The sequence below is a fragment of the Akebia trifoliata genome, chromosome 1, assembly GCF_017979445.1.
Source record: "Akebia trifoliata isolate Shusen 1 chromosome 1, ASM1797944v1, whole genome shotgun sequence".
Lineage (NCBI taxonomy): Eukaryota > Viridiplantae > Streptophyta > Magnoliopsida > Ranunculales > Lardizabalaceae > Akebia > Akebia trifoliata.
The window spans coordinates 5024903-5096991 of record NC_141375.1 but is presented as its reverse complement, the minus strand read 5'-3'; the positions used below and the strand labels follow the sequence as shown (position 1 = coordinate 5096991).

Sequence of the window (72089 nt, the reverse complement as noted above, 5' to 3'; positions counted from 1 at the left end):
GATTAGGATCCTTATACACATAAAGCTACTCATAAAGCTACAACGTGTTTTGTCTTATATGGGCAAAAATGTTTGGAATGGGCTGATTTTTTGTGAGGATGATCTCTAATATTTGGAAATGTTCAACACCCTAAGCTTTACCCTACACTTTAACAAACGTGTTTTGTCCTACATGGGTTAGAAGTTTTGGAATGGGCTGGTTTTTGATGAGGATGATCTCTATGATTTGAAGACCATCCTCACCAAAAATCAGCCTATTCTGAAATTTTTAGCCCCATGTTTACAAGTTGAAAAATCGTGGACCGTCCATTTTTTGTAAACCATTTTTGATGGGGTTAGAAGTTTTGGAATGAGCTGATTTTTGGTGAGGATGATCTCCTCACCATAGAGATCATCCTCACAAAACATCAGTATATTCCAAAACTTCTAACCCATGTAGGACAAAACATGTTTGTTAAAGTGTAGGGTAAAGCTTAGGGTTGCGAACGGGAGCCATATATATATATGGAAATGTTCAACATCCTACACTTTACCCTACGCTTTACCAAACATGTTTTGTCCTACATGGGTTAGAAGTTTTGGAATGGGCTGATTTTTGGTGTGGATGATCTCTATGATTAAAAGATCCTCATCACCAAAAATCAGCTCATTCCGAAATTTCTAACCCCATGTTAACAAGTTGAAAAATCGTGGACCGTCCATTTTTTGTAAACCATTTTTATGGGGTTAGAAGTTTTGGAATTGGCTGATTTTGGGTGAGGATGATCTCCTCACCATAGAAATCATCCTCACCAAAAATCAACCTATTCCAAAACTTCTAACCCATGTAGGACAAAACACATTTGGTAAAGCGTAGAGTGGTGAACGGGACCATATATATATATATATGTGTCAGGTTCAAGGGCCATGTGAGAAAACATGTAAGAAAACTTTCGTTTTTCAAAATAAGGGTTAGAGGTTTTGGATTGAGCTGATTTTTTGCAAGGATGGTCACTATGATGAGAAGATCATCCTCACAAAAAATCAGCTCAATCAGAAACCTCTAAATCCATCAAAAGTGATTTACAAATTAGTGATAAAAATTGAAAAAAAATCAACGGTCCACATTCTAAATCACTTTTAATGGGGTTAGAAGTTTCAGATTGGGCTGATTTTTTTTTTTTGGATGATCTTCCCATCATAGAGATCATCCTCACAAAAAATCAGCTCAATCTAAAATTTCTAACCCATATTTTAAAATTTTATTTACCGCCGAAAGTTTTCTTACATGTTTTCTCACATGGCCCTTGAACCTGACCCTATATATATATATATATAGGTCGGGTTCCGTAGACTCACATTGCGACACACCATTTTGTCTTATATGGGCAAAAATGTTTGGAATGGGCTGATTTTTTGTGAGGATGATCTCTATGGTGAGGAGATCATCCTTGCCAAAAATCAGCTCATTATGAAACCTCTAGCCCCATGTTTTCAAGTTGAAAAATTTTAGACCGTCCAATTCTTGTAAATCAATTTTGATGGGGTTAGAAGTTTTGGAATTGGATGATTTTTTTCCAGGATGATCCCCTCATCACAGAGATCATCCTCGCAAAACATCAGCCCGTTCCAAACATTTTTGCCCATATAAGACAAAACGGTGTGTCGCAATGTGAGTCGTAATAACACTGTCCATATATATATATATATATGATATTTTAAGCATCTACAATAACTATATAGAACTTCAAGGAAAAAACCATTACGAAGGATCCACTCCCATTTTGAAAATGACAGCTGCTAACTCCAGTCTCTAACCAAAATATTAAGTTCATCGATCATGTTTTTGGATGCCAAAAGATGAGCTCAAAGATCTTTTGTAAGATTTGAAATTATTGTACTAAGTTACTACTGCTTGACATACTCTTACCAATCCATCGAAGCCTAATTGTTGTGCTTCAACATTTGACATCTATAGTTGTTCCTAATTGCCTTTAATGACGGTCAAGCGACAAGTATGTGAGTTTATCATTTCACTTAAAATCTTTCACTATTACAAATATCTCCTTGAGACTACCGAATACCAAATCAAAATGCAAAAATTTGTCTTCTCTTCTCTCTCCACAACAACAATGACAACTTATTTTAGAACCAGTTTGAACGATCTGTCTCTCGTTTCTCCTTTCCAGCTATGTTGTAGCTAGATTTCAAATCACACACGAAAATCGATTAATAAAATTTATCCCTTCTAACACCAAAGCAATCAAACCCCAAGAAATGTGTTGCAAAATAAATACAAGTAATAATAAAGAAAGTAGATAAAAGAACACAACCACAACACAAGATATACGTGGTTCACCTACAATGAGGATACATCCACAGACAAGTCGACAAATAGAATCTACTATTAAAAGATGAAATTACAAAAATAGAGGTTTATACTTACCTCCAATTCTCTGGTGAAATCTACAAAATCTCTATACCTAATTCAAATAAGAATCCAAACAAGAAATTGATCTCACCCCGTTGTCACTAACTCATTACAACTATGTGAAGATCACTCTCAAGAATCTGTAGCTTGTAGGTTTTACAAGAAATAAAAAAATACATACATCTTTATGCTTCCTCGCGCCCTCTAACAAAGGAGAAAAATCATTTTTAAGGAAATTTATTTAATAGACCATAACTATCATCTAGGGATCATTTTTGTTTCTGATAAGTTAATGACATGACTATACCCAAAATACTCTCACATAAGTAGAAAAACCCATTAACCTTAAGAAACAAAAGAATGTGGTGATTTTATGTCACCAAACCCTACAACCTCTACTTGTGTTAACATCAATGGATCAATCTCATCCATTCATTTCTTGATTGATCAACCTTGTTCTTCACAAAGGAAGACTTGATGCAGACATTCTGATATATAATGTCTATATAGATTACTTCGGTAAAGTTGGATATATATAGCCTGAAAATTCTTCCATGATGTGAAAATGATAGATTTTAAACATACAAAATCTTATTCACATAACTATTATTTCATAATTCAAAACATTAATCCAAGCTTTGCGTTGGAGGTATACCTTTCACAATCCATGTGCCAATGAATCGAGGTGCACAAATATCCAATCGAGTTATTCAATTTACAGAATCACCTTCTCTCTCCTCTCTACTTGGATATACTAGAGTTCTAGTGATTGATGGAGATCATTACGTTCAGAACCCTATGTGTATATTTGTGCAACTCTCACTATTATTACTATTATGTGGGTGCCAATCCACTTAAATAGAAGGAGATAGAGGGCCTAGACATCCCTTCTTAATAAGATTCATATCCATCAAAGTTTCCTGCTAAAACTTAAATAGTGTATTTCTATTTCTAATGTTATTGGGAATTAACCTTTATTATTGACGTCTTAAACATATGGAATTCTTGTGCAAGTAAAGTTACTAAAACTGTGTAAGTCAAAATAGGCCACACCAAATTGGGTTATAACATTTTCCCACTTGGCCCATTAGACTGTTTGTATTAAAGTGAATATTTTTTTACAAAACAATTTTGAAAAAGACTCAATTTAAGATTCTATAAACAAAACATTTTAGACGTAATCATGAATTTTAAAATCTTGTCAATAATCATAATATTCAATTAGATTTTATAATACCATACTTCGATTAAATACTAATGTAAGTCATGGTAGTTATATGTTATCTATGTCATACTTTCTTCCTTATACCACATCATTAATACCTTTATAATATAACCTTTAATTGTGCTTTTGTCATTTTGTTTTGTCAAAACATTTCCTGTATTGTCTAATCCAAACTAAAATATGACCATAGCATAAATGAAAACAAGAAATAAACAGAAACAAACTAGTACATGTCCAAACTAGCAGAAATAATTCGGTGAAATATCTCACCACATATAATTTGTTATAAAATACAATTAAACACATCAAACACATATATTTTGCATGAATTTGAAATAAATGAAGAAAACCTATATTTTTTAAAATAAAATCGAAAGATTTATGAAAATCCTAAATGCATTTTTGAAATCTACGATTATTAATAAGAATCATAAGCCCCTACCACTCTTTGATCGTTAGAATTGAATAATGTGCACAAAAATCGATGCGACTAATACGAAAATCAATATTGGATACAATTGATTTTTTAAATGAGTCCTATGATTTCTAAAAACACGACGGCGTCATTTTTCCCTTCTTCGGGGAAGGACGATTTTGACTTTAAGTTGATGAAATCGTAAGTTGAAGAGGTCGAAACCCCCCGTGTATGGTTTGACTATTTTTCGATGAAAAGTGGGGAACGAGAAAATAGAGAAAAAATACTAGGCTGGGTTAGTAGAGTTCGTCGTCATAGACAATTTTCTCTTTTTCATCGACGGTCGACAGAGTCCCATTCACAACGAAATCGTGGATCAAGTTGGTTTAAAACCAACATTTTTAAAAAACATATGTGGATGCTGGTTTGACGAGTTGGCGAAGACAATAAAATAAAAAATTTTTAAATTATTTATATAAAAATATCAGGACGAAAACGTTATTTTTATTTTTGAAAATAATTCGACTTTTCGATCTCCAAAACTAACCAGTGAATAGTCAATTTTTTTTATAATTTTTCATTATGGGCCTAATGGTGCAATTAGATTCTTTCAATTCTTGTTCTAACAGAAATTTACTTCTTTAACCCCGTTTGACCCAAAAAATTGAGGATTTTGTAATTTTTTCGTTCAAAATCGAATTTGAGCGTGCTTACAAGCTAAAGTATATTTTTTAACCGTTTTGAATCCAATGGTGAAATCAAATTTCATAAAAAGTGAATAAATAAATTAAAAAAATTTACCCTAAGTCCCACATTCAGAATTTTATCAAAATTCCACTATCTGATTTCTCTTGAGATATGAATAAAAAACACGGGGTATTACATTCTCCCCCCACTTAATAAAAATTTTGTTATCGAAATTAAAATCAAATATTAATCTTGAAATAGCTGGATACTTGGCATGTATCTCTTTCTCCTTTTCCCAATGCCATCAAAATTTCTTTCCTTTTATAACACAACTCAATAAACATATTCACTTCTCACATTACAATACACAAAAAATTAACTTCACCATCATATCACTACCTATATATTAATAACCACCTTCAAACATTTTTACATAATACGAACTTCACGCTAACATAACTTTATCCTCATATCAATTCTACATAATTTAGGTGTTGTAAAAACCTTACATATTGTACTTAAAAACCTTAATCAATATGTACAACTACTCTCGTTCTTAATACATACATACAAATAAATGTAACTTGCAACAATCTATCACAATCAATATATTTCATTTCTATGATTAATATCATTAAACTTTAGTGAACTAGCATCACATCAACATTATCTCTGCAACAAAGCTCTTACTCCAACAACACAACCATACAGACAAATCTTACCTTTCATTTTTACACACATCATACGTAGCTTACATCAACTTCATTAACAGTTTAACACCTCTTACACAATATTCACATACCAATAACTTCATTACATAGTACAAAAACACAATTGCAAACACTACTGCCCCCTCATCTACTACTAACATTATAATTATATTCTTCACCACTCTATTTTTTAACACATCTTATTTTTGCCTTTCATACCTAAACTCTGTTTACATTTTCAACACATTCTACTCCACTCACTTCCATCATCACTTTTCATCATTTTTACTCACTCACTTTATCACCACTACTTACTTTTCGAATTAACAAACACTTGTCACAATACTTACACACATACCTTTATCCCTCACCCATATAACCATCTTCATCAACTCAAAACTTCATTTTGCAAATTTTTGCAAATGTAAAAATATTCATCCACACAACACACATTTCCACTCATAATGTTCATTCCTACCCTACCCTATCATGTCATTTCACCAACACACTTTACCTTACACTACTCAATAAATTTTTACTCCCATCCTCTCTTACACATCACTTTCATTTTAAAACATTCTTAAGCACCACTAATAACACACTGCTCAATAGCAATCTACTTGTATATAATATTTACTATGTTATGATTTTTACTCAATTCTTGCAAGTACAACCTTTGCTTTTAATCCATTATATGCAATTTTCCAAATGCTCACAACACTGCACAATGATACTCTCAATTAGCTAACTTACTACTTGCACCTTACACTCACACCTTCCTTTAAACATACTCTTTTCCATTCTATCCTATTATTTTCATTTTCCTACAATTCCTTCTCACACTATAATACTAAAACCATTTCACATATAACATCATTTTGACACAACACTAACTTAATACAACTAATCAATTTTTAGTAATAACTACATTTTTAACTCTATCATATGAAAAACAACATTACTATTTACATACTATTAACACTCTCAACCACACAACATTCATCTATTACACCTTATTATATCATACACTATCTCCAGCATCAGAAATTTCTACTTCAAATACAATCTACCAAACAACAATGCCCCACTCCAAAGCTTCTATTAAACAAAATATCACTAATTTTTCTCATAATATTATATACAATAAATAATTGAATAAACATATAATCTATCATGGAACATGTTAAATAGTAAAATTATAATAGTACCTCATGCAATATCCTGAAAAGTTGTAAATTTGGTCTGAGTCCTATTATAACTCTTAGCCTACACTATAACCTTGACCCTTTTGTGGTGCCTTACGAAAATGTCTCCTAATATGCCCTAGCTCATTACGTCCATAGCATCTGAGGTGCTCCTTGCAATTGTGGTGACTCTTACACGATTTTTTACTTTCAATCGCTAGTTTTATATTTTTGGAGTGGTATGAGTACCTTATCAACTATATTAAAACCTTGTGACCCTATCGTTCCTTGAATTGGCATGTCTAACATCTTATTGAGCTACACATCTTTCATCGGTTGAAGTTGATTAAGACTTTGTTCTCTTTTATGTCCCAACTCACCACATTCATAACATGCAACAACTCTTTCTTCTGATTAACTTTGTAATATACTCTGTTGTTTTTTGTAAAACTCTTCTATCTCTTGAGTTGGTATTTATATAGTCTTGTTTGTTATATATGGTTGTTTTTCCCATGAACTTCCTAGTTTTGTAATCATTTGTCTCTTATTGGATCATAATTGCTTTCATTTCTTTTGACTTTGAGGTGGTGGTTATACTATTTCTATTTCCTCTCATAGTTCTCCATGTAGTGGGATATTTATTCTTTGATCTTTTTGGGATTTAGCCTTAAAATGATGGTCGACCATTCCTTTTATCCTCTCTAATCTTTTTGCTAGTTCACCCATTATAATCATTTGGGCTTCAAACATTTCTGATTATCTCTTTTCCATAGAGCATGACTTTGGGATAATCCAGAGACTACTTTTATCAAAAGTTCTATCTTTGTAAGTTTACTCAATCCAAGTAGATCTTCCCCACAAATTTGATTTTTTGTCACTGGATCAGTTGTACTTTCATTTCCTTACATTTCACCTAATCTACAAATTCAATAATCTTTTATTTATCAGAAACAAGACACTTATTAAGATAAGGCCAAAAACCATTCTTACATAATCATTAATTACTATCTTAACCCGAAATTTAGTAATGGACGTCATTTTCATTACTAACAGAATGAACCTAGAATCTTATCTTAGGCTTAATAGGTTCTACGGACTTTTAAACACAAAAGAGCTCGTGATCCCAATATGAAACTACTAATGAGCTCGGGTATTAGATTTTTAATATCAGCTACTTCTATCTATGTAACAGAGCTATCTATGTCTCATACAGACCTAATACTAAGTACTGATACCACTCTATGGTGCCCCCGAACACTAACACAAAGTCCTATGTCAAATCTCGATATATTAGGTGGCGCATCAAAATTTTGGCATGATTTCTTCTATTTATGTTAGCATTCCAAGGCACTCAAATACATGTTTCACTTGACAAATAATATATATAATATCCTGTATATATATACAAAAATAAAATAACAGTGAAACTTTATATACATTTAATAACTTAAGGCAGATCAAAGTGCAAGAAAAGTAAATAATATACAAGTTTCTATAGAAAATCCTTTCTCTAACAAAATCCTAACGCTCAACCAAAATCTATAATACAACCTGAACGAACTGATATTGCTAGTGGGTATAGTCTTAGTGCCCACCAGGTAAAGGACTATGGTCATCTATTTGAATCACCAGCTAATCCTTACTAACGTACTCTACACTTACCTCATCTAGTTTATAACTTAAAACTAAAAAATAAGAAGGAAAGGGTGAGTAACACGGATTAGCTAGTAGGTAAACAAATAATTCTAACTAATAACCTCTTCTAATAAGAACGAGTAAGCATTCTCAATCATTTCAATACATGCAAAGTTTTACAATATAAACTACGATTAATTAGTACATATAGCTAGGGATGAGCAACTAAACAGTTAAAATTCATATTACATCAATCAGTAGTACTCATACTATAACATTTTTTTATACAACTCTAAGTGATAAACTTGAAACAGTAAACATATTTTTCATTTTATAATTCAAAATAATCCAACAGATAAATTATACACAATGATGGAATGGTGAAATTACAGAGTTGGAATTCTACAACTGGATAGCTCACAGTTGGGACTTGGTGTTCAAATACTTTACTAGTGTTAGTTCCTGATTTTGTAGCCAATCGTTGCAGCTTACCATATTTGGATAATCATTTATTCGACTTAGGCTGGCTGTTTGACATAACCGTAACTAATGGGTCTCTTTTTGACGTGTCAATACATTTGACTATTATAAACTGCTAGTAATCATTGACTAGCTATCTTCGTCTATGCCTATCAGGCGTACATGTGATTCATATTATACATCCTCATTCGTATACGACTACCTTTATATTATAGGTTCACTAAAAAATATAGAAAGGAATAAACTCAACTTCTAATTGTGACGTCACTCTTATACGTGTCCTATATCATGTATGAGTTTGGTTGTTCCTACCGTACGTACCAAGATAGTATATACTCTGAATGATATGACGGATTATCCCTTCAGGTATTCACTAACTCTTTAATAGTTTACAAAATAGCTATATGTATATATCATTTTTCTTTGAAAATAGATAAGAAATTAACATTACAGAGTTGAGAATAGATATTCAGTTTCCTACCATACAATTGTGGCCACCTGACCTAAATTAAATAATAATATAAAATTTAAACAGCCTCTCGTGCTAATAAAAAATAAAGAAACATACAAATCACCTTGTGAAAACAAAAAATAAATTAACCTTAGATATCCATTCATCAACCCACACATATAACCACGATATAAAATGCATATATCATTCCTCAGGTGTGATTCAGACATTTTACCATTTTCTCCATTTTTTTCTTTTTTCTAATATCCGCACTTTTTGAATTTTTTGAACTTTTTGATATTTATAAAATTAATCTCAATTCATTTAATATCAAATCATTTTTCAACTTTAAAATTTATTTTTATTATTTAAATTGAAAAATTACAAAAATTGAATCAAAATCGGGTCCAAGCACTAGTATAAGAGCAAACTGGCAAAAATAATCCGGTGAAATGTCCCCATCTATCTACATATAATTTGTTATAAAACATAATTAAACACACTAAACACATATATTTCTCACGAATTTGAAATAAACAAAAAAAATCCTACGTTTTAAAATAAAATCGAAAGATTTATAAAAATCCTAAATGCATTTTTGAAATTTATGATTATGAGTAAAAATCATAAGCACCTACCATTCTTTAGTCGTTAGGATTGAAGAACATACGCAAAAATTGAAGTAACTAGTGTATAAATTGAGACAATCAACATGAAAATCGAGGTTGGATGCTGTAGATTTTAGAAAAGAGTCTAGTAGTTTTGAAGATCTTGACAACGACGTCATTTTCCCCTTTTTGCCAGAGGACAGTTTAAACTTTAAGAATCATACATTTAAGAGATTCTAAAATTCATAATTATGTGTAAAATATTTTGTTTATAGAATCCTAGATTGAGTCTTTTTCAAAATTGTTTGATAAAAAAATATTCACTTTAACACAAACGGTCTAATGGGCCAATTGGGAGAATGTTATAACCCAATTTCGTGTGGCTCATTGACCTACACGATTTTAGTAACTTTACTTGCACAAGGATTCTCTATGTTTAAGACGTCAAAATAAATGTTGATTCCCAATATCATTAGAAATAACAATACATTCCACTATGCGAAAATTGAAAATTTTGACAAGAAAATTCGACGAGCCAAAGCCTACAAATTTTAGAAAGTTAATTTTGACGGGCTATGGCCAATGAAATTTTTGATACTCCCCAATTTAACGACTTAGAGCTAGAGCCATCAAACTTCTCCCATCCTCCATTAATATAACCATTCGGTCTGTCCAAAAAAAAAAAATTGACAGTGAAAAATTTAACAACTTGGTCAATCAAATTTTTTTAAATTCAACGACCTTGGGTCATCAAATATAGGTTTTTTCACATTGTACTCTTTAAGTTTCAGTAAGAAACCTTGATAGATAGGAATCTCACTAAGAAAGGATGTCTTGGCCCTCTATCTCCATCTATTTAAGTGGATCGGTGCCCTATAATAACAATAATAGTAAAAGATGCATAAATTTACACATAGGGTTCTAAACGTAGTGATCCCCATTAATCACTAGAATTTTAGTCTGTCCAAATAAAGAAGAGAGAGAAGGTGAGTCTTGAAATTGAAGAACTCGATTGGGGATTTGTCCACCTCGATTCATTGGCATATGGATTGTGAAAGACACACCTCCAACACAAATCTTTGTCAACGTTTTGAATTATGGTACAAGGTAAGTACCTTAAACTTTGATTCTTAGCAACATGAATAGGTTCTTGAGATATATGAATGATTCTTGATCCATTGAGAATTATAGAATAATAGTTATGCGAATAAGATTTTGTATGATTAAAATCAAACATTTTCATCCCATGGAAGAATTTTTTAGGCTATATATATCCACTTTTGCTGAAGCAATCTATATGGACATTATATATAATAATGTTTGCATCAAGTCTTCTTTTGTGAAGAACAAGGTCAATCGATCAAGAAATGAATGGATGAGATTGATATGTTAATGTTGACACAAGCAGAGCTTGTCAGGTTTGGTAATATAAAATCACCACATTCTTTTGTTTCTTGAAGTTGATGGGTTTTTCCACTTGTGTGAGAGTATTTTGGGTATAGTCATTTCTTTAGCTTATGAGAAACAAAAAGGATCTCTAGATGGTAGTTATAGTCCATAAAAGGGATTTCTTTAAAAATGACTTTTCTCTTTTGTTAGAGGGTGCGAGGAACCATAGAGATGCATGTATTTTTTTGTTTCTTATAAAAGCTACAAGCTCCAAATTCTTGAGGGTGATCTTCATGTGATTATAACAGGTTAGTGACAACGGGGTGAGATCGATTTCTTGTTTGGGTTCTTATTAGAATTGGGTGTAAAGATTTTGTTGATTTCACCAAAGAATTGGAAGTAAGTATGAGCATCCATTATTATAATTTCATCATTGAGTAGTGGATGTTTACTTGTCATCTTGCCCGTGATGTAGTCCCATTGTGGGTGAACCACGCATATCTAGTTTTGTGGTTTTGTTTTTTTTCTGTACTTTCTTTATTGTTACTTGCATTTATTTTGGAACACATTTCTTGGGATTTGATTATTGGAATTGATTACTTTGGTATTAGAAGGGATTAATTTTAATAATCGATTTTCGTGTGTGGTTTAGGATCAAGCTACAACATAGCTTGAGAGGAGAAACTCGAACTTGGAGAAACGAGAGACGAATCGCTGAAACTGATTCTAAAATAAGTTGTCATTGTTGTTGCATAAAGAGAAGAGAGAAGAGAAGACATATTTATGTGTTTTGATTTGGTATTCAATAGTAAGGAGTTTGTAATATTTTAAGTGAAATAATAAACTCACATACTTGTCGCTTGACTGTCATCAAAGGCAATTAAGAACAACTATAAATGTCAAATGTTGAAGCACAACAATTAGGCTTCATGGATTGGTAAGAAGAGTTAGTCAAGCCGTACGAACTTAGTAAGATAATTTCAAATCTTACAAAAGATCTTTGAGCTCATCTCCTGGCATCCAAAAACATGATCAATGATCTTAATATTTCGATTGGAGACCGGAGTTAGTAGCTATCCATTTTCAAAATGGGAGCGGATCCTCTGTAATGGTTTTTCCTTGAAGTTCTCTGTAGTTATTGTAGACGCTTAACATATCACCACGTCTAGATGACTGTAAATTTTTACCATCTAAATTTTGGAACTCATTGACCGTCTATTTTAAAAGAGTCCTGATAAATGACTTGCCAGGTGGCGTACTCAATCGACTCACTGACATGGATAAGTTTGGATACCGTAAATCTTTTTACCTAGGGATACACAATTCCCTTGGGATACATTTTTTTAATGGGAAAGTGTAATCGTGTATACCGAGGGATATAGATCTACGTTTTCCAAACTTGTCATGTCAGTGAGTCAATTGAGTATGCCACCTGGCGAGTCATTTTATCACGACTCATTTTAAAATCGTTGATAATGATTAAAAAAATAGTAGTTTTAGCATTTTTTTTAAATGAAAAAATATATAATCTATGACCTGAAAATTAGAGGACTAGTGTTTTTAATTTTCAATATGACCCTATCTCCTCTGTATAAAAATCACTACAAGCTACTTCAGGAAAAAAATATTTTTGCAGAGGATCCAAACCCTTTCAAAACCTTGGATCAAGCCAAAATTTTCACATTTTTTATTTTTTTTATGATGTGAGCAGTGAAAGAGCATGGAGGTGATTCATGGCTACAAAACTCTGCAAATGTGAGTCACAAGGGGTATAATACTCGTCCTGGCCTAGGTTGAAGCCCTCATCTTTATTGGTTGGTTAAACAATTTGCATCACAAGGATAAGTGTAAAATTAAAACCATTTTAACCAAAAACAAAATCAAAACTAGCAAACATTATTGAATATTTCCTTCTCAAAATACTTAAGACAAGCTCATATTGACATATTAAAGAAAACTAGAACATTAATTTTAACATAACTAACTAGTCTTCCTCTGAAAACAAGAGAATACATATATACCTATAATTAAGAGCAAAAACAAAAGACAAGAATTCAAGAAAAAATTGTGTTTCTTCTTAGACATCCAGTACCGCTGGGGGTTTATTCGTGTCGATCACGTCATCAGGAATGTACTTTCCCCAGAACTTGTGTTGTTTCCAAACACCCCACATCTCTTCAATTGGTACACCTTTGGTCTCAGGTAAAAAGACCCAAACAAAGATGGTCATCACAACCATCCAAGCAGCAAAGAAGAAGAAGAGGCCGAACTTCATGTGGCAGAGCATCTGAAGGAACACTTGGGCAATCAAGAAGGTGAACAACATATTTACTGCAACAGTGATACTTTGAGCAGCTGATCGAATTTCTAAAGGAAATATCTCACTAGGAACCAACCACCCCAACGGACCCCATGACCACGCAAACCCAGAAACATAGACACATATGCATACAACCACCATAGCAGCATAACCTGGGCCTATAGTCGCCACACCGTCAGTTCCAAACTTAACCGCGATCAAAATTCCAACCAATAACTGCATACAAGATCACATAAATAAATAAAAATTAATAAGATACGTTAATTATTATAGATAATTAATAAAAATAACTAGATAAAATAACAATAATTAATTATACCTGAAAGATGAACATTTGAATCCCACCCTCCAGAAGTAGCCACCTCCTTCCCTTCCTATCGACAAGATATATCGACACAAAAGTGGCAACGACATTTACTAATCCAGTGATTACAGAGGAGAAAAGAGAGGCATTGTTTCCAAAACCGAGGGTCTTGAAAAGTACAGGGGCATAGAACATGACCACATTTATACCAGTGATCTGTTGGAAAAAAGGAATCAATATGGCCATCACCAAATGTGGCCTATACTTCCTTTGTCGGATATTTTTCCATGGATGTTCCACCTTCTTCGAAACTTCACTCGCAACTACTAAATCATTGAACTCATCATTAACATCTTCGGTGCCACGGATTTTTTGAAGCATTTGTTTTGCCTTTTCAGGATTATTACGTTCAATGATGGAATTTGGTGTATCGGGTAAAACAAAAGCTCCAAGAGTAATAAATGCACCAGGAACTGCAGCAAGAGCCAAACTCAAACGCCAACCCCAACCAGCCTTGATCTTATCTGAACCATAGTTCACAAGATTGGCAACTAGAATACCAACTGTGATCATCAACTGGAAGAAGATGTTGAGGGCACCACGATACTTGTTCGGTGACATCTCCGAGAGGTAGAGTGGCACAGACTATTAACAAACATTTGCATTAGATATATAGATATTCATCATATAATTAGTATTTTGAAATGTACAAGTTTTTGGCGAAGATTATTGTTATCAAATATATACTAAAAAGATCAAAAAGCATTAAATTGATTTGAAGAAGAATATTATTACCTGATTAGCAAGTCCAACACCAACACCGAGCAAGATACGACCAAGAATGAGCATACTAATATTGATAGCAGCACCATTGATCACTGCTCCTACAAAAAATATTAAACCACCAAAGAGCATTGAAATCTTTCGTCCGTACTTCCTCGTGATTGTCGAAGCACAAAGCGAAGAAACAAGAGCCGCCAAATACAAAGACGACGTGAACAACGTCAGAATCTCGCTGTTGAATTTGCAGTACTGATTCGTTGACATGTCATCCATCTCCTTCTCATACACAGAAGGGAAAAACTTTTTCAAGAAAGGATGCATCGATGTAACTCCACCTATTATAAATCACCAAATTTCATGTAAGAGATTAATAAATTTTTAAAATTTTTAAATTAAAAAATATTTTAAATATTTCTTACCAGAAATGCCAATGTCATAGCCAAAGATCAAACCTCCCCAAGCAGCAATGAAACAAGAGATGAATACAAACCATGTCATTGTCCCGGGATAATTCTTACCCAGTCCACCACCATTACCATTACCATTATGGGGTGGATCAACAAAACCAGCACCAGCCATTGATGATCAAGATCTCTACTCCTTCTTAACTTTCAGAGAAGAATTATTTTGATTTTGATTTTTTATTTGTTATTTCTAGAGTGAAACGTGAATGATGAAAAAGTAATGAAGGGGAGCTACATATTTATACAAACTCCTATCCCAATCCATTCTTAATTATAATTACTCTCTAATTCCTATTCGTATTCCTATTCCTATTCCTACTCTGATTTCGAATTTCTATGTCCGGAACTCTATTCTGATTCGTATTAGTATGATTCTCAGTGAAAACATGATTAATTAATTAATCTCTAACATCTCAACTTTATGAATTATGATTACTTTTTGGGCTTGTCCCATATGGACTCGGTTTGACTAGGTATCGGGCTGGATTTGACCCGATTCATTCTTAGTGCTGGGCATGGTAGCTATTCTGATGTGCGGCCCAGTCGGATAACTTTTATTGGTTTCAAGTTTCAACCCACCCCCAAATCAAAAAAATAAAAAAGTAAATTAGAGCTTTCTTTTCTTTTTTTTTTTTTTTTTTGGGAAAATGCTAGAGTAACATTAAATTGACATCTTGTGGATGTATGTATGAAATCATAGATTCTTTTCATCGAGATACAAGTGAAAAACATATATGGCTATTTGTGCATCTCTAAATCAGCAATGTAATGTAAGAATCGGTGTCAATTTTAATGTTACTCTAGCACAACTCTTTAACTCTAAAAATATAAAGAGTCGTCCTGGAGTAACATTAAAATTGACACTGATTCTCACATTGCTGATGTGGAGGTGCTCACATAGCCATTCTTATCTTGATGAAAAGTATCTATGATTCCATACATACATCCACATCACCAATGTCAGAATCGATTTCAATTTTAATGTTACTTCAGCATTTTCCATTTTTTAATCTTTAAAAAAATAATTGTTGACCTGTCTTTAATTTAGGAAGCTTAACTTAAATAAGCCAATAATTATCCATAGCACAAATCTCTGTGGTTAAAACTTTGAAACAGGCTAGCCTTACTAAGGGTTCATAGGTCCATGTGGATTATAAACCCTTCTAAATTTTATGAAAAAACTAAGATGAAAAAAAAAAAAAAAGTATATCTTTTTTGAGCTTGATCCAAGGTGTTGCATCCACCCCATGGTGAAATAAGGAAATCCCAAATTTAAATTAAATTTCAATTGTGAAATAAGTAAAAAAAATTTATCAAATTCGTAGAAATTTGTCCTTTACAACTACGTGGCATCCACCGCATGGTTTTGAATACCACAAGATGGTGAGGAAAGAAATTACTATCCTCATTGAAGTTAATTAGGAAAGTTTTTTTTTCTAAAACTTTAAACTTTAGAGGGAAATTTAACGACCTCACCGGTACATTTTTATCACAAAAACTCCCTTGGAGTTGTCAGAACTCCAAGAGAACCTAACCAACAACAACAGGTGTTGTGCGCAATGGCTAGGGCCTCCCTTGAAAAAAAAAAAAAAAAAGAGGTCTTGAGTTCAAACCCCCTTGTTGCCCAAGTTCAGGGATTTATTCTAGAAGCTACCTGGTGCATGTGTGAAGAGGAGATTGCACGTGCCCCAAGGATTAGTTGGTTCTAAGAGGCCGAGACACATCAATTTAAAAAATCTCCTAAGAGAACCTTGGAAACACTATTTTTAGGACTAAATGATTATAAGATAAAATTGCAACTACTTGTCAACCCTCTATGGACTTTTCACATGTAGAGGGATTCAACTTAAGGGGCTTCTCAAAGCTTTCTTCTCCTTATATATTGGGGATTAACACTTCCCTTAAGCCCTTACTGTATTTTGCCTTTTTTTTTTTATTTAAAGTATCAACATAATATATGTTTCTTTTACATTGAAAAAATGCCAAACGCTCAATTTAGTGACTTGTGGCATCAGTTTCTATTTACTTAAAATAGTATTAGTCTCTTGATGAATGTTAAAAGAAAAACATTAATTCACTTTTTTTTACTCCCTCACCATGGAGATTATCCATACAAAAAATCAATTCATTTCGAAACTTTTAGCTCATATATGACAAAACACTTGGTCTAGCTCTTTGGCAACTGAACATTACCTATATAGATACACGGGTTTCAAAACCTTTGATCTCATCTGTAGACACCCCATTTTTGCATTTGTCTGATTAATCAACTCGTCAACCCGATTGCAATGGTTCCCAATGATGGATGTTTATTCCAATGCATTATTTTATTACCAGATATGTTTCAGAAATCCGGATGAGGTATCTCAAACTAACCAAACTATAGAAACCACGTTACGCTAAGAAAATATAATCCCAAAAACATAGAAATCGTCATTTCTCAGACAAAAAGAAATTTCACGATAAAAATCACTAAAATATGACCAAATTATCAAAATACCCATAACCTTAAAACATCATTAGAGCCTAGGTTACGCTTAGGAAAACCGTTTCAAACACATAAAATAACAAATCGAAACCAAATAAATAATTTTGCCAATTTTCACATAATTCGACAAAATTACGAAAATACCCCTCATAAAGTTCACGACTATTTTGCACAAAAAAAATTCATAAATTATAAAAACCAACATTCCCATTGAATTCCTTATGAAAAATCGATTCCAAAACATCTTGGAACATTAAAAACCGACTTAAAACGTAAAAAGTCCTCTCCGAGGGTAAACCGGTAATTTTATAATTTTAATAATTAAAATTTTTGAAATTAATAATTAAAACATTAATTAATGTAAAGTGAAATCTTAATTAAAATCTTAAAGTCAATCAAGTAAGACTAAAGTCAAGATATTAAAATCAATCAAGTAAGACTAAAATCAATCTTAAAGTCAATCAAGTAAAACTAAAGTCAAGATATTAAAGTCAATCAAGTAAGACTAAAGTCAAAGTCTTAAATTCAATCAAATAAGACTAAAGTCAAGAAATTAAAGTCAATCAAGTAAAACTAAAGTCAATCTTAAAGTCAATCAAGTAAGACTAAAGTCAAGATCTTAAAGTCAATCAAGTAAAACTAAAGTCAAAATCTTAAAATCAATCAAGTTAGCCTAAAAGTCAAAATCCTAATAGAGTTCTAATTAAATAATAACTTTATTTAAAACAATCCTAATTAAAAAATAACTCTATTTAAAATAATCATAATTAAATAATAACTCTATTTAAAATAATTCTAATTAAAATATAACTCTACCTAAAACAATTATAATTAAATAATAACTCTCTCTAAAAGAATTATAATTAAACATTAACTCTATCAAAATAAGCATTTAAAAAAATCTATAAATAGGGGGTCTCTACAACTTATTTTCATATCCAAGAATAAATCCTAAGAAAAGTAAGTCAAAAAGCTTCTCTAACCTCTCATAAATCCCTTTTTTGAAGTCCCAACTCCTTACCTAACATCCATACTCCAACTTTAGCTCAAAAAACACCCAAAAATCCTTCTAAAACACCTTAAAATCATAAAAAAATTAAAAAATTCACAGATCCAAGAAGAAGATACCTCAACTTGGAGATCAGAAATCAGATCCGGCAACAGAACGAAGCGATGAATACTGTACAAAGAGTTGTTCTATCATATATGAGGGAACAAAACCATTGCATTCGAAAAATGTGACTATTTTTATTTTTTATTGTTATTTAGGTCTTGTTAGCAATGTAGTTTTATTTGGAAATTAGTAGAGACTGGCGTTTGCCGGGCGGGATTGGTGCCTAATACCTTCCAACCCCGTAACGCGATCCCTGGACCCGTATATTTTAGTAGATTAGTTGTTTATTTATCTGTTTCGAGTCAATGTTCGATTCCTAGACCGTAATAACTAGGTGGCAACTCCCAAACCTCAAAGGTCAAAAGCGGATCCGCGCACCCCGCGAATCGAGGGCGCTTTCACATCTATATGGGTTTAAGAGTCGCCACCATTCAATTAAAGTGTGAATGGATACTTGGAAAAAGTTGTCTCAAAAAGATAAAAGGAAATGGTCTACCTAGATTTCTAAGGTTAGGAGGTTCGGTTGAGGGACAAGGAAGGTGTTAGGTACCTTATCTCACCTATCCTAAAATGGTTACCAATATATGACCATAAGTAAGGTTTTGGGATATTAAATTGATTTAAAAAAAAAAAAAAATTAAGACATCAGGCAACTATAGTCTATCCTTAAGAAACTAAGACATTGGACCAATGAGCAAGTTAAAATATAAAAATGTGCTTGCAGGAATTTTTTGTTAGCCTAGCATTTTAGTGAGAATCAATGATGATTTCACATTCTTGAATCCAAATGACTCTTTTAGATGATTATGTACTAATTTTAGAGTTTTTTTTTTTTTTTTGTTGGTTTAGCTTTTAAGAAGTGTCCAACACTTTGAGATTGCTTTTATTAGCTTAGAGCATTAAGTGTAGATCTAGGTAGATCCACACATTTGACCCTTAGCTATTTTAAAGAAAGACAAAGTGATATGTGTGCATGTTGTGTATGCATATAATGGACTTAGAAAAAAAAATTACGTCAAAAAGGGATTACTCTCTAGCTGTTAAGCCATTAGAAAAAAAAAAAACAAAATCGATCATTGAATTTAGATTGCAATGAAAGTAAAGTAACTATTCTAGGAATTTAAAGATTGCTAAAAAGTATAAACAACTACTATAATGCTCTTGAGAGCTTATTGAGGACTTATAGGAGGAGATTGCCTCTAGGAGGTCCTACTCTCCACCTCCAAGCCTCACAAGAACAAGTCCAAGATCTACATCATTATAAGAAAATAAAGTATGAATATAAACTTGCTTAAATGGAAAAGAAGGGGATAAGTAGGAGAAGAAGGTTTGAAAAGGGAGAAAGGACGGTTCAACCTCACCTTGGTTTTCTTCTTCTTAGTTGGAGTTCTTTGGAGGTTTGAGAATAGATTTTTGCATAATTTTGGAAGGCTAGAATGCTTTAGTGAGCAATTTGGACAGAATTTTAGTTTTTTGAGCTCCTCCCATTTTGCCTTGAAAAAATGTCTTATTTATAGGAGTTTGGGAGACCCTTGGGGATAAATTTGTCCCAAATCTTGAAGTTCTCAATATTTTCAATAAAACCTCCATGCAAAGAGTCATTTTCATCTTCTAACCTTAGCCTTGATGGTCTTTATCCTCTAGTTCGATCTTACAAATCTTGATCATCAATGGGTATGATGGTATATATTTAAATGTTCTATAGAATTCTTGATGAAGGCTAGAATGGTCCTAAGACCTTGACCTAGAGTCAATTGTGAAGGAAACAACTCAAATGGTACGTAATTAGGTTGAAGGTTTTTAGCTTTTTTAGTCAAAATTAGGATAGGTTGCTCATTAGGCACAAATTCTATAGAGTTCTTTTGGGTGAACTAATTTAGTCAAAAACTTTAGACATTGATCATATAACATTGAATGCCATGAAAGCTCTTTGAATGATGAAGAATGTAGAAGAACTAGAAGGAGGATTTGCCTCTAATGTGTTTTAACAAACCAAGGTTAATGACGTAATTGACTTCAAATTGGGACCAACCAAGACTAGAGTCCTAATTAGAGGATTTGATAAATTACTAAAAAGAAAGATAAAAGCATTATTTAGGTAAATAAAACAAGGATAAAAAAGTAAATTGACAATATTTTCTTGAGAAAAAAATAATTAAAATAAGGCTTAAAAGGGTAATTAACCCTTAACAAATTCGAAAACACATGGGATTCAAAATTGCCTAACAAAATTGGCCTTAGGTGACCAATGGTCAACGCAAATTTTCCTTCTGGCCATTGGTCACCTTTATACTATGTGAAGATTTCTTCTAGCCATTGGTAACCTTTGGCCAGGCTAAAAAATTAAGCATGGTTGTTGGTTACCTTCATACTGCCTATTTTATTATTCTGGCCATTGGTAGCCGATAGCTAGGTTAAAAATTAAGCCTGGCCGTTAGTTACCTCCATACTAGGCCAAAATCATAAAAATATAATTATTTGTTGTTCAACGTAGGGTTTTTGCGACCACTTAAACATTGACTTGAGTCAAATCCCTTCTCAAAAGGTCCTTGGTGTTCTTGGGCTCGATCTAGGCAAATATAGGGTATCTATAGCTATCCTTCTTTGTTAGAGTTGCATATAGCGAATCACAAAGACATTGATTCAAACTCTCTTTTTGTCTAGTCAAGCTCGAGCTTGCTTGTTTGTTCGTCTTTCACTTTAGTGAACTCAGATTGAATCTATTAAAACAAAGAGTCGATCTTCCCAAGCTCTAGACCTGACAAGGATTAGAACTAAAATTCTAGGCTTCTTGGCTCGATGTATGACTCCCAAAACTTTCAAAAAGAACAAGTTTCCTGGCACTATGTAGGGCTCTTGAAACTATTTGATAAAAAAGATAACTTTAAAAATAAGGATTTCAATCTGTGTTCACTTTAGTAAAAGTTGATTTTGTAGGTAGATTTGATAAGACTTTTCGAGACTGGGTTTAATTTAAGAATTTCCTGATGATTGCACATACAGATGAAGTGAAGAGAATTTTACTTGAATCTTGTTTGTTAAAAGGTGACCTGGGTTTTGAATGCATGTCGTTCAAGGGACCTCAAGCTCTTACCACTACACCGCATATTTGGTGGACTTGGGTTTAAATGCTTGCCCTTTTGAAGGACCTCAAGCTCATCACTATGTCACATCTTTGACAAGCAAGACACTGCTCGATTCATCTACGAGAATTTATTGCTCTTAATTATATATTCTTTGTGTGCTTCAATTTGATTTTTCGAGCAATTTTTCCTTCTTGAGTTTTATGTCCTTGCATTAAACCAAGAAAACTTCTTCTTTTTTTTTTTATAGATTTTTTTCTTTTGGCTATGGGTGAGGTACAGCTAAGCTTTTTTTTTTTTTGCCCAGTCATGGGTTATCTTCATACCAGAACATTTTTCAACAAATTTAAAATCGAATTCTTCACTTTGCTTATTTGCTTGGAACCAAACTTTACTTGCTCCTTAGCTTGTACGGGCCTCATCCATGAATTTTTAGATTTTTACTTCTTAGCTAGACTCATAAAGTGAACTCAACTTGCGGTAAGTCGCCTTGGTCTAATTTCATTTACTACATCTGATTTATGACGATTTGAAGATTTGCAACCAATTGTGATCGAACTGATCTGATTATTTGCCTTTTTACCTCAATTTTTTTTATAAGACAGGTGGTAATCTCTGAATTTCTTCGATTTGTCATTTAATTCATTGAATCTATGAGATTAGAGCTGAATTCGTTGGTTTTCACCTGCCTTGCCTTTTGAATGCACATTTCCATAAATGCCTATTTTCTGCAAAATTGACAGGTTAGGTCCAAAAATGTGAAAAGAGGGCACTCCTTGGGGAATTTATGAACAAATTAACAAAGAAATAGCAAAGCATCATTTTCCTTTCTTTTTGTTCTAGTCGTTGGCTACCAATGGCCAGGCAAAATATTTGTTTTGGTTGTTGGTTACCAATGGCCAAACAAAATATTGCCCCAGTATGTAGGTAAGGTAAGGACCAAAAAAATTTTCGTGTTTTAAAGCTCGAAAATTGATCTTTTGCACGAAAAAAATTTGGATTTTTCTCAACAAAAAAAAAAAACTTGTTATTCTTCTTCCGAGATTTGTAACTCATTTACCTTGAATCAAAGATGGAGCACACCAATTATTCACGAATGACTGGTACCAAGATCGTGAAAATCCAATGTCTCGGGTCTTGCTTTCTTCAATCTGAATCGGTTTTCTATTAAAGAGAATCATACAACTCAATGGATTCAATCTATGTCCATAGATGAAAGATTGAGATGGATTGGTGAGAACAAGTTAGGGTTTGTTTTTTTTTTTCTTTATATGAGGTGGAGGTGAAATGAGATTTGATTGAAGCTATGATCGAGTATTGGATTTCAGATTCTAATGTATTTCAATTCGAAGAGTATAAACTTACACCAACTATCAAAAAAATTGAGATGATCCTTGGGCTATACTCCTCTTATAAGGTATTTTTCCCTCCTTTACATCCTAGCTATCGAAATAAGGTAGTCCATTTTCTTGGAACTTGTCGCTTTAAGCTAAAGAAGTTAAATGGGGATTCTACCTTAATTTGGTTATTAAAATCCTATAACTTTGAACATACTTTCTCAGGTGCTAAGCTGGATATCCGATTTAATGCCCTGTCTCTTATGGTTGTGAACCAAATATTGTTTCCTAAAGGAGATAACCTAGTGGATCCCTCATTGATAAGCATAATCACTTGAGTTCTTGAAGGTGGTCAGTTAGCTCTGATGATTCTTGCTGAGCTCTATAGAGCTTTGACAACTTATGCTATTGAGAGACGTCATTTTTTCTCGAGGTGTGCACCCCTTTTGCAAGTAAAAAACAAAACACACTTATTATATTTTTCAAAACTTATTTTGTAAATTTCTGAATAGAATTTTTTAGTTTTAAAACTTTGTTTTAGTTATTATTTGATTACTTCCCTAATTTGATGCAATTTTGACTCTTTGATCATCTCTCCTCTATCGAAGCAATTGAGCATCATTTCTCTTATAGTGCCAACTTGGTTTCCATGATGTCAACAAGAGATTATCCGCTCTTTGTGATTGGGAAAGAGAACTGGTACACTTATCTTCAGTTTGTCGATGAAAGTATGATTAGATGGGTAGGCCCTTTCCAACATTCTACTCAGCCTTCTCTATCTTTTAGAAACTGTCGATTCTTAGTCTTGAATGGTTTGTTAAAGTCTATGCACTATTTCTTGTTCCAAGTCCTTCGTTAGTTTGGTCACATTTAGGGAGTTCATTGCTCTGAGGACTTTAGTGACTTGATTGGGGATTTTGACTCTTCAAACACCCATTTACGAGATCGACTTTATAGGCTTGGGTAGAACGAGAGATTTTCTATGCTCCTATATTTGCATCTCACGATTTCATTCGGTACTAGTTCTGGCTTAGAGATTTGATGGTTAGTCATCCTCTTCCTACTCCTAGTTTCTGTATTAGTTTACATGTTTCTCGCATCCACGACTATCATGATCGGATTGAGGAGCTTTGAGTAGATCACCATCGTATCGAGCATATCTGGGTACAGTCTGAGCAAATGCTACAATCTAACATTAATCGTTTGAATGTCGCTTTGAGTGATAATGAGACTTCGAGACGTAGCGATGTTGAGAGGTACCGGACTGAGTGATAATGAGACTTCGAGACGTAGCTACAATCTGACATTAATAGTTTTTTGGTATTATTGGCCTCAGATATATCTACCTTTAATTTAGAAAATTGTTGTTTTGTTACAAATTCTAGATTTTTCCTTTTAGGCCAAAAATATAGATTTTTGATGGTTTTAAGATTTTTTTTTTGGATTTTTAAATCTCTTAAAAGAAAGTTGAAAGAAAACAAGTAAATTATTTTTGGTTTGCAAAGTTATTCGAATTAGGCAAGATTATGACATAAGTAGGTTAGACCTGAACATCTTATATTCATCGAGGTAAAGGTGAAACCGATGATGTGGACCTATTTTCAACTTTTCCTAGATCCTTTAGACTCATCCCCAAAGTTCGTAAGGTTTGTTTTCAATAACTTGAGGAAGTGACGTGAAAGATTTATACGAAAATGTGTGATTGGGTTGGTTGACGGTATTCGAAAGAAATTCTTGGCGGCCTTTTCTACTTTTATGTTTTTTTATGTTTATTTACCAATGTTACCCTCAAGGCCTATTAAGGTCCGGTTTTCTACCTTTTTTGCACATCGATTCATTTTTGGGATTTTCATCGTATTGGTAGTTTTGATCTTGCAACATCTGATCTTTTTACTCACAACATCCTTTTAGATTTTCACTATGCCCTTTCAAACTATGCTACATTTATTAACATTACAAAGTAACACAGATACAAAGACTTTGAGCCCATACAAATTCTCAATAGTTCTAGTAGTCTGGTGATTCGAGTTGAGTTAGCATATCAAAGACTTTACTTTGTAACTACTCTTTTAATGGTTCAATCTTGCTTTTGTTCTAGTGGTTGCGTCTACTTTCGAATATCTGATCTGATATCCCCTTTCGCGTTTTCTAATGACTCTTGTGACTTGGGTTCGTGATGCAAACATAAGATCAATGTGTCCTTATTGCTCTTAACTACTTTTTTTTGTTGCTACCAAATTCCATTATCACTAACCAGCTGACTTTAGGATCTTACCCTTCAACTCTTTACCTCATCAGAGAAGACTTGTATTGGGTTGTAATGTAGGCTATGACTATGGTTGAAAAAAGAAAAGAATAAAGGGCTCAAAAGAAAATAAATGTACTAGTTAAGAACTAGGGTGCCCTCATTATTTTCTAAACTATTCTTTCTATTAGAACTGTCAATGATGTTATCCTCTCGACTTTCTTTTGACCTTCAAGATACGAGTTGAGCCCAAGATTGAAAAAAAAAATTTAACTTTTTTTTTTTTTTTTTTTTTGCATTTTTAGTTATTCACGATTTATCCTCATGCGAGCCAAGAGTTAACTGGATTTTTTTCTCTTTTCTTCTCACTTTTTTTTTTTTATTGAAAACACCTAGCTATTTCTCCAAATTTCCCTAGTATATTCTCTGGTTTGCCTCAATTCTTGGTGGTCAAAGAAATGATCAGGGTCTAAGGGGTTTAACTAAGGGAATATTTTCGTAAAAGGATGGAAAATGAAAAATGGCCTCTCTTTCTTTCAAGTATTGGATCTTAGGCGTAATATTTCTTAACTATGTCAGTGTTTAGTAGCTCAAGAAATACTTCGCCATCCATCTCTACGAGGATTAGTGCATCACCTTCTTGACTACAAAGAGACATTCGTAGTTTGGTTTGAATTTGCTTCTTGTATCTTCTTGAATCAGGAGGATCTTCTTCAAAACCAAATCACCCAGCTGAAAATATCTTGGTTTAACCTTCTTGTTGCAAGCTGGTGACATTCACTTCTGATACAACTATCCATGACATATTGCAACAAGTATTTTCTCTTCAATTAAGTTCAGTTGGTCATACCGTGCTCTAACCCATTCAGCCTATTCCAACTCTTCTTCCATGAGGATTTTGAGAAAAGGAATTTCTACCTCAATTGGAAGAACTGCCTTCATTCCATAGACGAGTGAGGATGGTGTTGCCTTAGTATAGGTTCAGTAAGCATGGAGATCAAATGATAACATTTCATGACAATCTTTGTAAGTTACAGCCATCTTTTCAATGATTCACTTAATATTCTTGTTAGCTCCTTCCACTACTCCGTTCATCTTTAATTTATAAGCCACTGATTTATGGTGCTTTATTTGAAAATCTTAATGAAGGTTCTTCATGTCTTTGTTCTTCATGTTGAAAACGTTATCTGATACAATGGCGTTAAGTAAGTCATATTTGCAAATAATATTCTACTTTAAGAATCTGATAACTTGCCCTTTCGTGACATTTGTGTAAGACATGGCTTCCACCCACTTAGTGAAATAGTTGATAGTTACCAAGATAAATCTATCATTTTTTATGATAATAAATTAATTAGGTTACCCTATAAGGCTAATATAATTTATTCAGTTAGTTTTGTTACCTTTGGGTATCTAATCCTAATTCTGTTAAATATATAAAAATTATATTATATTACCCAAATTTCAATTAGTTAGATAAAATTCTCTTTGGGCAATCCCATTTACTTAATTAAGTCTGTAATTGTAAATATTATTATTTTTTTAATGTCATCTCAATAATCAAAATTTAATGCAATTAAATATTCTATAAATTTTACTAATTCATGCTACTTTGGCCGCTACAAAAATTAATAAAATTTATGTACATCTAAATTTTTCAATAATATTTACTAAACCTTTAAGTTATTCTCAAAAGTTCTAACAATAATAATATTGCACAAAAAATTTATTATGGAAACTTATTAAACAAGAATATTCCATCAATGGTAATAGAGAATTAATACTAATTGACAATCTTACAATTAACTAATTCAAACAAAGTTATTGACAATTCCAAACAAAATTAAAAAAAAAAAAACTAAAAAACTAAAATATATAGATTTGATGAAATCCTAGCAAAACCAAAATCTCAAATCTATAAGTTATAACATCAAAATGGAAATATGAAATTTATGAACATGATATCAAAATCGAAATTTGTTATCTATTATTCATGATATCAAAATTGAAAATTGTTATTAACATGATATCAAAAAAAAAAAATCCAAAATCTATAGTAATGATCTCAAAATTGAAATCTAAAATTTATAGTAATGATCTCAAAACTAAAATCTGATATCTATAGTGATGAATTTAAAATCGAAAATTTGAAATCCATAGTAATGATCTCAAAACCAAAAATCTGGATTTTATAGTAATCATTTCAAAAATCGAAATGTCAAATCTATAGTAATGAACTCAAAAATCAAAAATCGAAATATATAGTATGATCTCAAAAATCGAAAATTTGAAATTTATATTAATGATCTCAAAACCAAAATCTAAAATCTATAGTAATGATCTCAAAACCAAAACTCTAAAATCTATAATAATGATCTCAAAATCGAAATTTGAAATCCATAATAATGAACTCAAAATTGAAAATCTTAAATCAATAGCAATGAACTCAAAACTAAAGATTACAAAAATTTAAAAGAAATCCCAACAAAACGTGACAACAATCATGCATGAATAGACTTTAATCCAAGATATATAAATTCAAGAAATGATGGCCCCAATACTGCATGTTAGATTTTAAACATACAAAATCTTATTCACATAACTATTATTCTATAATTCCCAATGAATTAAGAATCATTCATATATCTAAAGAACCTATTCATGTTGCTAAGAATCAAAGTTCAGAGTACTTACCTTGTACCATAATTCAAAATATTGATCTAAGATTTGTGTTGGAGGTCTGCCCTTCACAAACCATGTGCCAATGAATCGAGGTGCTCAAATCCCCAATCGAGTTCTTTAATTTTCAGACTCACCTTCTCTCTCCTATCTATTTGGATTGACTAGAGTTCTAATGATTGATAGAGATCACTATGTTCAGAACTTTATGTGTATGTTTGTGCGTCTCTCACTATTATTGCAATTATGGGATGCCGATCCACTTAAATTGATGGAGATAGAGGGCCTAGACATCCTTTCTTAGTAAGATTTTTATCTATCAAGATTTCCTACTAAAACTTAAATAATGTATTTCATTTTCTAATGATATTGGGAATCAACATTTTTATTGACGTCTTTAACATATAGAATCCTTGTGCAAGTAAAGTTACTAAAGCCGTGTAACTCAATGGGCCACCTAAAATTGGGTTCTAACAGAAAACACATGGCTTTATTCTTTAAGATGTGGCCTATATTATACTAGCATGATTGGGGTTCTTTGCAAAGTAAATAGATTTGATGAGGATGTGGAGCTATTTGAGCATAATAGGGAAGTTCCATTTTCATATGCCTATATAAAACCATGATCTTGGGTTATGGATCTGTGGGAAAGTTTGATGTAGCTTACAAGTTACTTGAGAGTTGAGAGACATAAATAGAAAGGTAGCACTCCTAGCGTTCACCTGAGGATTGGTCGCCTTAGATAGTCATGATATGTGCGCAAGAGAGGGAGAGGGTTAGTTTTGACTTTTGAGAAGAGGAAGAGAGACAAGAAGAGGGATCTATCTGTCAAAAAAAAATTTGTTAAAATAAGAGGCAGGGCGGTAGTTGTAATTAATGTGAATATTTAAAACACGTGAGTTAAGTAAAGTCTATGGCTGAGATTGACCATTAGATCTATGGAGATCCAACGGTGATGAAAGTTTGTCCATCTATTTGATTGTTGAACAAGAATCATATATTATGAATAATGCTAAAGTGACCTTAGACTGGAAGCTCATATCACACTTCTTGACGTGAAAGTATAAAGGAATCATAGATGTTTTTTCACTTGTATCAATATGAGGTTCCAGTTTGAGGTCACTAGCACGACTCATATATTATATAAGAATGATACTGAAGTGACCTCAAGTTGGAGCCTCATATCGCAAATCTTGACATGAAAGTGGATAGCATCTATAGTTCCCATACACTTTCACGTCAAGATGTGCAGTATGAGGTTGCAACTTGAGGTCACTCCAACATGACTCATTATATAATAATACACTAATCTTAGGGTGACATTGGATTTACTGTGATCCTCACATTTCTGACATGGAGGTGCACACATAACCATAGATGATTTTTACTCGTATCTCAAGGATATGCATCTATGATTATGTGTGCACCCCACACCAGAAATGTGAGTAGGGCAATAAATCCCAATGTCACCCCCAACACGACTCTATATAATATATATATATATCCCAATGTCACCCTAGCGCTACTCTATACACTACTCTATACAAAAACGATAAATTACCATTTTCAAAATTAAAATATTTTACCAAAATGGTAAGGTTTAGAATGAATAATATTTTGATACCAAAAATGCCCTTTCAACATCATTTTATAAATCAGTATACATATCCCCTATTTAAGTAAACAAATAGAAATATAATTATTTTAGTACAATGACGTTTCCTTTCAAATTTAGTTTATTTCAACACTTGACAGTCTAGTAGGCAATTTCCAACGTCGATGGAGATCTAAAAATCCAAAAATTCCACAATTAAAACAAATATACACATTTAGAGTTTAGATCTGCAAGTTTGGTTATAGATCTACAATACCTTAACTCTTGCAAAGATGATGATTTACGGGTTTTTAAATCTCTATTAACATCAGAAATTGCTTACCAGGCCTTTGAGTGTTGAAATAAACTAAATTTTGAAAAGAAACATTATTGTACTAAAATAGTCATATTTATATCTAGTTACTTAAAAAGGGGATATGTATATTGTTTTATAAAATGACGCTTAAAAGCATTTTTGGTATCAAAACAATGTTCATTTTAAAATTTACCATTTTGGTAAAATATTTTAATTCTACAAATGGTAATTCATCATTTTTCAAAATTAAAATGAATAAAATCCTGTTTTGGTAAATTTTGGTGCACATTTTGGTAAATTACCCTATTAAAAAAATTATATTTGATCTCACCTTCAATATAATAAGACTTGGCTCTCAAAAAAGAATCGAACAGAGGAACAAGATTCATTCAAATGACCCCAAATCTTGCAGTTTCTAGTGCATTTTTGTTTAACTATAGTTGGTCATGTGCATACCAACTTCATTTTCAACAATGGATTGGATGACCTGGAATTCAATCTGATAGCTTACGATCTAATGGTCCAATTCGTTAATTATATCCCAATCCGAGTAAATGTGAAGAAGTATATAAATATATTATATATTTGTTTGAATATATGATATTTATATTTATTATTGATTTGGAATAAGCTTCGATGATGATTCATTTGATTTATCCGATCTATATATCTGATTGATTGTTATCAGATCAGGTTTTCGTTTCAAAAGTTGAGATATAGTGCAGAACTCGATGTGATAAAAGATGTGATCTAATAAAATTATTTGATTGGATCCAAGCCTGACCTGAATCATATAGGATATACTCCACATCAGCTCTGATATGGGTCCTTTACAGTAGAAAATTCCCAAATAAGGGTTCTATTTATTAAGTTTTTTTAGTTTTGTTAAGAGAAAGTGCAAATCACTTGAATTCCAATTCACAACAAAAGAGAACAAATTTATTTGGGTACCTCATGGGCCCATTTTTGTTTTGTAAACATGAAAGCCAAATGATTTAAATTCCAATTCTCAACAAAGAGGTAAAAACAAAAGAGTACTTCTTTATATAGGTTCCTCATAGGCCCAATGAAATTGTTTGATTTTGTAATTTATGGGTCCTACTTGTCAGATCATTTTAGATGTTACCTCTCAACAACCAAAACACTAAAATTATGAGTAATGTTAAAGGCACCCCACATATTAATAAAGGTAATCCACACTATAACCAAATTGTTTTATCTTATATAGGTTAAAATTTTTGGACTGAGCTGATTTTTGGTGAGGATGATATCCTAGTTCATTCTAAAAGTTTTACCATATAAAAAAAAAAAAAATTAGTTATAGTGAGATGCCCTTGATAATAATTTGGGGTGCCTTTAACATTACTCTTAAATTATATAATTATCAATGAATCACAAAAAGGTTTTTTGAGAGAGTTTTCTTTGTGTCGCACACAAACTTTTACTAAGATTTATTTTTAAGAGTGAAATGAGATCAAATACATTTGCACAACCCATTGGGATTAGCTGAGATGGTAAGGAGGGATTGGATATATTCCCTAAGTCCTAACTTCGAGTCTTTATATGCCCCTTCATAGAAATATGATTATTTAAATAGGATCATATGACTAGGTGTTGGATGGGACATGACGTTAGGGATTAGTTTTGATGGATAAGATGGACCTATGAGTTGGGCAAAACTTAATAAACCATGGTCAGCCCACTAGACTCGAATATACCTTATTAAAAAAAATACATTTGTACCAAATAGTTCCAATTCTCCATTAATGGTTGAGTTTTAAAGGAAACCCGCATACAACCAGATTGTTTGAAGATGAAATTTTAACCACCTATTAGATATTGAAACTATTAAATACATAGCATAATATTTCTTTTAAAATGTTTGATTTTGTAATTTATCGGTGAATGGTTGAAGTGATTCCAATGATTGATCAAATTTAGGAATTTTTTGGATGACTTTGAAATCTACGAAGGGATTAAGAATTTATGTAGAATCAAATACCCATAGATATCCGTCTAATAAAATGAGATCAATACGAATTGCCATCGGATATATATAAGGATTCTGAATCAAGCCAATTGTATCCATATATCTAAATTTTATAATTCCAATGGTTATAGGGATTTACACTCAAATTAATTTAAATTCACATTTTTTTTTTCAAAAACTAAAATAAAAATTGCCATCCATTTGTTAATGACTAATTTTATCACCAAATGACAAATAAATGGTTATAGGTACACTCAAATTAATTTAAATTCACATTTTTTTCAAAAACTAAAATAAAAATTGTCATCCACTTGTTAATGACTAATTTTATCACCAAATGACGAATAAACACGCCCCCCTCCCTATTTCTTTTTTTTGCAGTTGTTATTGTCACACAAACTTTTGCTAATGTTGCACCAATTCCTACGTAAATCATCAAACAATTGGGTGGCATTAGCAAAAGTTGGTGTGGGAATAGAATCTCTATCTTTCTCTCTTGGCTACGCAACCAAGGTTTAGTGGTCCAGGTAGTGGGATCAATACTCTACAAACCTTACCAACCTAGCTAAATAAACACCTTGAATGACACGTAAGCCTTGTTATCATCTTTGGGTGAAGTGTGATCCAACACTACATCCCAACAGAAACTACAATAGACCTCAATAGGTTGGTGGGTAGGTAGTGATGGGAGCATAGAAATTCTTTTACATTATAAGTATGGTAGTGGGTGGACCCCATCCTTATAAGCCTATTTATAAGACTTTTAGTTGCAGTTTTGGCTCGCTTCACCTGCCAACGTTTCATTCTGTTTGATAGGAATCACGAATGGGAATCAACAATTTTTATAGTTTTAGTTCTTCTTCTCTCTCTATTAAGCTTATGTGATTATTTACTGAGGTTTTCACTTTGCAACCAAAAAAAAAAAAAAAGGATAAAAATAATGTGTTGTGGGACCTATTATGATCGTTTCTGAATGTTTTTGAGTGAGATGGGAATGAAACATTGATTCTAAAATATTAAATTTATGAATAATATTTTAAAAATATATTATGAAAAAAATCTAACAATATTAAAATGAGATTGGATATTTAATTATCTTATCTAATATGATTGGATGATCTTAAACATCAAATATATAAGATGCAACAAATGGGTTTAAAAAAGTTTTCTAGGATGGATGATTAGACTACGTGAAAATTAAAAAATTCAACAGACCAAGGCCTACGAATTTTAGAAGTTGAATTTCAACAATTCAAGACCATCGAAATTCTTGATGTTCTCAGATTCGATGGTTTAAAGTCGTCGAATTCTTCCCATCTTTCATTACTTTAACGATTTTTATCTGTCGAAAAAAGAAATTGATAATATAAAAAATTCAACCCCTTGATCTGTTGAATTTTATGAAATTCGACAGCATGGGTCATTGAATTTGAGCTTTTTTTTTCACATTGTGTTACACAGATTTACGAAGGGTTATTTGGAGTAAAAGATTTAGTAAAATGGGATCCCATCCATAATAAAGTTGGGCCCACCCATCAATGGATGCCATGTGTGCTTCTTTGGAGGATGTGGTAGACCTTACTTAGAAACCACTTAACAAATACCTTAAATATCCCACAAGTGAAAAGAAATTATTACCTAATTATCCATCAAAAGCAAGGAAGGAAAAGGATGTGTTGTTAATGCTATCTGACCAAAAATCACAATGTATAAAGTCTTAAATACCATCAAAAGGAAGAAAAAAAAGTCAAATAATCCCATTAAAACAAGTCTTCTACTTAGTAACCTCAAATCTAAATATTATTTATATTTCTCCCCTTCAACTTAAAGCAATTCTACTCAAACCTTATTTTTATTTTTTTAACTTTCTTAAAATTTCTCTTCTCACCGATCATTTATTAGTTAATAATAAATTAGCCCTCTTCATAAGTAGTGAATACAAGTTGATTTTGAATATAAAATGTTCAATAAACCAAAATAATAACTTCATTTCTAATTAGATCTTTAAGATTCCATTATTTGTATATTGTAAACCTAAAAATCATGAGAGACTCTTTTTGGTTTTAGTTTTTCAAATTTTCACCATCTTACTTCAAAACAACGGAAAATAGATTAACAAGGTTTTGTCTTACTTAATTTTAGTTTTTAATTTACTTGAAAAATATTGTTTAGAGAAACGTTAAAAAAAATTATGTGATATTTCTTTGTATTATTTACTTCTTAATTAAAAATACAATTGAGAAAGAACAAGTAAGGAAACGTATCATAGTCTATATTTTTAATATACAGATGGCATATTTAATAGTGATAACTTTTCAAAGAATTTAAACCCTCATACATTGAAAATTATTTGAATTTTTATTTTGAATAGTGATTTTTTGATGCCCCCCTACACACGCCCCCAGACGTGGCATGTGCTAAAATCACAAATTCTTTTTCTTGAGATACACAATTACACATATTTACGAGGATGTATAGTTGTGTATCCCGACCATTGTTTTAAAACTCGATTTCTCGTCCCATCTCGTCCATGCAAGATACTGAGTCATCTCGAACGAATTTTCCGATACGTTTGAGACATCTAGTTCAAAATTTTGAAAAATGAATGTCGGATTTTAAATCCCATCCGAAAAATTGACTTGTCCGTCCGTCTCGTCCATGCTTGATATCGAGATGACTCAGGTGATTCATCTTGGTCTTGGACAAGTTTTGAAAACATTATCCCGAGGGGGGAAAATCTATGATTGTAACCTATGCCATGTTAGGGGGCATGTGTAAGGGTAGGCTTCAAAAAATCACAACTCTTTTAGTTTTTAGAAATAAGAAATATTTTTATGTTGAGGAGTATTTATATATATTAGTGTTAGATTTTTTTAATTTTTAATTTTTTTTTAAATTATAAAATTATCCATATAAATAAGATAATGTAGCCATTTAAAAATAAATACTTGTGCAAGGAAAATTTATAATTAAGTTGAAAAAGCAAGATATGGGAAAATTTGTTTCAACTTTCAACACTTTGGTAGAGTATGTTTCAACTTTCAACACTTGAGGTCGGTTCCCGTAAGAGAATCTTAGAAAGTTACAACAAAGCCCAGAAAAGAAAATTTGTTCTCTCTTTCTCTTAAAAGAGAAATTTTTTGCTCTGTAAGTGACTTCAATATGAGTTTTCTCTAGCACTTTTTGGTTTCAGCTTTAATTGTCTTTATTCTTTAATAACTAATAACAGTATAAATGGTTTTCTGCAAATTTCAGAGCTTGTTGATTCTTAAATGAGAAAAACTTAGGTTCTTCTCTCCACAGTCAAAAACCATTTTTGGGTTTCCATTGAAGTCCCTTCTTATTACTTTTAACATACTATTTGTGGGTCTTCTCTCTTATCTATCTTCCCTTTTGTTCATAAATCATCCTTGAAGACTACCCATCTTTGCTTATGTTAGTTATTTGAAATTCTTTATTTTTCTTCTGCTTTTATTCTTATTTGAAGTGGATGGAGATGCAAGTTGTTCTTCTGCTGATGAAACTCGGTGTTGTCCTCATCATTTTTTTAGTTAATGGATCTTCAGGTAATTGTTTTTTTTTTTTTTTTTTTTTCTTTTTACGGTGTTTAAAGGTTATTTCTATTTGATTCATACAATATAATTTGATGAATTTCCATGTTGCATTTGATGTTTTTTTTTAGAACAATGGGGAGATATGGGTTCTTGGCAATTAATATTATATGCTGTGTAACAGGGGGAAATGATTCACATGATATGTATGTTTATTAAGTTGGAATAGAAATGGTGTTTTTTTTTTATTGTGTTAGATATGTAAACCAATATGCCAAAAGGCCTAGACCTGTTGGAACATGTAAAATTTAAGCCCTTAATCACTAAGGCATGTAACAAATCACCGCGCTTTGTGGTCGGCATACACAGCGGCTTTCACTATGGGCAGGGCACTTCTTGGGGCTTTTCTCAGAGTTTTTTCCCGTAGCCCGTAGCCCATAGCCATCCAAGGTAGTCTTTCCCGTGACTCAAACCGAAGAAGTGGGATTGGCTCTGATACCAAACGTTAGGTACCCAAACCAATACGCCAAAAACCTTAGACCTGTTGGAATGGTCTTGCGTGGGCATTCAAGCAATGAGCAACATTGAGCGTTTCTGTTAATAATCTTATTACTCTTCTCTCATAAAAGTAGGTAATTGGTAGGTTCAAGGTAAGCCCTACGACAAGTACTTATTAGCCCCCCACCAAATGCAGAGCAAAGAGAGGGTGGCTCCTGCTCTTAGTAGGTAGAGTAAGGAGCCTAGCCCTTGATTAGACTGTTGGAGTCATCCAAGTAGGTTGCTTAGCGGTAACAACTAACATGTAAGTAAGTATATAAGTATTACCCTTAAGAGAAGTGGCCCTTATGGTCTTTGGTTTATGCTCTATCACAAGTCCAAATCTCTCCCCGAGGGGGAAGAGAGAAGAGGGATAATGATCCCCTAAGAGATGAGGGTCACAAGGAGAAGGGGACTGCGTCAAGTTACATCCTTAACCACTTAGGCACGTAACATTTTGTGTGAACTATTGGAATAAATACCATAGCAACAAGGTCAATTGGAATTTTTTTTTTTTTCGGCTAGGTTTTGATCTGAACTTCCCATTTTGTAATTCCATTACTGTTGGTTGAGGCTTAGAGTCCACATTCATATTACGACACCAAAGAGATAAGGGCTTAACTTTCGGCATCATTAACACCTAGGTGCGTTTGTTGTATTGGTTGGGTTTATATCATTTGGTATCAGAGTCAACACCATATCTTGTGTTCAAACTTCAGAAGGTGCAACGTCGGAAAATGGCTATTTAGGGACACCAAATAAGGTACCAGATTGAAATCCACCACAAAGTGGGCACCAAGGGGCCTTAGTGAAATGAGTGACCTGAGGAAAGGGCTACTTGGGGTCCCAAGGAAGTATTAAAGTGAAAGCCGCCACAAAGTGCACCACCATGGACATCAGCTGCAAAGCATGGCGGTGTGTTACGACCCCAAAGAGATATGGGCTTAGCTTTCCACACCATTAAGACCTGGTGATTTTGGTGTATTTGTTAGGTTCGTATCAGTTTAGATTTTGTTGATAATGCATTGCTGATATCTCGTTCCTTGGTAATCTTCTTTTAGAGACTCCTTTGTTGTTTAGAGCCACTATTAGTTCAGCATATTTAGTAACAGCTTAGGATTCCTCCAAGCAATGATAAATGATGAATGATCCAGTCCTAATTTATATTATGTTTAGGCAGTAACTAATTAAAAAATAATACCAAGTCCACCACCTCTGCTGAATGGTAAATTTGCTCAATCTAGATACAAGTAATTGCTATTTTATCCGATGATACTTTGATAAATCTTATTGTTTGACAATACAGGATCACTTGTACATTCTTCTACGGAATCCGCACCTATGCCACAAACCACCCAAGGGCCAATACTATCCATTCCGTTGAGTCCAGAAGCATTGCCACCACATACGCCAGCACCTCCACCCCAGACCAGCCAAGAGCACTCACGATCGGTTCTACCGAGCACTCCTCATAGAAGAGCACCAACTATTAAATCCCCTATCACAGTGCCAATTTTTCCAAGTACGTGGTTAATTAGGCACAGTTGTGCCTCACTTGATCGCTAATTGAAACCTTCATACCATACATGATGTTGTTGTATAAAATAATGCTTATAGATTGGTAAACATAAAATTACATATATCTTGAGATTTGAGGGTCGAACAATTGGAACAACTAGATACTTTTGTCATTGACCTTATGATGGGTCTTTCCCAATATGATGTCACAGACCCTGCCGTCTCTCCAATATCAGCTCATCCTCCTCCCAAGAAGAGAGATATAACGCCAGTCGCTGCACCTCCCAAGGAAGAATTCAATCATTTTCCACCCATGAATCATTCCCGAAGTAAGTATGCTTTATGGGAAAATTTATGGATTAGAAAATGAGGATGCTATGCCCATCACTATTAACATTTTCAGTAGGTCCGTATACTTTTGCATCCCCAGCACCACACAAAGCCACAAGGCCCTTTAATGATGCACCCGCACATTTCAAGCCGTCTCCCAAACCTCCAGCAAGGATACGGGCTCATAGTCCTGCATCTTCACCTTCTATGTCATTTCGTAAGCGTCATTATGCAAGTAAAAGAGCGAGCAGCCCAACGTCTACACCATCTTCTTCGTTTCCTTCGACATCCAATCACCCAGGTTTGATATTTTTAACTAAAACTGTCTTAACCAACTTAACATTAATAGGTTACAGTATGTTCTCAAACATTTTGATGATTGAACTCTTCTCCTTTTCTTCGTTTTTACTGCATTTATCTTCTATTAACGACCTGATCATCCGTACAAAAGAAAGATTATTAACATCACATAGTACTCATAAAGAAGAATAGGTGGCAAAGGCACCGTGGTCTTGCTAAGATGTAATACAGACTTCCTTAAGTAAAACAGGGAAGTCTAGACAGTGTAAGTGTCTAGTTTTGTTGTTTGTTAAAAGGTAGTTAGTGTAGTCGATATGACTAGCTATAAATCCTGTGTTTCATGCATGAACGAGGCCTATTGAGGTCCATTACCAATATATACGAGAACAAATATTGAACGGAGAAATTGTCCCTACGCATAGAGTACTGAAGAGAAGTAGCAGACATCTTGACTTTAGGATTGCCAATCTTGAAGTCTGACAAAATTCGATTTCAACTTGGAACACATAGTTGAAAGTCGGTATGTGGGAGGGTTAAGTCTAGATGTTGAAAATATCTTGAAAATTGGAAGGTTCTCATTTACCAGTTTTGTAAAGGGCAGTACATAAGGATGTTGATTTTTTTGTTGGTCAAATTAGAATCCTACCTTCTTAAGTATAAAATGGGTTGAAAGCTTTGTGTCAAGCAACTTGAGAAGTACTCGAATCTTGTATTAGAGTTATAGCTTATAGTTGTAATACATTTCCTCTTTGTTCTTCGAGCCACACTTCAATGGCTAGTGTGCGTTCATGTTCTCTGCTGGTCCACCCACATAACAAGGTACTATAATATTCCAACAGTTCATGTTTAACATGTATCTCCACTGTAAAATTGGGATGTTTGCTTTGATTCCTTATTGAGTTCCTACATTGCAGGCCCTTCAGTATCTCCCTTTCCTTCAAGAGTGAGTTATGGTTCACCTACACCTTCACCAGTATCAACGGTTCCATCTGAACGAAACAAAAGTATGGGAAGCCTTATCTTATGTCTTTTCATTTTATTATGAACCTTTTCTAGTAAGATTAAAGAATTATATTTTCATGATTGCCCTTTCTATCTACAAGAGCCGATTCTTTCCCCTACAAACGATTCTCCTTCACGGTCTTCGAAAAGGAACCCACCACCAATCCAAGCACTGCCACCTCCTCCTCCTAATCAAGGTATGTGAACACGAGATTATGTCTATCTAGATAGTGTTTTTGTTCTATTTGTTATGCCCATAGTGACAAAATTGCGATTTTAACAGTTGTCAATCAAATCATGATTTTTCAAAAAAATCACGATTATTCGTGATTTAATTGACAAAATTTTTAAAATAAAATCACAGATTATTTTTATTTTTAGCTTTTTTTAAATGTTATTTTATCATTTAATGTATGAAATACATATATTTTTACATTTTTTATAATTAAAAATTATTTTTATTTTTTAATTAATTCAATGTTTTCTTGACATTTTCCTAAGCTTTCTGTTGCCGAACTATTCCCGAACCCTGATTTTGTCACTATGGTTATGCCTTGTACATCCTTCATCAATCAGAATTTTGTGACATTTTTTATGGTCCTACCTGTAGATTGTTCATCAGTGACGTGCACAGAGCCATTAACAAACACCCTTCCTGGTTCACTGTGTGGATGCATATGGCCGATGAAAGTTGCATTACGTCTTAGTGTTGCATTATACTCCTTCTTCCCTTTGGTTTCAGAACTAGCTGAGGAGTTAGCTTCCGGGGTTTCCATGAAACAGCGCCAAGTTCGGATTATTGGAGCAAATGCAGCTAGTCAGCAGTTGGATAAGACCATTGTACTCATTGATTTGGTACCACTTGGAGAAAAATTTGAAAATAATACTGCATTTTTGACCTTCGAAAAGTTCTGGCACAAGCAAGTTGTCATAAAAAGTTTCTTGTTTGGTGACTATGACGTATTATATGTTCACTATCCAGGTATATATAGTTAACCAACCAACTACTCCAAAAGGCCGATCTGTTGGAAAGGAGGAGAACTATGAATATAAGAGGGTCACGGGGCTTAACTGGGGTATGACACACTGAGAGTGAAGAAAAATATACACTCAACACTCCCCCTCACCCATAAGGGTGGAAAGAATCGAACCCATGAACTAATACGAACCTAGTGCTCTAATACCATGTTAACCAACCAACTAATCCAAGACTGATCTGTTGGAGAGGGGGAGAACTATGAATATAAGAGGGTCATGGGTCTTAACTAGGGTATGACACACCTGAGAGTGAAGGAAAATATACACTCAACATTTATATATTGATCCTCCTCATTTTCTTGACAATTTTTTTGTTCTTTATCTCGGATTTTAGACTTGTTATGAACTCTTACTTCTCTTTAGGTCTTCCCGCATCACCACCTCTACCACCGTCAAGCATTACTACTATAGATGATATTACAATAGATGAAGGGTTGCACTCAGACCATGGAAATAATGGAAGGACAATAAAGCCTCTGGGGGTCGACATAAGGAGGAAACGGAAAGATGGACTTGGTGGCATTTCAATTGCTATCATAGCTCTATCTTCTGCCATAGTTATGAGTCTGTGTATTGGAGTGGCTTGGCTTTTGCTGCAGAAATGTGGAAGCCATACTCATCTACCCGAACTAACTCCACAAGACTTAGTACCCTCCCTCACAAAGCCGTCAGGTAAACGTTTAATAATTACAAATCATTGGGTTCGTCCCGAGTGCTTTTAATTTTGATAAATAATAAAAAATAAATAAATTTAGCAGGCGCTGCCGGATCTACGATGCTTGGAACTGGGCCTAGTTCTGCATCGCTCTCCTTTGGTTCTAGCATCACGACCTATACAGGATCTGCTAAGACTTTCAGTGCAGGTGAGATAGAAAGAGCCACCGATAACTTTGATGCTTCAAGAATAATTGGGGAAGGTGGATTTGGGCGTGTGTATAGAGGTATTCTTGACGATGGAACAGAGGTGGCCGTAAAGGTTCTTAAGAGAGATGATCATCAAGGTGGCCGGGAATTCTTGGCCGAAGTTGAGATGCTTAGCCGTTTACATCACAGAAATTTGGTCAAGATGATTGGTATATGCACCGAGGATCATGCCCGCTGCCTGGTCTATGAACTCATTCCAAATGGCAGCGTGGAATCCCATTTACATGGTAGTAATGAGTAGAACTCGCTCTGCATTCTTGGTTTGTGTGTGTGTGTGTGTGTGTGTGTGTGTTAGGGTATAAAATGGGTCGGATTTTATCCGAAATCCATGTGTTCCAAAATTTGTATTTAGCAGGTTTGGGTCCTTGGAGTAGATCCAAGTAAAAAAAGTGGGTCGAATATGGTTTGATGTACCATGATCTGGGTCGGATATGGATCCATCCATATATCCGCCTAGGTCCACATTATATACTGCTTTGAAAATTATATTTTTAGGTTTTTCAAAATATCCTTTTCTACTACTTTAATATAAAATAAATTCTTATAAATAACATGATTATAATGGTAAATAGAATAGTATAGCAATTATAAGGAACAAGTATAGAAGAAAAAATGTTGAACTGTCCAGAATCCGGATTCGAGGATATGAGTCGGGTTCGGATATGGATTTGGGTATAGATAAATAAATTCGGATCTGAATATGGTTTTACTCAGATCCGAGCTGAATCCGACCCCTTTATGCCCTTGTGTGTGTGTGTGTGTGTGTGTGTGTGTGCGTGCGTTCGTGATATTGATTCTTGGAGAAATGGTTGTGAATGTGTTTCCTTTTTATCCTCTCAGGAGTGGACAAGGAAACTGCTCCACTTGATTGGGGTGCTCGAATGAAGATTGCACTTGGTGCAGCTCGAGGTCTTGCTTATCTGCATGAAGACTCAAGTCCTCGGGTTATACATAGGGATTTCAAGTCCAGCAACATCTTGTTGGGACATGATTTTACTCCTAAAGTATCTGACTTCGGCTTGGCTAGAACAGCTCTGGACGACGGAAAAGAACACACATCAACACATGTTATGGGAACTTTCGGGTATGATCTTCTTCTTTAACATATTTGCTGAAGCCTTTATTTACCATAGTACACCTTTGGAGCTCTCAAGACAGCTATGGACATGGGTCCTTGTTGAATATGGCAAACTCATGGCTGAACTTTTGCATTACTAAATTTTTGAAGGGGTAAAAATTATTTTCTTAAAATTAAACGATAAGACATAACAACGACATCAAAGTTCAACCTTATACCAAAGGTTTTGGGTTGGCTAATCGAATCATGTTCCTCCATTCCATTATGTTCGGAGCCAAGTCTTTTGTTATTGAAAAAAAAAAAAAAAAAATGGGAGAATAGAAGATATGAACCTATTAACATAAAAAACATATACTTCAAATTCCAGATTAGTGTCTCGGGGGGGGACCGAGAGACTCTTTACATGATCCTGCACCTCATTATGCTTGGCTTCTTTATATGCTCGTGCTTTTTAGAGCCTGTTTGGATACATTTAAAAATGTAACTTTTTTTTTTTTTTTTAACTTTTGAAAGTTGAGAAGTTTGTTTGGATTAATTTTAGAAAACTATTTTTAAAAAGTTAAAATTGTAATTATCTATAAAGGAAAATGAAACTATTTTCTACTTTCTAAAAACTATTTTCTCCCAAAACTACTTTCTTCCACAATTACTTTCTAATTTCTACTTTGTATCCAAACAGGGCCTTAATATCCCTGGATGTATTGTCTAACAGTGTGTTTCTCAGTTATGTAGCTCCAGAGTACGCAATGACCGGGCTGCTTCTTGTCAAGAGTGATGTTTACAGCTACGGAGTAGTCCTTCTCGAGCTCCTGACAGGAAGGCAACCTGTGGACATGTCACAACCACATGGCCAAGAGAATTTGGTCACTTTTGCTCGCCCACTCCTCACAAGTAAGGAAGGGTTAGAGATGATCATTGATCCGGCTCTAGGCTCTAATTTTCCATTTGATAGCGTGGCGAAGGTCTCCGCAATAGCTTCAATGTGTGTACAACCGGAGGTCTCTCACCGGCCTTTTATGGGTGAGGTTGTACAAGCTTTAAAGCTAGTGTGCGACAAGTTTGACGAGACTAAAGAAGTAGGATCTGGTGAGGATTCATCCATTCTACATATTGATGCTGGGACCAGTATTGGTTCTGGTTCGGGTCAGTTTCAAGAACGTTCACTTGCCTATTACCCAATGCCAGACTATGAGTCTGTTCTCGACGCCAAATGGGCACTATCGGTGTCAGACATATTCGGTACATCAGCAAGATTTGGGAGACAGACATCAGGATCTTTTAGGAGGTACTCGAGTTCGGGACCATTAAGAACGGGTAAGAGCAGGAATTTTTGGGAGAAAGTAAGAGGTTTGTCTAGAGGTAGCATGAGTGAGCATGGCTTTTCATCTAAGTCATGGGCAGATTCTCATTGAGAATTACTAGTGCAGTCCTGAAAATATTTCTTCCCATAATGTTGAAATTCAAATCCATGAACATCAGCAAGTTATTTTTTAGGGTATTTTGAAACACCCCCAGTTAAATTGGTGATATTAGGTTTACCCCCTTGCAAAATGCAAGATTAGGTTTACCTCCCTTGACGATAAATCAACGTTGCTTTTTCTTGATGATTTAACAGTGAATTTTTTTATTTTTCTTTTTCCAAATTTTGGTTTAGTAATTTAAGTATGTGAAGAGCATTTTGAAAAAAAATTAAAATTTCACCATTAAAGTCATCAAGAAAATGCATGTTGACTTATGGTCAGGGGAGGTAAATCTAATATCACCAATTTGGCAGGGGGTATTTCTTAAATACCCTATATTTTATGACCGATGCAGATCAATAACGTTCTTACTTCATGTCGGGACTAGGAGGAATGGTCTTGATTTTGATCCTCTAGAATGTCATATATAGGTGATCTTTGTCGGTATAATGTTGGAATTTGAATGTAGCATCCTAGTAAAGCACAATTGGAGATAGTGCTTGCTCGACATGCTCATGTACGTCATTGGATGCCGTGAACATCAAAGGGTGTTGGTGTCAACTCCCGAAATCGGTACTGTGGTGTGTGAGCTAGCATTATTCTTTTTGGACTGAGTATGGAATTTTACTTGAATATGATGTAAACCACATTGATTTTGTTTTAGATAGTTATGTTGATTTCTTCAAACAGATTCAAATTAGCAGATAATAACAGTTGAATTCCATTTGTTTCACGAGGTTTATACATATCTGCTACGAAAAATCAGAACAATAAATTTCATCTCAAATACAACACCAGCAATGGTGTTCTAAGTTGGTTTTTATTTTACACCAGCTGCTCTTCCTAATCTTTCTCTTAATATTTTCACTCCCACATATCTGCACACCACAAAACAAAGCAATAAATAAAATCAGATTTTAACACTTCAGTTTCACTGAATAACTTGCAGATTGCATATGTGTGTGTGTGTGTGTGTGTGTGTGTGTGTAGAGGTGAGCGAGGAGTGCCAGCACCTCATGCCATAACCCATGCCTGCTTTGCAAAGCAACACCTTCCATGTTCCTTTGTAAGCATGGTTTTCAATCTCTGTTTCCCATCTCATTTTGTTCGTAAATGATGATGAGTTGGACGAGTTATCACGAGATTTTGTGTGTGTGAACCAGAAAGAAGGGGGATCTCGGTCATGGCATTTCATCTCATTCATGAACGATATCAAGATAACTCGGGCAAGTCATCTCAGTATCGAACGATTTTCAAAACCATGTTTGCAAGTTATTAGAACCTCAAGTGCACATGTTGCACAATAATATGACATGAGTGAGCTATGATGCTAGCATTCGTCGCCTATTATGTGATAAGAACCTAACTGACACACCAAAAGCTCCTAGACAAAAACGGTCCAAGTTTGGTCCTTCTCTTAATTTAGTAACATAGTAGTCCACTCTGTCGTGACTTTAATTTTGGTATCAATCCCTCGAGTGTCCCCAAGTTTCCCCTTCCACTGACGCCGACGGTGGTCCACTTTGTGACGACTTTCACTCTATTACCCTTCTTTTCGGGACTACTAAGTGTAGCCCCTTCTGTTGACACCAACGATGGCCCACTCTGTTATAGCTTTCACTATAGTACCCTTCTTTGTGGGGCACACATAGTATTGGCTCCGATATCATTTGATATGAACCTAACTATCGTACCACAAACATAATATCAGTCTCTTGGATCATAATATAATGAATGATCTTACCTGCCCATCATCATGACTGTAGCTTGAGGATTTGTGCCAGGCGAGTCAGTAAAAGTTGATCCATCTACGATGCGGAGTCCATCGACACCCATGACCCTATAATGGGAGTCCACCACCTTACCCACATTGCACCCACCATGATAATGCCATATAGTAATGACTGTGTCCTTGCAGAACTGCTTTAGGTTCCTTGTATCATTGGTATGATTAGGTATCAGATTCACATTAGCCTTAAGGCTCATGTTAAGTATCATCTCCATGGTGTATTCATTATCATTAGTGAGCTCGGTGAAGTACTTTGAACGTAGGATCTTCTCGATCAAACGGATGCCATGAACGCATCGTTTCAGATCATGTGGATGGCTGAAATAGTTGAAAGTGACAGAAGGGTTGTCATCAACATTGGTGTTGATCAAGCTGAGTTCACCCTTTGAGAGTGGGCCCACAATCTTCTCTAAAATAAAGCCACCCTTGAATAACTCGTAGGGTAAGTTCTTCTTGTTTTTCATATAGGCTTCGATGGCTTCTGGCGTTCTTTGCTTTGGAGGAATGGTTGATAATTGCCCAATCTGTTTTTCCATCAAATTACATATGATCTAAGATAATGGTTTTTCAACAAAAAAAAAAAAAAAATTATTGTAATTTTGTAGATAAGAATAGGAGTCATGGAGTAATGTTTTAAGAGAATTTATATTGTCACACCAATTTTTTTTACAGCACACCATTTACGAAATTATTATATATAATAATTCGGGGTATATAGACAAGAAACCCAAAACCCAACCCCTAAAACACAATATTCAATGGTTGGGATAGAACATGTATCATGAGGATACATTTGTATCCTTAATGTCCCCACTTCTTCTCCAACCGACCAATGTTGTGTGATAAAAAATTTGGTCTGACAATATATAATAAGCTCACTTTTTTTATAGACCCGACCCGACCCGACCCGGTCCTAAAACCCACTCTTTAACCGTAAAATTTAAGCCAGCAAGCCGGGCCTGGCCCAGCCAAGTCGGTCTATTGATACCCCAACATGTAATAGGGGGTAATAACTACTTAATACTAGTACTAACCTCGGCGACATGATGCCATGGTTGCATTGAATACTATCCGAAGACTGGCCAAATCCGCTGCTCGCCTCAATGAACACTCCCACTTTCGTAATCCCTACTGTTTGTATTAATGACTGCTTCACCGGTGCCTTTGTTGGTATGAATATGGAGTTCATGGGGTTGTCCGACATCCCTTTACCGACAAATTCATTGTTGAGTACCACTGGAATGTTCATTTTCTTCAGGTCAGCTTCGGGCCCTATACCACTTAATAGTAGTAGCTGAGGGCTCCCAATTGCACCCGACGAAACTATCACCTCACTTTGATAATTCTTCGTGACGAAAACTTGATGTTGTTGCCCTTTTTCGTCTTTGAATACAACTCCTATGGCCTTGGGTCGCTTCCCTGTATGACAGAATTCAAACAAACGTTTATGTCTATAGGTTTGTTTGTTAAACATGTTATTGTCAGTAGTCTCCTTAATGAGCTAGAACCCACCTATATAGGTCACGGGTAGAGATAAATAGGTAATGACTCGGTCAACTTATGAGTTGACTCGGTCAAATATATTTAAATATATTTTATGACCAAAGTTAACTCAAAATCTAGGTGAGTCAACGATTTTTAAAACATAGTTCTAAGCCATGCAAACATTTACCTGTTATGTCAAACATAATCTTTTGCACAGTTGCATAAACCAGGACCCGGAGATTCTTAGGGTTCCCAGAAGCCAATAGCTCGGCCGCAGTGTGCCTATGACCATTTTCGTCGAAGATGGACCCTCCAACCTTAGTCCCATAGATGTGATCAAATGAAAATCCATTATAAGGTGAGATACCGACATCCAAAAGACTTCCCCTTAATGCTTCCTGCCATGGCGCGAGTTTGGGTCGTTGAACAATTTGCTTCTCGACCCATGGGTATGACTCTTTCACCAACTTAGGATCCCAACCAGCTCTTTTTACGTAACTGCAGACCATGAAGAAACATCAAAGATTTGCATACTTATACGTACTTTCTTTGGCTTACTAACTTACTAAGAATTGAAATCTTACTAATGTCGTTCATGATCTAAAATAAATATTTTTTTTATTTGATCCAAGGCTCCTTAACTTAAAATAAAAATCTAACAGTGAAAAATAGATTTTTTTTTTTTTTAAATTATTTTTAAAGTTCTTAAAATTTTATTTTCTACATCATTGTGGCATCTGATCACTTTTTTGGATGAGTGGTCAGGAAACTTTCCTTACAAACTTAGCGAGGTAAGTATTTAACATGTTTATAGACTTTAATAAGAAAATTAAAAAGCTAGAAGTCACACCAAAACACTGCATCAGACACAATCTTATACTAAGTACAGTATGTCCTAATATTAAACTTCAACCATCTGTTGGACTAACTAAGTTTATAGTTGGTAGCCTTAGTCATGCATGTTTATGTCTAGATCAGAAGTTGATAAACCAATTAAGTGGTCTAGATGAAAAAGTTGTACGATTTGGGTTTGAAGGCAGGTCCATTAAATAACACAGCTCATATGACATATTAAAATGAGGTGAGATAATAAATATTGCTGCAAACTTTCATGACACAAGGACATAAATAGGGTAAGCTCATGTTTCCCTTGTCATCTGTAGTAAATATAAAGTATAGAGGAATAAGTATGGTAGGAAAGCCTTTTGTAAAGATTATTCAATGTGTGGTGTCGGTTGAAATTACTGAGAACACACCATCTTAATGGGTAATTTATTTACCTACTCACCCTTTTTTCTGTTCTTTTTTTTCTTTTTCTTTTTTTAATATTTTTTAATATCACAAGGTACACTCTTTGGGATGGGACTAGTTTGCAAGGCCAATCCTATGAAAAGTTTTCCAATAAACGACAAAATATGTCAGAAGGTCACCTAATTTCGAACACACGACCAAGAGAACAAACCTTTGTTGCTAGTTTAACAGCAGAAATTAAAGAAAAAACACAAAATATTAGGCTGTCTATGGTTGTTAAAGTTTTTCAATGCTAGGCCTCTAGCATTACAAAATGTTGATTGATGTAGAACACTACTGTGTTTTAGATGGAAAAATATAACTCAATACCAAAATGTTTTTATAAAGAACTCTTTTGGAAAGTAATTTTTATGATAATTTTTTAGGTAAATTTTACTTTTCCTTACTTTCGTACGTTTGCCACCCAAAGAACTTAAATTGATTGAAGTCAAGGGCGGAGCTAGTAAGGAGCTGGTGGGGGCAATTGCGCCACAAAGAACTTTGAGACACCCCTATATTTTCAACTAATTACATGTCCCATTCGTCCCCACTCCCTCACCTCTCTCCCCATTTGCCCCCACACCCTCACCTCCCTCCAATGCCCTCCTTTCAATTTTTTGTTGATGACATTGTGTCTTGATTAGGCCTTCTCATATACTAATTAGAAATGACCTAAATGTCCTTTTCTTCAACCTAACCAAAAACCTCTGAATTTCTCCCTAAAACCATTTATCTTCAAAGTCTTAGACTATACAACTAACCACAGTTTGCCCCCACTACAAAAAAATCATGACTATACCCCTGACCGAAATTTTGACAGAATCGAATGGAGGAATAAGAATCGTTCCCTAATATTTTGCAAAAGAGATTATATGATTGATGAGGAGGTTAGGGGGAAGGGAGCTAGTTATATTAATACTTCAAGATAAGAACCCACCATCTTGTGAGTTGGAAAAAAATAGAAAAAGGGGTCCACAAAGGGGTCCACAAAGGGGCCTTGCAAGTTAATCAAAAAATTTGTCTGGTTGACCTATATATTTTCAAGCAAATAGTGATGTCCTAGGTAAATTTGATTAAATGATTGTAACCACAAAATTTGGAGACTATTCTTTCTCGATAAGTGGGATCCTAAGAGGCTCCATCTAATAACTTCAAAATAAAATAAATCTGTATGAGAGAGAGAGAGAGGTCTTGGCATTGTATCTGCTAACTAGGAAAAGAAAATGACAAACCATAGCATCTTAACATCCATTAATATATCCATTCTCAAACATAATTTTTCAAGAATTAGTGCTCATGCCATGTTTTGAGAGAGAGAGAGAGAGGTCTTGGCATTGTATCTGCTAACTAGGAAAAAGAATGACAAACCATAGCATCTTAATATCCATTAATACATCCATTCTCAAACATAAATTTTCAAGAATTAGTGCTTATGCCATGTTGAGAGAGAGAGAGAGAGTCTTGGCATTGTATCTGCTAACTATGAAAGAAAATGACAAACCATAGCATCTTAACATCCATTAATACATCCATTCTCTAACATAATTTTTCAAGAATTAGTGCTCATGCCATGTTTTGAGAGAGAGAGAGAGAGAGGTCTTGGCATTGAATATGCTAACTAGGAAAAGAAAATGACAGCCATGGCATCTTAACATCCATAATACATCCAATCTCAAACATGATTTTTCAAGAATTAGTGTTCATGCTATGTTTTGAGAGAGAGAAAGAGGTCTTGGCATTGAATATGCTAACTAGGAAAAGGAAATGACAGCCATAGCATCTTAACATTCATTAAGACATCCAATCTCAAACATGATTTTTCAAGAATTAGTGCTCATGCCATCTTTTGAAAGCGAGAGAGAGTTGTTAAGAAACTTGACATACCAAATATAGCATCTATTTTTATAGAGCTACCATTGACACCCTAAATTTTACTTATTACACCCCAATTTCTTAAATTATTTATCACACCCCAATAAAAGATTAAAACACACCCTTCAAACATTACAAAGGTTCAGCTCAAATATTGTCTCAACATTACAAAACGTAATAACATTCTTTGAAACAATTTCAGTAGGTTTTTACAATTATTATTAGGCTCATTTAAAATCGTAAACCCAAAAAATTGAAATCTAGCAACCAAAAAAAATAAAAATTGAGAGGGCTTCTACAGGCACCCCAACTTTTTTTATTTTGGGTTGCCAATAACAGCTCCTCTTTTTTTATTTTGCTAATCAAGAGTATTAGTTAATTCCCTAACATCTTATCAAATCATCCATCAATCATCAAATCTCAAACAGGATTTTTCAAGAATTAGTGATCAACAACCAATTATCAATTTTTCTTGCCATAATGAGGATATATACCTAGGGTTTTCATATAAAATTTCAATTTAATTAAAAATAAAACATAGAGCCTAATTAATTAAGAGATGACATACCTTGAGCTTGCCCTAGTGTAGAACCCAGCATTAATAGAAGTGCCTCCACCCAATACCCTAGCCCTTGAATTAAAAACCCCATCAGTTGAGATAAAAAGTTGAGAAGCAGATTTGGTGAAGTGTCTGCTAAACCAATATGGAAGTTTTGCAAGTGAGAGACATTTGGGTTGTTAAAAGGAACACCCCCTCTCTCTAGTACAAGAACCTTGTAGTGTTGAGAGAGGGTTGAAGCCAAGGGACACCCAGCTGTTCCACCTCCTACAATTATATAATCATATGCCTTATCATCACCGTTCGATGATGATGATGATGATGACGACGATGACGATGATGATGAAAACGAGCTCGCGGGTTTGATAAAGGGATAGTGGTACTCAGAGTGATCTCCCTTTCCTGCATTGTATAGCTCATGAAGAAGATCATAAGTTATATATAAAGGGAAATTGTAGTAGTTTAACATCATTTGAACTACTTAAACTGAAAATCTTATAAACAACTATGTTTTCATTTCTTTTTTAAATAAGTAATTCATTTGAATTATGTAGAAATGGATTAAAAGCTAATTCAATGTTTAGATGAAAAACAACAATAGGGGCTTCTAGATTTTCTTTCCTTTTTTTTTTTTTCTTTCTAGATAGACTACCAAACTTTAATCAATAAAAGTACACCACCATCCTCATTAATAAAATTCACATGCTCATCAAGAAGAGGAGGAAAAAACGGTTACATTAGTCTTTTCCCCCATTTACCTCTTTAAAAAAAAAAAAATCAAAAATCTTTTTTTTAGGGTGTCGGGGGAAGATGGTATCAAACCATGGTTTTAAAACTCAGTTTTGCATCTCGTCTCGTCCAAGCTTGATACCGAGTCATCTCGGACGAGTTTTTCGATACATTGAGACATATCATTCAAAAAATAAAAAAATTGAACATGAGGTATTACATCTCAGTCAAAAAAATGACTTGTGAGTTGGTCTTGTTCAACTCCGATACCGAGTTAACTCGGACGATACATCTCGGTCTCGGACGAGTTTTAAAACCATGTATCAAACCCTTGATGTGATGTATCCAAAAAAGGGTTCCTTTTTTTCCCATCTCACTATTCCTCAGTTTTTCACAATGGTTTTTCTAGAATTTCAAAATCCCTAAATTGATCAAAAATATAAAATAACTTCTTGGATCAAGTAATCAGATTAGGGGGAGAAAAAAAAGATAAACGACCCACTTTCCTCTTTTATATTTTTTTTTCTCATCTCTCTATTGCTCAGTGTTCCACAATGGTTTTTCTAGAATTTCAAAATCCCCAACTGATAAATAAAAAATATAAAACAACTTGTTGGATCAAGTAATGAGATTATGGGGAAAAAATATTTATAAAAAAAAAAAAAAAAAAGACACACATTTCATCTTTTTATATATCTTTCACTATTTCTCTTGAGATTAAATTAAACAAATGAGAAGAAGAAGAAGTATTGAACCCATAAAAAAAATTAACAAAAGAAACCCAAATAAACATCAAGAGAAAAGAACTAATAAAACCAAATAGAAAAACAATGAGAAGAGAGAAGAAAAACCTTGGGAGTCACTTATGATGTTGCAACAAAGAAGTGCAAAAAGAGTGAGTGAGAGCTTTACTACACCCACGACAGCCATGGAAAAACAAAGATTTTAAGCGAGAGACTACAGTCCCAATAGAAACACTTGCTTGACTCTGAGACTCTCACTACTTGATGTGTCTATCTTTGGTTGGTCTTGTTGGATTATATACAATCACTAATGTTAACACCACTCAGTCATATTTAAGGCTACAATCACTCCAACTGATAACTCATTAATGATGGACATTAATGCACAGTTGGAGTAGGAGAAGATGCATAGCCCACTTATACACATAAAGTATTCCATCAGTTCATGGCCAGCTTTCTGCCTAGTATGTAAATAAAGAAACTTGGTATTAATTGAGAAAACAATGCCACACAACATCAACCATAGATCACAGGTGTATATATACATACATATATAAGGAGACATTTAGTTGTCTGTCAAGCCATTTCATTCAAATGGGCTAGCTTGTTTCATCACCATTAATCATCCTACCTACAGAGATCCTATATTGAGTTATAGTGAAGATTAGATTGATCAGATCCGATCAGACTGGTTTTACCCATCTGATTGGTGCATCTAATATATGCACACCAAAAAAATTTATGTGCAAGCTTGTGTTGGTGTTAGTACCATGTGTTGATTTGCCACAAAAAAGGGATCAACTAATTGCACACCACCTACTACCAATTGCACTTCATCACTTAAAATTTTCCCTTTGCATCCCATTTGGATGATTGCACTCCAAAAAAAATAAAGAAAATGTTTCACTCCATCATTGTTTTTATTTTCATTAGTCTTCAATTAAGCCCACAGAAAATTTTATTGGTTCACTAATTTTTGTAAGAAATTCTTACTTATATAGCAAACATATCTACATTACAATTTATAGAATTGAGAAGATGAAGCCACAACAAGGTGAATAATCACATTCGAAAAATTGCTAAAGAAACGCTATCCTACTTGACAAAAAAAATTCATTTAACAATTAGGATTTAGCAAGGTCATTAACCACAAACCACTTCACAAGAAACAAATCCATGCTGGAAGTTCATCACTATGGATACCTCCCGCAAATGATTAGACTAATGACATATACAATACTTGAATTCTCAATGTTGTTGACCGATTCTTATTCTTCAGATATTACGAATGTAACGGATGCATCCTTCTCAAACAAGTCACCATCTAATGGGCATTGAGAGTGAATCAAATTAGATGGTTTTATTTTTTTTTTTAATAGTTTGTCCTTCCACAAAACAAAGGTCAAAAAGCTTAAAACTAAATTATCATGTTTGTTGATTAGGCTGGATTGTTAAAGAATCTTTCCATTGCAAATCATCATCATCATTAAAACCTTATCCCAAAAGGTTGGGGACCAGCTGAAAGATTCGTGTATTTCCAATTAACTTTATCCTGAGCAATAGCAATGTCTTATGTTAATGAAAATGTGTTCATGTCAACTTTTCCTATTCCCCTCTCCCACCCATCTTTACATCTTTCGCTCGCGCTTCAGAACCTTTTGTAATAGGGCTTTCCTCGAACATGTCAAAATCATCACGATTCATATTGTCCTAGAACTTTTTTAAGATTCTGTATTTTAAATTGATTTACTCGATTAAACGGTGGAACCATCGTTCCATAAAACCTATGGTTCTTATAGGGTTGTTAGTGGATTGTGTTTGAAATGGATTGGTACAATAAGAAATTTAGTAGAATCAGACCCAATTAGATCCATTATTTTTAATTTCTGCACCTAATCCAATGTAATATTTGTTGTCGTTTTGAATTTCATCTGAATCTCTAAAAATAAACTTTCTTGGTTCGGTCCTAATTCATTAATCCGAATCAATAAATTAAGAGATTAGATAAAATATAATATACATCATCATATTTAAATAAAATATATAATATAATTACATTATTTATCGAAATTGATCAGTTTGAGTTCCGGATCTGATTCGATCCATCCACAGACCATGTTCTTATAAATATAGAGAGCTTCTTTTGTTCCAACAACTTTCATATGAATTGGGGTGCTATTAATAAAAGTCGGTGTGGCAATAAAATCTATCTAAAAGGTGTACAAGGTTACGAACAAACCACGGTGGTCAAAAGACAAAGACATAATAATGATGACGACATGAGGTTGGTTATGTCCAATAAGGGGGTCCGGTCTTTACGTTTTTGTTAAATTTAATCAATTTTGATTAGTTGACTTTCTTTTGGATATAACGCTTCCAAAATTGTTCACTTTGGGTCTAGATCCTTTATGTAGCCCCACCAACCTTCAACGGTCAGTTGGCTCAACAAGTTATACCACGTGGAGTCATATGGAGATCATGGTTTTAAAATTCGGTTTTGGGTCTCGTCTCATCCAAGCCTGATATCGAGTTGTCTCGGACCAGTTTTCTTATATGTTTGAGACACTTCGCTCAAAAAATCTAAAAATTGAATGTAAGATATTAAATCTCAATCAAAAAAGTGACTTGTGAGTTGATCTCATTCAATTCTGATATCGAGTTAACTTGGACGATACATTTCGGTTTCAAACAAGTTTTAAAATCATGATGGAGATGGCATCCTTCTATACATGAAGAAAAATCGATTACGTCTTTGAAACCGACAGAGTTGGACTCTATACAAATGATAGTGGGGACAACAGAGCACTAAAAACAACAAATAAAATAAAGAGAAAATTACTTAATAGTCCTTAGTGTTTTTTTTTTATTATTAATCCTTGATTTTTAGGGGTGAGTTAAATAGTCAATTTAGGGTATGTTCGATTGTACATGAAAAATAAGGTAGAAAATTAATTTCTATGAAAAATAGAGTGGAAAATCAATTTCTATAGAAAATGATATTTTTCATGTGTTTGATTGTATTTTTTCATAGAAAATCATTTCTCACCCACATCGAAAAATCCATATCTATTTTGAATTCCCAAATTAAATTCTAATTCACCCCTTCTTCCCCACCACCACCACTACCACCATAACCACTATCACACTCAACCTTACCATCGTCAATTAACTTCTCTCTCTCCTCTTCTTCTTCTTCCCTCACCTTCGTCGCCACTGCCTATCTATATGGATCAAACATTCATTTGGTCCTAAAAAAATATAATGTAAATTTTTTTCAAAAAAAAAACAAATGTTTTTATGATTGAATTTAAGGATTTCACTAGCCATTCATTTTCCAAGTCTTATATTAGACCAAAATAAATAAATAAATAAAAATAAAAGAACACTCGTCTAAATGAAGTATGTTCTTCTAATTCCACTTTACCTAGAACCATATCTTCTATTATTGAAAGAATGCTTATATTATATAGACTTTCACTATCTCAATTCCAATTTTTTTGGATTTTCATCTTGTTCTTTCAAAATTTTCAACTAGTAATAGAATAAAATGCATTGGTAAGGTATAGTTATGATAGACAATGGAACTAGTAACCTAAATGCTTTTTTGCGGATAAGAGGTCACATCACACACACGCACACGATTTTATGGCACAATCTCTAATCACTTGTCACACCAATCCATTTCAATATTGTTAAACTTTACACGAAAAGATTAAGTGGCGGAGTTAATAAGGAGCTGGTGGGGGCTATTGTCCCCAAAGAACTTTGAGACACCCCTATATTTTTTAACTAATTACATGCCCTATTTGTCCCCTCTCCCTCATATCTTTCCCCATTTGCCCCCACACCCTCACCTCCCTCCAATTTTTGTCTCCCCTCCCTTTCAATTTTTTGTTGATGACACTGCCTCTTGACTAGATCTTCTCCTATACTAATTGGAAATGACCTAAAATATTTTCTTCAACTTCTAATAAAAAACTTTTGAATTTCTCCCTAAAACCATTCATCTTCAAGTTCTTCAACCATACAATTAACCATAGTTTGCCCCCACTACAAGAAAATTCTGGCTTTGCCCCTGAAAAGATTACTTTTATATGACATTTAAAGTCTGGAAATTTCAAATCTAAATCATCTTTATGCAAGTTTAAGAGTGTTACAATGTACTAACATTTTTTGTTTATATTTTATGAAAGTGATATATGTATATAAATAGGAATAATGATTTTTTTTTACTCCCCTGACGTGGCATGTGCATAGAATCATAAAATTTTTCCTAAAGATACACAATCGCACATATTTATCGAAACGTGTAATTGTATATCCTGAGAAAAAAACAAAAAAAAAACTATGATTCCATGCACATGCCACATCAGGAGAGTAAGGGGGAGTATGTTAGAGGGGGGAGTCTTTAAATAAATCCTCTTATAATTCAATCACCGAAGAAGATGGTTATGCAGACCTCCCTAATAGGTGGAGAGTTCCCTACTAATTGTGTTATATCTTAGGCTATATTTCCAATTGAAAAGAAATTTTTTTTTCCTTCATTTATTTGCATATGGACCACCATGCTCATTTACTGTAGGGTTATCAATGGATTGGATTCTGACCGAATTGATACTGATCCAATTGATTGGATCCATCATTTTAAGTTCAGACCCGATCTGATATGATATGTATTTGTTTGGATCCAATCCGATTCCATTCAGAAATCAATATTTTTGAATTGGTCCAAATCCAAAACAATTATGTTTAATAAATGTACATATAAAATATAGTATACATCATATATTTAAATAAAATGTAAATATACATCATTTTAATCAGATAATTTACCATATTGGATCGGATTAGATCCAAAATTTGATCATTGATATAGACTCATAGTATATGGATTAAAAATAATCAAATTTCGGATCTAATCCGATCCATTAATAGCCGGAATTTATCTTTTAAATGCAAACTGTGGACCAGCAAGTTTTTTTTTTTTTTTTTTCCTTCTATATGTTAAATGGTGTTTCTTTTTTATCCCGATATATATGGACCACAGTTCCCTTTTATACGCTTATATTAGCTACAAAATTAGGCAAAGTTTGTCCATCCACATGAACTAGATTGTACAGCTTTTTATTGCGAAGAAAATGTTCATAGTTTCTCTATGCCATATGGGTGTGTGATTAGTCAACTGTTTTTATTCTAGATAAACACCCGAAGGGGTTGAAAGCCACAGCCAACATGGGCTGTTTTTATTCCCCCCTCTTTAATTATCAATAAATCTTGTGTACAGTAGGGGTTGTCCTCTTCAATGAACTCATGTGTAATCCACCACAACGAGCCAAACATGTGCGTCCCACACTTTCCAGATATCATTCATTGCATTAATTTATAGCTTGATGTATGCTATACATCCACACACACACAGAACCATGGTTTTTAAACTCGGTATCGCATCTCGTCTCGTTCAGCTCCAATATACGTTTGAGACGTCTCGTGAGATAACTCAAAAAATTGAACTGTGGGACGTAAAACTCGGTCAAAATATGACTTTGTGAGTTGGTCTCGTTCAGTTCCAGTATTGAGTTAACTCGGCCGATACATCTCGGTCTCGGACGAGTTTAAAAACCATGCATAGAACCAATATCCAAATTTATAATTGTTAATTTGATTTTCTTAAATCCATGGTTAACAATAGGGGGGGAGTGAGGATTTTCTTTTAATGGGGGCACACTTATAGTTAATTGGAGAGGGAGGGAGCAAAAATTAGAGGGAGATGAGGGAGTGGGGGCAACAGGGTCAAACAAGGCATATCAATAGTTCAAAATACAGGATATCTCGAATTTAAGCATACTGTCAAAGATATCTAAAATGCCCAAAAAAGTTGAGTAGGGGCAATTGCCCCCAATATCTCCTTACTAGCTCCACCCCTGGTTAATGATCACTTAACCAAACATGAATACAACTAAGGAGAAGCTTGTTTCAATCCATATTGGGATTTATATATTTTAAATATTAAATCATCTTTCTCCTCAATTTCAAGTATTTTGATTATTACAAAGGAAAGTTGTCTACACATCCATTTGGTGTTATTTTTAATCATGGCATGTTTGCTACTTAGGTCTATCAATGAATCAGATCAAAGTTAATTTGGAACCAATACGATAAAGATCAAATTGGGCTTCCAACCGATACGATAAAATAATCAAATCAAACCATTGTGGGATCAATTTTTTAATCTATCCAATAACTAGTGGATCAAACCAAATCCAATTTGATTCTCTGAACTTTATATATTTAATATAATTTACATATTTCTCACAAGAGTCATGCTGGAGTAACATTAACATATACATCGTTTCACACATTGCTGACATGGAGGTGACCATAGAGCCATTGATGCTTTTCACTCTTATCTCTATGAAAAGCATCTAGGGTTTCGTACACACATTCACGTCAACAATGTGTGAAACGATGTACATTTCAATGTTACTTCAACATTTTCCTTCTCACAATTTTTTGGATATATATATATCCATGTGACGTTCGAAAACACGATCGAGTTCCACATAGTTATAGAGCATAAAATTCTAAGAACTTTAGAAGAAGAAAAACAAATTATTAGAAAAAATAATTATTTTCATCGTTGGATTTCAGTTTTAAATTTGGGAGTTCAACAGTGGTCCATTTTCAAAGTCTCATATTTAACAATAAAAAAATGATTTTTTAAAACCATTTTTAAACAATTAATTATAGAGGGTAAGACATCACTTGGACCTATGTGGCACTCCACATCAATGTTTAAAAAAATCGGATCGATGATCGAACCGAAATCTTTCTCAATTGGTTGGACCAGGGTTCAATATAGATGAAAAGAAAATTAGAAAGTAATATTTAAGATATTTGATGAAGAATGAATAAAAAGTTCTAAAAATAATTCTTGCAAATCTTCACCTTGATCTTCAAATTATTCCCAAGTCTCAATCTACAACTACACAATAGGAGAAAAAGGAGAGATTAAACAATTCAGGCAAACAAAAATTCTGAACTTAAAATCATTAATCAACAGAAATAAAAGAAATTATTTTGAATTTTTCTTCGAAGGTTAAACTTTAAACCTTTTCTTCTTGAATAATGATGAATGTACGTCGTTTTGAGTAGGCAGCTTATGTGGCAAGGGCATAAAACCGTAGATCTTTTTCTTGTGTATCCCAAAGAAAAAAAATCTATAGTTTTGTGCCCTTACCACGTCAGCCGTGTACCCAAAACCGGGTGCATTTCTTCTTTAGTTTGTTATTCAATTATTCTTTAAAACCCTAATTAAATAATGGGTCTTGTCAATGAGTGCCCAAAGGTCATACGTTAAAATGCAATAAATACACTTAGGAAATTAAGTTTTGTATCGAAAATGCCCTTTAAAAAATTCTTTTTTACCAAAATACCTTCATATTCTAATTTTCAAAGTGTATTTATTGCTCTTTTGACGTTTGTCCTAAGGCACACACTAACAAAATCCTTAGATAAAAATTTTATTCTTTAAAATGACAAAACCCTAATAAATTTAGATTTTTTCAAAGAGTTGTGTTCCTATTGTCTATGTGACACGTTTTGGTTAGAGAATAATCATATTGAACTGTTGCACGGCTACTTCAAAATATTACTAGAGTGTCCCACATACACATTGTACTCGTATTCGATTTGAGTCTTTTTTTAAATATTTATATCTTTAAGAATTACCAGGCTACAAGTTTGGCCTTTTGGGCTTCTTTTTAGTACTTCTATTTTTTAAGTTTCAAACTAACCACTCTTGAGAAACGACGGTTTTTTGCTGTAAAATCGAAAATAATAAAAAATCGACAATTTTTCTTAAAATCCAGGTTCATGTAAAACCAGATCGATTAATTTGAATATGACTTTCTATAAACCTTTGTTCAACCTTGGGAGGGAAAATGGATTCCAACTCCTTGAAAATGATTTTCCCATCTCCTAATGTTATTATCTTACAATTACTTCAAACATCATATAGTTTTAAATTTGACAACTTGCAAATCTAACCCGACGAATTCATTCTTCCATGATTTTCATTTTTCTCAAAGAATTTGTATTCTCTTGACGCGAAACTTGGTCAAGTCGACTTGAAAATTCGAATTTGAGTCAACTAAGCCGTAAAACTCATTTGAACCAAGTTGGTTTCGGGACTTGACCGAGTTAGATGATTATATTTAATTTAATAACATAAAATATCAATATTATTTATATATATAAAAATATATATATTACTTGACTAATCCGAAGTTGACTTGACTTGATGGACATTCACTGAATCTATCAAGAAACTATACTAATACCCTCATCTTGATCTTGTACATCTTGATCTTGTACATCTTGCCAAAATCCCTTTATTTGTTCCTCCAAAACCTTTTTCTCCACAAGCCGTAATGTGGGACAGAGTTTGCTATTTATAATTGTTATTTTTAATTTCTGAAACGTATTTTATCATACATTATTCAAAAATAAGGGTTACAGTTTTTAAATAATTGCAATTTAATGTGTTTTTTTTTTTTTTTTTTTACACATTAATGGAACAATGAAACTCTTTTAAACATGAACTGCAGGAAAAACACCTCCATAAAGTAACAATTGTGACAGAACGGTCCCCTTTTAGATTCCTTAAGGCGGCCCAAGGGTTGGCCTACACCTCTAAAGGCAACTGTCTTCGCAATAAACACTTTTTTGTGCATGCAATTTTCAAATTCTTGATTTTTTTTTATATCTGTAAATCTATTTTTAATGAGATCAATAATTCTGTACGAAAGAGGGAGGGGAGAATTACTTGAAGGACTCTCATAGAAGGGTTTCTTTTCAAATGTTACCTAGGTTTTGCATGGTAGCTTAATAGTACATTTAGTGAAGTTTTCTTTTTTAATGGTCCATGTTGCTGTCGAACTCACCACTTTTTTATTTACTATCGAGTTCACCATTTTTTATTATTTTCTAACTCGATGTTTTTTTTATTTAGTGTCAAGTTCACAATTTTTACTATTAAACTCACCATTATTTACTGTCTAGTTCACCACTTTGTATTTACGGTCGAACTAGTTTACCACTTTGTAATTACTTGAAGGACCCTCATAGAACGGTTTCTTTCTAAATATTACCTAAGTTTTGCACGGTAGCTTAATAGGACATTTAGTAAACTTTTCTTTCTTAATGGTCCCTCGTTGCTGGCGAACTCACCACTTTTCTATTTACTGTTGAGTTCACCATTTTTTTATTATTGTCTAACTCGATGTTTTGTTTTTTTTTTTTTTTAAGGTCAAGTTCACAATTTTTACTATGAAACTCACCACTATTTACTGTCTAGTTCACCACTTTGTATTTACGGTCGAACGAGTCCACTACTTTGTAATTACTTGAAGGACCCTCATAGAACGGTTTCTTTCTAAATATTACCTAAGTTTTGCACGATAGCTTAATAGGATATTTAGTAAATTTTTCTTTCTTAATGGTCCCTCGTTGCTGGCGAACTCACCACTTTTTTATTTACTGTGGAGTTCACCATTTTTTTATTATTGTCTAACTCGATGGTTTTTTTATTTAGTGTCGACTTCACAATTTTTACTGTCAAACTCACCACTATTTACTGTCTAGTTCAGCACTTTGTGTTTACGATCGAACTAGTTCAACACTTTGTAATTACTTGAAGGACCATCATAGAAAGGTTTCTTTCTAAATATTACCTAAGTTTTGCATGGTAGCATAATAGGACATTTAGTAAACTTTTCTTTCTTAATGGTCCCTCGTTGCTGGTGAACTCACCAATTTATTGTTGAGTTCACCATTTTTTATTATTGTCTAACTCGACGATTTTTTTATTTAGTGTCGAGTTAACAATTTTTACTATCAAACTCACCACTATTTACTGTCTAGTTCACCACTTTGAATTTACGGTTGAACTAGTTCACCACTTTGTAATTACTTGAAAGACCCTCATAGATGGGTTTCTTTCTAAATATTACTTAAGTTTTGCACGGTAGCCTAATAGGACATTTAGTAAACTTTTCTTTCTTAATGGTCCCTTGTTGCTGGCGTACTCACCACTTTTCTATTTACTGTCGAGTTCACCATTTTTTTATTATTGTCTAACTCGATGTTTTTTTTTTTTTTTTAGGGTCAAGTTCACAATTTTTACTATTAAACTCACCACTATTTACTGTCTAGTTCACCACTTTGTATTTATAGTCAAACTAGTTTACCACTTTGTAATTACTTGAAGGACCCTCATAGAACGGTTTCTTTCTAAATATTACCTAAGTTTTGCACGGTAGCATAATAGGACATTTAATGAACTTTTTTTTCTTAATGGTCCCTCGTTGCTAGTGAACTCACCACTTTTTTATTTACTGTCGAGTTCACCATTTTTGTTATTGTCTTACTCGATGTTTTTTTTTATTTAGTGTCGAGTTCACAATTTTTACTGTCGAACTCACCACTATTTACTGTCTAGTTCACCACTTTGTATTTACGGCCGAACTAGTTCACCACTTTGTAATTACTTGAAGGACCCTCATAGAAGGGTTTATTTCTAAATATTACCTAAGTTTTGCACGGTAACATAATAGGACATTTAGTAAACTTTTCTTTCTTAATGGTCCCTCGTTACTTGTGAACTCAACACTTTTTTATTTACTGTCAAGTTCACCATTTTTTATTATTGTCTAACTCGATGTTACTTTTATTAAGTGTCAAGTTCACAATTTTTACTGTCTAGTTCACCACTTTGTATTTACAGTCAAACTAGTTCACCACTTTGTAATTACTTGAAGGACCCTCATAGAAGGGTTCTTTCTAAATATTGCCTAAGTTTTGCACTGTAGCTTAATAGGACATTTAGTAAACTTTTCTTTCTTAATGGTCCCTCGTTGCTGGAGAACTCACCACTTTTTTTATTTACTGTCGAGTTGACCATTTTTTATTATTGTCTAACTCGATGTTTTTTTTTTTTTTAAGTAGTGTCGAATTCATAATTTTTACTGTCAAACTCACCACTATTCACTGTCTAGTTCACCACTTTGTATTTACAGTCAAACAAGTTCAACACTTTCTAATTACTTAAAGGACCCTCATAGAAGGGTTTCTTTCTAAATATTACTTAAGTTTTGCATGGTAGCTTAATAGGACATTTAGTAAACTTTTCTTTTTTAATGGTCCCTCGTTGCTGGTGAACCCACCACTTTTTATTTACTGTCGGGTTCACCATTTTTTATTATTGTCTAACTTGATGCTTTTTTTATTTAATGTCGAATTCACAATTTTTACTATCAAACTCACCACTATTTACTGTCTAGTTCACCACTTTGTAATTACTTGAAGGACCCTCATAGAAGGGTTTCTTTCTAAATATTACCTAAGTTTTGCACAGTAGCTTAGTAGGACATTTAGTAAACTTTTCTTTTTTAATGGTCCCTCGTTGCTAGCAAACTCACCACTTTTTTCTTTACTGTCAAGTCCACCATTTTTTGTTATTGTCTAACTCGACATTGTTTTATTTAGTGTCGAGTTCATAATTTTTACTGTCAAACTCACCAGTATTTACTGTCTAGTTCACCACTTTGTATTTATGGTCGAACTAGTTCACTACTTTGTAATTACTTGAAAGACCCTCATTGAAGGGTTTCTTTCTAAATATTACCTAAGTTTTGCACGGTAGCTTAATAGGACATTTAGTAAACTTTTCTTTCTTAATGGTCCCTCGTTGCTGGTGAACTCACCACTTTTTTATTTACTGTTGAGTTCACCATTTTTTATTATTGTCTTACTCGACATTTATTTATTTAGTGTCGAGTTCACAATTTTTACTGTCAAACTCACCACTATTTACTGTTTAGTTCACCACTTTGTATTTACGGTCGAACTAGGCACCGGTAAAACCCACTCATTTTAAATTTTTGAGTTTCCCTTACAAAAATACAAAGAAATATCGACTAAAAACTTCAGATAACAACTTGTTTAGATGATTTCATCCCAAAAGAACCATTCTTGAATGATTTTCATCCAAAACCTAAGAAAAAATCGTAGTTATTTTGCTTACATCTTCAAAATGTTAGAAAAAAATCATTGAAAATGACTTTTTTTTTCTTTCTTAAATCATTTCCGATGGAATGGAGTCTCTAAAAACTTGAAAAGGGGGGATTACTTAAAGGACTCTCACAGAAGGGTTTCTTTCTAAATATTCCCTAAGTTTTGCACGGTAGCTTGATAAGACATTTAATAAACTTTTTCCTTTCTTAATGGCCCCTCGTTACTAGTGAACTCACCATTTTTTTATTTATTGTCAAGTTCACCACTTTTTATTATTGTCTAACTCAGCACTATTTACTGTCCAATTCAACATTTTGTATTTACGGTTGAACTGGACACTAGTAAAACCCACCCATTTTAAATTTATAAGTTTCTCTGACGAAAATACAAGGAAAGATCAACTAAAAACTTAAGATAAGGACTTGTTTAAATGATTTCGACCCAAAATAGCCATTCTTGATTGATTTTCATCTAAAAACTAAGAAAAGAAACCCTAATTTTTTTTACTTACATCTTCAAAATGTTAGGAAAAATTCCTTGAAAATGGTTTTTTCTTCTTTCTTAAATCCTTTCCAATGGAATGAAGTCTCTGAAACTTGATTGAGATTTCAAAAATCCAATTTTTGGATGAAAACAATGAGTTCGAACAGTTAGGACATTCAATCATGAAAAATGTGGGAGTTGAGTTCCAAGAACCATTTGGAAAGAAAATGTTTACTAAATATTTTGCCAAGTAACTACTGAAAACTTAAAGACTATTTAGAAAGAAGTCCCGCTGCAAGTAATTTTCCCTTTTTTGGTGTGTGGCGTGGGTGGGTGGGTGCCCACTCTCAATAAATTCTCATTGAGAAATGTGAATGATGGAGCATGAAAGTGTTTCAAATCGCATAGTAATTAATTTCATTTTTTTAAGTGGATTATACACAATCACTACAGGGTCCAACTTTCTATAAACCTTTGTTACATATGTATATATAAGTGATCCCCCCCCCCCCCCCCCCAAAAGAAAGGGGACACGAGCCGCCTTGAGATAAGTATCATTTGGGATCCCAACCTCAAATATAATAATTATCTTGATAATTGATTTGAAGGATGTGCTAAATTTTATGAAAGACAAGACTTGAGGGGGGAATCCGTAAAGATTCTTTAACAATTATGACTCAATTTAATCACCAAGATTAAAAAAATTGAAAAGAGACTAGATGAAAGTTCTAGAATCAATGGAACTTACCACATGAGATAAATTTTGCCCCTCTCAATTTTCATTTTTTTTAAACAATAAACTGTAAAAATGTCATATTTAGAACGTACCTCTCCAATGCGTCATCTTAAAAAAATATCATTGATATGCTTTGGATGGAAATTTGGTAAAAAATAAATAAATCCAGAAGATATTTTTTTATTTATTTAGATGACACTTTGGTCAAAAAATAATTCAAAAGACACATTTTATGATCTAAAAGACACTTAACAAATTTTGAGATATACTAAAATCAATAACTCAAAAGACACCTTTTATTGCCCATATTACGAGGTGTACATGAAAATTAAATTATTTTCCAAATCTTTGATATTGTCCTTATAGATGACTAGAAGCCTTATTGCTTCTTTCAATTCTTTGTGTGGACCACAACATCTTTTTGTGGGGTTATTCACCCAAAGTAGGCATTTTGATCCACATTAACATGTCAATGGAATGGTTTCAGATTGAAATGAATCTAGATCCAATCAAATCTATCACTTAAGTCTGGACCTGATCGAATACGATATGTAAATAAAAGTAAATAGAAACGTGATGAATGCACGTGATTTTTGGTACGCGACTGACATGACAAGGGCATAGAATCATAAAAAAATTTCTTCCAAATACACAGGAAAAAGATATATGGATCTGTGTCTTACCACGTCAGACGCATACAAAAAAATCGTGTGCCTTCATCATTATTCAAGTAAATAAAGTGCCCTTAAAAGGTTATTTATTTTATCAAAATACCCTCATATTTCAATTTTCAAAGTGTATTTATTACAGTTTAACGTGTGCCCTTAGGGTATTTTTGGTATTAAAAAAAAATTGAGGGTGTTTTTGGTAGGAATTTCAATTTTCAAAGTGTATTTAAGTCACTTAACAAAACCTGAAAATGAAATATCACTAGAAAAACTGACAAAGGTACAAAATGCACTGAAAGTATTATTATCTCTGTGGACCGCAGTTCGTGCGGCTTTGATTGCACCGGTTTATGATGTATTGGTGTGTGATTAGCAACCTATTTTATTTTATAAAAGCACCCAATTATCTTTAGATACCCTCTTAAATTCTCTAGGGGTTAGGCTTCTTCTCTTCAATACACACTCACGTGTCCACCTAACAAATGGGGCCCACCTTTATTTAAATAAATAAAATAATATTTTACTCTTCCTCAGTATTATTCACATATTCCCCCTTAAATATTAAAATAATTCATTTCAAACCTTGAATTTTCAACTTCTTTACATATACTCCCCTCACAAAATCAATTATCTTTAAATGAAAAGATTATCCTCCAATGCAAATGATTGAGCACAAAAAAAAATTTTAAAAATTAATCATTAAAATAGTTTTTAATATTCAACATTATTATAATATTAGCTTTTTAAAGATAAAAATACCCTTCGTTTACAATTAGTAGGGTTTCACTTGCTTTGTAGATAAAATAGAAAGATAAGGGTCAGGTTTCAATGACTCTTAAAAATGACTCATGTGAAAACACATGATCCCAACCATATAGACATAAAATCCAACAAATGAGATTTATATGTATCTTAATAACACACATCTTGAGGGTATTTAACTTGACAAAAAATATCAATCATTTTTTTTTTTCATGAGTCATTCTTCATTAGTTAACCAATCCCAACCAAAATATAATTATAGTACTTAATTTAATATATATATCCTACACAATTGACTTTGCCATCTATATATTTGAAAATGTGAAAACCATGATAGATTCCCTTAATTTTTTGTTTGTTTGTATTATTTTACATCCCGGTTGTTAGAAAAAAAAAAAAGAAAGGGAAATTCATCATGATTTATAGGGTTTAGAAATAAATGATATTTAGTTTTATCTTTTAAAATAAATAATATTTTAACATCATTGGAATAGTTTTGTCGTCTTAACTATTATAATGAGAGAATGTAGAGTAGAAGTCGTTCGACACCAAATTTTCAATTCTAAAAATGCCTCCACTATAACATTTAAACCTCATATAATCAGGGTCATTTTCGTCAAAATCCAAGAAAATTGCAATCCCAAATTTCTAAATCATGTTGCTTAGTTTTCAAAAACAAAACAAAAAAAATCTTTTTTTTTTAATGTAATATTGAAAATCACCCTTTACTTCATATTTTAAATTACAGATACACTGTGGAGATATTTTTGAAAAAGCAACATGTGGCAATCTCTAGGAACTTAGCCGAACGCCCGAACTATAGGACAACATAACTGAACTAGTCAAACGTCCAAAATAACAAAAGGAGAAAAAAGGCCAGATTTGCTTTTAACTGAGTTTCAAGGAAATATACTTGAAGTACGAGAGTTACGAATCCCATAAAATAAAGAGTATAACTATCTCGCGGAAATCAAGGTAAATCCTTAAAGGGGTATAATCGTTCAAACGGAAATCAAGGAGAGAATCTGGGAAGTCTAAGGGAGGAAACCTCTATAAATGGAGGAAGGCAAGACATTGAAAGGTATGTAATTTCTCTCTAAAAATACCTTATTCTACTTCTTATACTAAAAATCTTGACTTGGGCGTCGGATTGGTGTTATTGCAGGCGCACCCAAGAGTATAGGAAAGCAAAAATTCTGTTATCAATGGGAATCATGAGGTAATGTAAGTTTTTGCATCTACATACAAAAACGAGTGTGTTTATACATGCCACCTTCTAGTTTAAAAATAATAGATTTGTGAATGGAAAATTTGTAACTCAATTAGCAAAATAAGATTTAGAGGGAATTATATTTAAACTTTAGCGAGATTGTATAAAATAGTACTTGGATTTGGGTCTGCCCAATAATAGACCCAAATCAAAATTCCATGAATCATCTATTTCAATACTCATATTGAGATGGTGACTTAGGCCCTGTTCTTTTGTGCTTCAAGAGCGCTTTTTTTTATTTTTTTCTACTTTTAAGTCAAAAAAATCAGATAAATAATGTTCATTTGGGCTTTTTTGACTCCCGTGAATTTCAATTAAAGCCCAAAAGTAGCTCCTAAAAGAAGTCGTCCAAGAGGGACTTCTTCAAATGACTTTTGCAGGAAGTCAAAAATGTAAAATGACTCAAGTGTAGTTACCAAAATGCCCTTCATCTTTAATCAAATTTCTAACTAAATTTAACCTTAAAAAATGAAATGAGATTACTAAAATACCCTTCATCTTTAATTAAATTTTCAACCAAACTTAACCGTAAAAAATAAAAAAGAATTACCAAAATACCCTTCATCTTTAATCAAATTTTCAACCAAACTTAACTTTAAAAAATAAAAAAGAATTATCAAAATACCTTCATTTTTCAAAATACCCTTCATTTTTACCAAAATACCCTTCATCTTTAATCAAATTTCCATCCAAACTTAACCTTAAAAACAAAAGTGAATCACTAAAATACCCTTCATCTTTAATCAAATTTTCAACCAAACTTAACCTTAAAAAATAAAAGAAAAATACCAAAATACCCTTCATCTTTACTACCAAGATCAAAAGTAATTCATCATCACTACTTTATTACCAAAACACCCTTCATCTGTATGTGAATGTTAGATTGTGTATTATGCAAGTATTTTCTTTATCATATGTTCATTTTTTAGATGTGATACTATCAAAATTTTGATAGAATTATAAAATGTATCAATTTATTTAAATTGAAAATAATTATTTTTATATTTTTTTAATATAAATTTATTATATTTATATATATTTAGTGTAATTATATATTTATTAAGGTATGAAGCTAATTTTTTATGCATTCTAGGTACATTATCAATATTAAGGTTATTCTGATCATTTTATCAAAATTTAGCAATAAAAAACTGTCAAACGAACATTAATTTCTGGCTTATGTGTTATTGTAACGAATAAGTTTCTACTGGATGTAGTTTTTCAAACTCTAAACTTCTACTTTTTCTTGAAACCAGCTTTTGGAGTTGGAGCTGACTTCTATAAAGAACCAACCTTAATATTATGTGCTTTAAACCCACTTACCTCGGGTGCAATTCGGGCTGATCGAACATTAATATTTAGCTGTTAAATCTGAGCATTTTACTTATGCATTTGGTCCATATTTTGAGTGAGATTTACTGGCAACTTATCTATTGCACTTTTATTACAAAAAAACTCCCATGTTACATTATCAAGTTTGTTACCTGCACAAACCTTTATAAAAGCATGCTACCATGACTAATTTAGTAAGATTTCAAATCTTACTAAGGCTTATTGGGCCCACATGGACAATCAAATGAGCAATCCAACAACACATACTTCTAGATTGCATGTAAAAAATTCAAATTAGATAGAAAAAAAATTAAAATAACAAAAATGTTTTTGATTTTGATGATAGATGTTGAAAATGGATGGATATCGAACTCTCAAATTTAAAATTAAAATTCAACAGTGAATTTTTTTTTTTTTTTTTTTTAAGTTCTTAGAATTTTGTCCTTTATGATCTTGTACATCAAATCATGTTTTTGAACTCCACAAATTAATATGATATGTAAAGTAATAAATTAACTGCAAAAATTAAAAATTTATGACGTGAATTTCGCTCATGGCCTCCTGGGTTTGTTGGGTAACAAACTGTCAAACTTAATAAAGTGAGGTTTGGTGGGTAATAAACTTCATAAAGCAAGGTTCCCTTGGAGTTGTCAGGACTCCAAGGGGCTTTTTGTAATAAAAGTGTAATACTTAGGTCTATCGGTTTTTTTTCTAATATATAGGGAAGCATTCGGAGGCCCTAAAGAGAGCCAAACATTGTTCCAAACATTTTTCAAAATAAGGGTTAGAATTTTTTAAAGGGGCTAATTTTTTGTGGGGATGATCTCTATGGTGAAGAGATCATTCTAATAAAAAATCAGCTCATTTCGAAACTTAGTATTGCTGAATTAATTCTATTATCCCTATTTTAATTGTGTTTTTGTGAATACTCTTAAGGGGAGATCATCCAATTTGTACCAATTTTTCTAATTTTGATGATTCATGCTTAGATGAGTCCAAGCTTAATTATGCTTTGTGATGAATTTGAGATACAAATTTGATAATCTCCTCTAAGTTCAGGATTCACATTTATATTTTCTAGTCACTTATTGGAGTTAATCAATTTATCTTCCAATCCACGAACAATGATTTGTTACGTAGATTGAGTTAGACTTAGAATTATTCAGCAATTTCATTTAAGATGACTAGTAAATGTTGATTTGATCTTTCTAAATTTTTTTACATTGTTTTCAATTCACTTTTTGCTTCAAATGTTTTATACTTCTTAGCTACAAATCTTCTAATCTATTTTAAAAATCTGTTTTCAAAATCTGTTTTGATTTCAATTCTAAAGAAAAGTTGAATCATTATTGTCCTTGTGGAACGAACCTTACTCATCAAAGTTTCCTTTATCATTTATTTAATCTTCATATCTGCAATCAACTACAAAATTCAATCAGTTTTGGTGCAAGAAAGTGATGATTGGCAGAAATGGGATTCTGGATTTGGGAGAATTATTGAATTTTTATTGATTTTTTAGCAATCTAGAATCTGTATTTAGGGAGTCATAATTTTTTATGGGTTTTTTTATATTAATATGACATGGGTTAGGATTTGGAAGAATGCATTTTGATTAATATATTTCTGTGAATAATTTTGCATTTTGAAATTTTTTCTTTGTCATTTGAGGATTTTAGAGGAAAGTTAATCATTATGTTGGTATAATTCTCTGATAATTGCTATTGTTAGATTTTGAGTTTTTTGGCAACCCATGGAACCAAATCAAACCGAATCAAGGTTGGTTTGATTCTGGATCAATTCGGTTCGGTTCTAGTTCCCATATAATGGAACCGACCTTGGTCGGTTCGGTTCTGATTTTGCTCTAAACCAAATCAACCTGAACCAAGTTGCACCCCTAGTGAAGATGCTCAAAGGCATACAATAACCTTTTTCTTTCTCATTATTAGAATATTTCGTAGAAGCATATATCTTCATAAACTGCTCTTCTTATTGAAATAGGAAAAGAAAAATTATGAGAATAAAATAAAACTAAGAGGTCAAACTTAATGAACCAAGTTAATTCTCAATCCATAAAAGCATGATCAAGCATAATCAAAAAGCAATAAATGATGCACAACTCATGACTTAGAAGAAAATCAAGAATAGAAATTTGGAAAAACTTGCAAATTAATCCACATTAGCAGAGAACCACTCATAGCATGGGTCACTAACCCCCTACAAAACAAAATAATGAAATTCAATCAATCTTCATATTCCTTATGTAAAATGAATAAAAATACATAACCCGCCTTCACCTTCTAAAAATACTAGTCTTTTTCCTCTACTTTAGTTGGGCAAGAATTCGATTAGTTACATCATATAAAGAAAATGTGCTTTTGAACTTTTTAGATGAAACACACTCAAATTTAAACAAGGGAAAGGGATTTATAGTCCCACTCCCCCGAGTTTTTATCTATCGGGCACATTGGATTTGAACTAGAGAAAAGGATTTGTATCTCTTTACCACTCCGCAGAGTTGACTGATTTAGATTGATTTTGCTATTCTTTTATGGGTATAAATGATTTTATAATTTTACTTTTGTGAGTAATATATAATAATATTTAATTGTGATTGTAACATCTATTACTTCACTATGTATAACAAAAGTTA

At 33.2% G+C, this 72089-nt stretch overlaps 3 protein-coding genes across 9 annotated transcripts; 1 reads left to right on the top strand and 2 right to left on the bottom strand.

Annotated features, from left to right (window-relative positions):
* Window positions 1–13154: 13154 nt before the first annotated feature.
* On the bottom strand, window positions 13155–14936 carry LOC147410505 (sugar carrier protein C-like). Its single transcript, XM_086441899.1, has 3 exons — window positions 14614–14936; window positions 13834–14463; window positions 13155–13730 (listed from the first exon to the last, which is right to left on the bottom strand). Exons 1-3 carry the CDS (start codon window positions 14920–14922, stop codon window positions 13272–13274), a joined length of 1398 nt encoding a protein of 465 aa, XP_086298025.1. The 5' UTR covers window positions 14923–14936; the 3' UTR covers window positions 13155–13271.
* Window positions 14937–34902: 19966 nt separating this feature from the next.
* Window positions 34903–44312, top strand: LOC147410504 (receptor-like serine/threonine-protein kinase ALE2). Of its 7 annotated transcripts, XM_086436186.1 has the most exons (13): window positions 34903–35058; window positions 35167–35274; window positions 35399–35477; window positions 37306–37521; window positions 37730–37846; window positions 37921–38148; window positions 39062–39151; window positions 39251–39346; window positions 39760–40131; window positions 40551–40859; window positions 40943–41338; window positions 41952–42195; window positions 42914–44312. In XM_086436186.1, exons 3-13 carry the CDS (start codon window positions 35402–35404, stop codon window positions 43599–43601), a joined length of 2832 nt encoding a protein of 943 aa, XP_086292312.1. In that variant the 5' UTR covers window positions 34903–35058; window positions 35167–35274; window positions 35399–35401; the 3' UTR covers window positions 43602–44312. The 7 variants fall into 7 exon arrangements, with proteins under 7 accessions (XP_086292312.1, XP_086292309.1, XP_086292304.1 ...); XM_086436183.1 differs by lacking the exon at window positions 35167–35274; XM_086436178.1 differs by having other exon boundaries at window positions 35167–35477.
* Window positions 44303–52309, bottom strand: HTH (Glucose-methanol-choline (GMC) oxidoreductase family protein). The gene is given in 7 exon segments (XM_086436222.1): window positions 44303–44527; window positions 45394–45962; window positions 46469–46857; window positions 47111–47421; window positions 50654–50765; window positions 50768–51046; window positions 52225–52309. Coding segments are annotated over 7 exon segments (1797 nt in total). The 5' UTR covers window positions 52304–52309; the 3' UTR covers window positions 44303–44469.
* Window positions 52310–72089: the final 19780 nt, after the last annotated feature.

Coding starts and splice junctions, on each gene's coding strand:
- LOC147410505 (XM_086441899.1), bottom strand. CDS start 14,922: ATGCATCCTTTCTTGAAAAAGTTTTTCCCTTCTGTGTATGAGAAGGAG. Junction 14,464..14,613: donor GTGTTGGACTTGCTAATCAG/GTAATAATATTC, acceptor GTTTGTTAATAG/TCTGTGCCACTCTACCTCTC. Junction 13,731..13,833: donor TTCAAATGTTCATCTTTCAG/GTATAATTAATT, acceptor TCTTGTATGCAG/TTATTGGTTGGAATTTTGAT.
- LOC147410504 (XM_086436183.1), top strand. CDS start 35,402: ATGGAGATGCAAGTTGTTCTTCTGCTGATGAAACTCGGTGTTGTCCTC. Junction 37,847..37,920: donor ACCCATGAATCATTCCCGAA/GTAAGTATGCTT, acceptor TAACATTTTCAG/TAGGTCCGTATACTTTTGCA. Junction 42,196..42,913: donor CATGTTATGGGAACTTTCGG/GTATGATCTTCT, acceptor TGTGTTTCTCAG/TTATGTAGCTCCAGAGTACG.